We start from the raw sequence: 72,089 nt of genomic DNA on the forward strand, positions 1-72,089 counted from the left end.
GGCACAGTGGGCAAAGAAAGGAAAAGTCACCATTATTGACTTAGAAAATGACTATTATGTCATCAAATTTACTAGGGCAGAGGATTTTAATGTCGTCATTAATGGTGGCCCTTATATCATTTCCAATCATGTTCTGGCATTAAGGCCATGGGTCTCTAATTTTAATCCTCATGACTGCTCAGTTAATAGGATTCAAAAGATTTCCAGGTTTACCTATTGAATACTGTAATGAAAACTTTCTTAATAAAGTGGGTGGTCTTGTTGGAAAAGTTCACCATGTGGATAAAACCACCATTGGAGCTGAGAGAGGCAAGTTTGCCAGGGTCTGTATTGATATTGATCTAGCTAAGCCTCTGTTGTCTAAATTCTGTGTTCAGAATAAGGTTTACTATATTGAATACGAAGGCATTCATAATATTTGCTATGAGTGCGGGATGTTTGGCCACACTTTTGAAGGGTGTCCAAAGAAGGAAAAGCTGGTTGAAGAGCCTTTGGTGGCTGAGGAAGGAAGAGTAGAGGGTATTCAAGGTGAAGAGAGGAACTTTGGCCCCTGGATGTTAGCTAAAAGGACGGTTAAAAGAAGGACTCGGGCAACTGTTGTTCAGTATCATCCTCCTGATATTAGCAAGAAGTTGAATTCTCTCCAAATTGCCCCTAAAAGCAAAGGAAAATCCCCCAACAAGAATGTTAGTTCTGGTAAAGAAGCGGTCCTTGGTTCTGGATCCAAATTTGGGGTCCTATCTACTGAGGAAGCTCATGATTCTGATCAGTCAAACGAGCAGATGGAGCTAAGCATGCCAGGGTTGGAGTCTGCTGAGCCAGATGCCAATAAAGTTGAGACTGTCAACCCTTTGTTTGAATCCAAAGTTGCACCTTTGGTGAGTTCCCAGAATCATGCCACTTTTGGGAAAAAGCAGCACAATGAGGTTAGTATCCCGATATCCTATGTGGATAATGTAAATGGAATGGCTATGGGGGTTAATAAAAGGAGCATGAAAAAACCTAAGGGTTTTCAGAAAAATAATCATAGCTCTTTGCTTAATTTGGATAAAAGAGGGCCTGCTGGTACTACTTCAAGGCTCTCAGGAGCCCCGAATAAATACCTGGTTTAGGGTATTGGGCCTGTGGTCAGTAGTCTTCCTTTCTGATGGATTTTTTTGTTTAGAATGTCAGAGGTGCGGTTAGTAAGGCTACCCGTATCCATGTGAATGATTTAATTAAGCAATTTAACCCTTCTTGTTTTGCTTTGCTGGAAACCAAGATCAGTGGTAGCAAAGAAGATGAGGTGGTTAGAAAGTTTAGGAATTGGAATTGTGTCAGATCGGAGGCTACTGGTCGGGCGGGGGGGATTTGGCTTTTCTGGAAGCCAAATCGCGTGCAAAATGACATTATAGTATGGATAAACAGTTTATTCATAGTAAGGTTATTTACCCTAGTAATAATCCTTTCTTTATCACTTTTGTTTATGCGGATCCTATCATGGCCAATCGTAAAAGGTTATGGGAGATCCTGTATACTATGAGTAGGAGTATTAGGGATGCTTGGATGGTGGCTGGGGATTTTAATAATATAGCCCTTATGAGTGACCAAAAGGGGGGTGGGATCCACTATGTGAACCGGTGTCTTAATCATAAGCAGAATATGGATCTTTGTGGGCTTTCTGATCTGGGAGCTGCTGGTCATAGATTTACTTGGAAACGTAATAGCGTTTTTGTTCGGTTGGATAAAGTTTATGTGAATATTGCGGCTATTTATAGTTTTCCTGAAGTGAAAGTGTTGAATCTCCCTTTATGCCACTCTGATCATTGTCCTATCCTAGTTAAGTTGGTGAATTGTCATCGACCTAAGGGGGAAAGACCTTTTAGGTACCAGGTGGCTTGGGAGTCTCACCCTGATTTTAAAAACTTTGTTCAGGACAATTGGCAGCCCCACTCCAATGTTCTCCTTGCTGCTGAGGGATTTAGAAAGAATGTGGTGGGATGGAATAAAAACATCTTTGGCCACATTATCAGAAGGAAGAATAAGCTTTTAAGAAGAATTGAAGGCATTCATCGGAGTTTGGAGATTAGTTTTGATCACAGTCTGAATAGTCATCTTAAATCGCTCCAGAACGAGTTGGAAGCTGTGCTGAGGCAGGAAGAGCTTCTTTGGTTTCAGAAATCTAGAAAGGCTTGGATTAAAGACGGTGATCGCAATACCAGGTTTTTCCACCTTTCTACTATTATTAGGAGGCAGAGAAATCAGAGTGATCCTATCAAAGATTCAAATGGTGATTGGGTCTATGAGGATGAAGATATTCGTTGCTTAGCCCTTACTTTTTATAAAGACCTATTTAAAGAAGAGAAGGTGGATCTGGACGAAGGCCTTTATAGGACTTCTTTTCCTAGGTTGGAAGAGGAAACTATTAGGGAAGCTTTCCATCCTATTGACCAGAAAGAAATTGATTTGGCTTTCTCTAGTATTGGAGCTACCAAGGCTCCTGGGATTGATGGTATTCCAGTCAGCTTTTATCACAAACATTGGGCAACTGTGAAGGAAGGTATTTATAGTTTTGTTAAAGGGATTTTTGTGTGGCTCTAATGATATCAGGCAAGTTAATAAAACCCTCCTGGTCTTGATCCCAAAAGTGGAAAAACCCTCCTCCTTTTTTCAAATGAGGGCCTTTAGTCTTTGTAATGTTTTGTACAAAGCTATTACTAAAATTGTGGCTAATAGACTCCGGTGTATTCTTCCTAAGATTATTAGCCAAAATCAAGGCAGTTTTGTTCCTGGTAGACAGTTGATGGATAATGTGGTTATTTCCCGGGAGATGGTGCACTCCATGAAGATTAAGAAGGGTAGGAAAGGTATTGTGGCGCTCAAGCTAGACCTGGAGAAAGCTTATGACCGTTTAAACTGGAGTTTTCTTCTGGATAGCCTGAAGAGAGCTGGTATCCTGGATAGTTGGAGGAGATTGATCGAGGATTGCATTTCTTCTCCTGTTTTTCAGGTTGTGATCAATGGAGATTTGTCTGAGGAGTTTACTCCTTCCAAGGGGATCCGTCAAGGGGACCCTATGAGCCCCTTCTTATTCGTTATTGCTATGGAAAGGTTGTCGCACCTTATCCAAGAGGCTGTGGGAAATGGAAGTTTCCATCCTGTTTCCATCAACAGTTTCTGTCCCTCGATTACCCATTTGTTCTTCTCTGACGATGTTATGATATTTGTGGAAGGGAATGAGGAGCAAATTGGTGTGGTTATGGATATCCTTAACTGTTTTTGTGCTGCTTCTGGCCAGAAGATTAACATCCAAAAATCTCGGATGTTATGTGTTGAAACACCTTTCCACATGATTTTGATTTGACAAAATTATTTAAGTAATGATAAAAATATTCCAACACATTAAATTTATAATGCTTTGATTTATTTACACTAATGTGTTTGTTAAATGTTGAGTTTAATTGTGTATAAGACATTGAGTTTAAAAAGCCCAAATGCCCATAAAGTGGAAGTCAAGCCCAAGTCAACACATCAACACCATTCGGCTTAAGAGTTCAAAACGAAGCCGTATCAACTAAAACGATGACTCAGCATGAGAAGGATCGAGAAGCCTTCATGGCAAAAGCTTCAAGAAGAAGCTGCTGAGTTGGACGACAAAGCAGTCTGGACAGCGGCAGGAAATGTTCAACTTCTAGACAAAGTATTTCTACTTTGGGAAAAGTTCAGAAGGCGCAGAAAGCTGTCTCATGGATTTTTCCTTAAATGGCGAAACATTCTGCCGAAGACTGACGAAGACAGAAGATGCAAGAATCTTATTGGCCAACGACGATGAGCACGCCCAGAGTGACAACGACAGGAAGCCGTTTTCCTCCAACGGTTATTTCGAAATTCGAAATGACCAGGTGCCTCAAGTGTCACTATATAAAGGCCATCCATTTGCTTCAATCCACATAGAACTTCAAGTTATCGAAACGCTGACCAAATTCATACTCGAAGATTCTGTGAGAAAAGCAAAGCAAATACTTACACCAATTTCCATATTATTGTGTAAAAGTCTAGAGTGATTTTCAATCATCTAAAGTGTCTTAGCAATTGTTGTTTAGGACAATCTCATTATCATTTCTAGAAGAATAGAAATGAGAGGCTGAGTACTCGGTTATAGTACTCAGCGTAGATATAGGAGTGAGTAGAGGTATAGAGGAAGGTACTATTGTTATACTCAGCTTCTATTTGTAAAAGGTTTCGTGCTCTACCTTAAAGAGCTCAGTAGAGAATTCAAAAAGCTCGGAACGTGTTTCGGGGACAGGACGTAGGCGGAGAGGCCGAACCTGGATAAATCTGCTGAGTAATATCTTTCTAACCCTTTAACTCCTTTGATATATATTGCTTGCTTGAAAACTGACTAAGTAAAGAAGTCACGCTGAGTTGTGTGCATTGAGTATCTGAGTTCAGGAATAGACTCAAGTGCTATCTCCTGACTCAAGGAAAGAAACTGACTTAGTCACCAGTTGACTAAGCTAGTGTCTTAAATTCACTCAGCGCGCTGTGTAACCCTTTTTCATAAGGAAAAGAAGTCAGCCTTAACGGATAAAATTTTAAATAGTTCATATCCCCCCCTTGGAACTATACTTGTCACGTTATAAGGGACCAACATTATGCTCTAAAAACATGAGTAGAGGTGTCTGTAAAAGGCTAAGTGATTTATCTGGTATTCCTCTGACTAATTCTTTCGGCAAGTATCTGGGGGTTCCCCTCCATAGTGATAGAGTTTCCAAAGCCTCCTTTAAAGAGACTCTGGACAAGACTAATGGAAGATGTGCCAGTTGGAAAGCTAAAACCCTTTCTCTAGCGGTCCGTCTTACTTCGATTCAATCTGTCAATTAAGCGGCTCCCAATCATATTATGCAAGCTTGTAGACTGCCTGAGCCTATTCTTAATGATCTGGACAAAATCAACAGGCGTTTCCTTTGGGGGGACTCTGAGGAGGGGAAAAAGATCCACCTTGTTCCTTGGAAGGAGGTTTGCCAACCCAAAATCAGGGGAGGACTGGGGATAAGACAAGCCAAGGACAACAACAAAGTCTTATTAATGAAGCTTCTTTGGAGAATGTGGCAATGTCCTTCTTCTCTTTGGGTTCGTCTTCTTTGTGGGAAGTATCGAAAAGATAAGATTTTTGGAGGCCCCAAGGAGAGAGTTGCCAATTGTTCTTTTCTATGGAAAGGGCTTAATACTGTGTTTTCAGAGTTTTGCTCTGGGGTTGGCTGGGAAGTGGGAAATGGGAAGTCCATCAGCTTCTGGAATGATATCTGGATTGGAGACAAATCCTTATTAGATGTGTGTAGTTTCCCTCCGCCTAGTAATATCCTTAATTGGAGAATCGCCGATGTGGTTGATTCTGAGGGGGATTGGATTTGGTCTAAATTTGACGCTTATTTGAGTCTAGATACGCTCCTAAGAATTAGAGGGGTGAAGATAAGTAACAAGGAGGATGATAAGGATAGTCATTGTTGGGCATTGACAAATAATGGGGCTTATACCTGCAAATATGCCTTTGAAGCTTTTAACCAAAGTGGGACGGGTCCTTATTCTGAAATTTGGAAAATCATTTGGGCCTTAAAAATCCCTTACCGTATTAGGAGCTTTCCGTGGCTTGGTGTTAAAGATAGGTTGCTCACTAATTTGGATAGAAATAGACGGCATCTGGTGGCTTCAGGCGCTTGCAGCAGATGCAGAGGTCATGTTGAAACCGTGTGCCATGCTCTTAGGGACTGTTCTATGAGTAAAGAGGTGTGGAGAAAAGTTCTCCCTAACCACCTTCTGTCTTCCTTCATGACTCACTCTGAGTTAGATTGGTTTACTGATGGAGTTAGTGGGAAGTTATTGGCCAACCTTGAGCATGGTGATATTTTCTTTGCTATTATCTGCCACCAGATTTGGAAGTGGAGGAATGAGGAGATTTTTGGGAAGAAAACTGTTTGCATTCCTAATTTAGTTGGTTTCTTCTCAGAGAAAGTTTTAAATTTTACTAATAGCTTCAAAGGAGACTCCCTTGCTAGGTTAACACAAAAGAAGGATGTCCAACTCCTTAGTTGGAGTAGGCCTAGAGAAGGGGTGGTGAAGCTGAACACGGATGGCTCCTGCCTAAGAGATGGTAAGATTGCTGCAGGAGGTGTTCTTAGGGATGATGGGGGCGCCTGGGTGTCTGGGATTACCTAGAATCTGGGTTTGGGTTCTCCCTTCTCTGCCGAGCTTTGAGGGATTTTCTATGGCCTAAAGTTTGCCAAGAATCTGGGTTTGAAGAAGTTGACTGTAGAGTCAGACAACCTAGATGCCATTAAAATGATCTCCGATACTAATGCTATTTGTTTAAATAGCCGAAATCTTATCAAAGGTATTAGAAGGTTCTGCTCTTCCTTTGATTTCATTAAATTTAGTCATATCTTCAGATAACAGAACCGAGTGGCGGATCGCTTGGCGGCTGTTGGTCATGAGGGTTTGTTGGGCATTACGACTCTTTCTCATCCTCCTGTTTTTCTTTCTTCTCTTCTTTTTGAAGATGGGGTGGGGGTTAGCTTCCCTAGGCTAATCCGTGGCTAGTTTTTTGGTTTTTGTTTTTGTTTTCTTTTCTTTTCCTTGTCCTACAAAAAAAATAAAACAATTAATTTTTGTTGCCATTTGGTTTACTAGAAGAAAAAAATGCCTAGACCCTTCGAAATATTATATTCTAACATATCACCCAATCACTTCAATTTTAATACCGAAAAAAATTAATGTAACACGATTTGTGACAATGTCACCAATCATCAATTAAATTCAATAATTAATTAAACTAAATCAATCCAATAATATATTTAACACAACATTAACTAATCTGATTAATTTAATTAATCTAATATATCTAAATAAATAAATTAATTAAAAAGAAACCTAAATAAAAAAAACTAAATTTAACTAATCTAATCTAATGTACTTCTTTTTAAAGAAAATCTTATGTACTTAATTAAACAACAAACTTAATTAATTTAAGTATCTAGCTAATATCTGATAGCTAATTTGGGGTTATCTTGAAAAAAAAAGTGTAGTAAAGAAAATCTAAATTTAAATAATGAAATAGAATTTTGGAAGTGGGTGAATTAGGAATTTAAAATTGTGGGAGATAAACTATTGAAATTAGGTTAATTAATAAAAAAAAATGCAAAGCAAATTGGGTAGGATAACAATTAGTGGGCATCAAATTTCATTAGCTAACGTCTAACATCAACCACAACAATTATTAATTAACAACCGAATTAAATAGATCTTAAAAGAATTTATTAGATATTTTAAATAAATTAAAGAGACCATTAAGATATTTTGAATATTATTTACTATTCAACATCAAAAAAAATTTCCTGCGATTTCTCTCTATTGGCCGAAACCCTAAAGCCACCTTCCTTGATGAGTACGCCACCGCTGAAAGCGCCGGACGACGGCGGAGGAGAAACTGTCTTCATGGATACCGAAAACATAACCTCCTATAGAGATTCACTGATGGGAAAGAAGACTGCCGAAACCGAATATATCCCCAAAAACCTGATGGCTGATGGCCTGCTGTCAGTATCCTTCTCAAATCCGTTAAAACCAAGCTTCCAAGTTTCCCCCGAACTACTCGAGACATGGGCAACTCCATGAAAATCGGCTTTAATCATCAAAGTCCTCGGTCGTAATGTCGGATACATAGCCCTCCAAAAGCGAGCCCTATAACTGTGGAAACCAAAAGGGGATGTGGAAATCATGGACGTAGGCGATGGATTTCATATTGTACAATTCAAAGAACCTCAAGATAGAGACAAGGTGATAAGGGAAGGTCCATGGACCATACAAGGACATTACTTAGCGGTTCGAACTTAGTCCTCTGATTTCAATGCCGCCACAGCAACAATAGCCTCAACAATGGTATGGACCAGATTCCCAGACCTACCTGTGCAACTGTATGATGCTGACTTTATCATGGATGTGGCTAACTCAATTGGTAAAGCCATACGAGTAGATAAAAACACACTGAAAGCAACCAAGGGCAGATTCGCCAAAGTTTGCATTGAAGTTGACCTCCAGAAACCGCTGATCGCTGAATTTGAAGTGAATAATGTTACATATAGAGTTGAATATGAGGGACTACACGTAGTGTGTACAAACTGTGGACGATACGGGCATTCAAAAGGTGCATGTTCCAACCCTAGCATCCAGACACAAGGGAACCATATGGAAGCAACGAACAACCTAAACTGACAGACAGATATGACTCAAGTGGAACCAATAGGAAATGTGACAGCAAAAAGAAACCAGAAGGAACCAGAAAAACAAGATGAGGGCTACGGACCATGGATGATGGTACCACGACGGCGCTATACACCTAAAGCGAATCAAGTCAGTACGGAAGAAAAAAAAGGCTATAAACATTGTAAAAGATAAAGGGAAGAACAAAGAGGAAGTGATCATAACCGAGAAACCAAAGGAAAAAGAAAAGGAGCAATCAGGGGTTCAGACTGGCGAAGGAAGCAGGCACCGTGCTGATAATGGATCACAAGCCTCGCAGGGACCTTCCCTAAAACGCACCACTATGATCGAGCTGCACAATCCTTTCGAGGCTTTCAACCAAGAAAACGTGAATCCTAATACCACATTTGAAGAAAGAACTCCTCCACAACTCCGTGTTAAACGTAGCTGTGCAGAACGCCCTCCAGGAATTCTAAAACGGATCGATAAGAAGAACCAGCCAATTATAATATTTGGTGCAACGAACAACCAGCAGACACAACAGCACACAGGTCCAATCGGTCACGCAAGTTCAAAGTTCATAACCGAACAGGTTAATGAATAGGAAATCCCAAACGGGAAAGCGTCAATTTCTGGAGGGGAAAACATTCCGCCACAATGAGGTTCCTTGACCTGGTTCCCATACAATCATATTGATTATGCGTATCATATCCTGGAACTGTTTTGGAGTGGGAGGCACTGAGTTTCTAAGATCCTTTAGACACATGTGTATCAAAAATAACCCGGATATCTTGGTTCTACTTGAGACAAGACTTCCGGGGGGAAGAGCTTCAGACCTTTGTAAGAAACTGAACTTCACCAAGGTGGAGATTGTTGAAGCTGATGGTTTCAGTGGTGGAATTTGGGTGTTCTGGCACGACACAAGGATCTCACTGAATGTAAAAAATGTGAACAAACAATTCCTACATGCTCAGGTGACAATTCTGGAAGGCAAGCTGGCTGGCGTGACCTTTCTTGCAACCTTTTCCTACGTCCGCCCCCAAATGGAGTTTAAGCGCCAATTTATGGAAGATGTTTTCACCCTCAAAAATCAAAGCACCCTCCTCTGGCTGGTTATTGGAGATTTCAACTACATAAAATCATCGGAGGAAAAACAGGGAGGCTCCTGCAGGGTCCTTAACAGATGTTCCTTCTTCACTGATTGGATTAACAAAATGGATTTTTTGGATATGGGTTTCCAGGGTCCCAAATTTACTTGGTACCGAGGAACGCAACCTAGAACTAGAATAGCCTGCAGGCTAGATAGGGGATTATGCTCAACTGACTGGCGTGTTCTCTTTCCAGAAGCTATTATGCGACATCTCCCTAGGCACCGATCAGATCACTTACCTATCATGCTTTGTGTAAAGGGATCAGATCCACCTGCAGTTGCTAAACCCTTTCGGTTCCAAGCAGCGTGGCTCTTACATGCGGATTTTCAAAATTTCTTTGAATCGAATTGGTCAGAACAGGGCCTGATCGAATCGAAAAGCAATAAACTGTCGGAAAAACTAAAGGAATGGAATGACTCGATTTTTAGTCACTTGGGATGGCGAAAATCACGAGCTTACAGACGTCTGAGCGGTATTCAGCGGGCCTTAGATGGCCGAGTGACAAGGGGGCTGCTACGCCTGGAGGCAAAAATTAAATCAGAACTGGATGAAATCCTTCAACAAGAGGAAATTCTTTGGTTCCAAAAATCTCGGGTAAACTGGCTCTGTTATGGAGATAAAAACACCTCTTTTTTCCACCTGTCAACCCTCATCCGGAGGCGTAGAAACAGAATTGACGGCTTGCGTGATGTGAATGGGATATGGAACTGGCAGGAGGCGGAGGTTAAGCATCTAATATCGGATTATTTCAGCAACCTATATACTGAGGAATGTCAGAATCGTGGTAATCTTCATACCATCTCTTCCTTCCCCCCATTTTCTGAAGAAAACAGGGCAAGACTGCAGCGCCTTTTCAACAAAGAGGAAATTAAACTCGCTATTTTCAGCATGGCCCCCTTTAAAGCTCCTGGACCTGACGGGTATCCAACGGGCTTCTACCAAAAACTATGGAGCAAAGTTGGCGACCAAGTAAGTGATCTTGTACTTAAAGCTCTAAACCTTGGGGTCTTTGAGGCTAATTTGAATGAAACGTTGATTACGGTTATCCCGAAGGTGACTAACCCGGAATATGCTGCCCAATTCTGCCCTATCAGTCTGTGCAACGTTCTGTACAAAGTAATCACGAAGTGCATTGTTAATCGGATCAAACCACTCCTGAATAATCTGATTAGTCCCTCCCAAAATAGTTTTGTTCCTGGACGGAGTATTTCTGACAATATCGTTATCGTTCAAGAAGCAATTCATTCTTTCAACAAGAAAAAAGGAAGGAAAAGGTGCATGATCCTCAAACTAGACCTAGAAAAATCTTATGATAGGATCAGTTGGAGATTCCTCGAAGAAACACTAGAAATTACGGGTTTTGAGAAGAATTTGATTGATCTAATTATGAAGTGTGTAGCTTCTACATCGATGCATATTCTCTGGAATGGTGAGAAATTGTCGGGGTTTACTCCGACCAGGGGCCTCCGCCAAGGGGATCCACTTTCACCATATTTGTTCGTGCTATGCTTGGAGAGATTGAGCCACATGATTGAGGATGCGGTTCTGTGTAAAAATTGGAAACCGATCAAACTCTCACGAAGGGGCCCGACACTAACATATATGTTTTTTGCCGGACGATATTGTCCTATTTTCCGAAGCTTCAGAAACACAAGTTGCGGTAATTAGAAATATCTTCAATTTCTTTGGCGAATGTTCGGGTCAGAGAGTGAGCCTGGTGAAATCACGAGTGTTTTACTCAGCTAACATCCCAACCAATGCTCGGCGCAGTATATGCAATATCCTTGGTTTTGAAGAAACTAAGGACTTGGGAACTTACCTGGGCATGCCCCTTCTGCATCAGAGAATCAATAAAAATACCTACCAGAGACTAGTGGAAAGAGTAAATAATAAACTGGCAGGGTGGAAGGGTCGGTGCCTATCCTTCGCAGGAAGGGTCACGCTGATCAAATCTGTTGCATCAGCAATGCCTTCCTATGCAATGCAAACAATATCACTTCCCACGGGAACTTGTCAGAAATTGGATAAGTGCAATCAGGACTTTCTTTGGGGTTCATCACAAGAACATAAGACCATCCATTTGGTGAATTGGGATAAAGTTTTTCAGCCAAAGCATTTAGGTGGTTTAGGAATAAAAAGAACTAGGGATTTCAACAATGCAATGATCGCGAAACTGACCTGGAAAATCATAATGGAGCCGGAACAACGTTGGGCACAAGTGCTACGTGCAAAATACTGCCCAAATGGCATGAACACGAATTTGATCCCTGCGCGTCCATCTGCTTCAGCGGCATGGCGAGGTATTGTTGCCGGAAATGAAGTAATCCAGAAGGGAATAAGCAGCACGGTTTTCAATGGAGTAAACACGCGGTTCTGGACCGATCTGTGGTGCGGCGATAAACGCTTAATCGAAGTGGTGCTGGCCCCAATCCCATAAAGCATGCTGCAAAAGTCAGTGTCTGAGTATTGGACAAATGAAGGATGGAATTGGCAGGAAATTGAAGCTTACTTACCACAGACAACCCGATTACAAGTTGCAGCACATACACTGGAACCTGGGGTTAATCAAAGTGACGGATGGAGCTGGTGATTCACCACCACGGGCAAGTATACTGTCAAAACGGGTTATGAGTACAGTCGGAGAGGACGGAATTCGGGAGCGAGAGATGAAACATGGTTCAGAATATGGAAAATGGACACAACAGAACGAATAAAAACTTTTATATGGATGATAAAACATAATAGCATCATGACGAATTTAACCCGGTACAAAAGGCAAATAGCAGAATCAGGAGACTGTATGGAATGTGGCAAAACGGAAACAGTGATGCACGTCCTAAGGGACTGTTCCGAGGCTCGCATTGTTTGGCTTGAGCTTTTACCAAACAGCGTGGTGCCTAGGTTCTTCGAGCTGAGTCAGGATGATTGGGTGAATAAAAATATGAATGAGTAGACAAAGTTCAAGGAAGTTAAATGGCAAACAATTTTTGCTTTTGCAGTTTGGTGGATATGGAGATGGAGGAACCAATGCGTGTTCGGAGAGGAGATGTTTCGAGGAAGGAAGGCAGAGTTTGTAATGAATAAAGCTGAGGAATTTAGAAAGGCAATGGATCAGCGGCCAGTGTATGGTGCAGCCCCGAGAACAGAACAATGGATCAAATGGCACCCTTCGGAGGCCGCTTGGGTAAAAATAAATTCTGACGGGGCCAGCAAAGGAGACCCGAGTGAGGCAGCGTGGGCGGCATAATAAGAGACCAGAACGAGAGATGGTGTGGTGGATTCAGTGTGAATATCGGGATATGTTCCGCATTTTTGGCCGAACTATGGGGTGTCTTTTACGGACTATCAATGGCACGGGAAAAGGCTTCAGACAAATACAGCTTGAGATTGATTCCATAAATGTGATAAAGGCTCTGGAGGAGGACACAAGTGATCAACACCCTAATGCATGCCTCATTCGAAAATGTCGACAACTTAGAGAAAGGAATTGGAAAATCAGAATCCTTCATGTCTATAGGGAAGGAAACCAAGCTGCTGACTGGATGACAAGATTCGCAGGACAACATGTTTTGGGCTATCATGAGTATGATGCGTCGCCTGTAGACCTCCAGACTATTCTTGAAGATGACCGGCTAGGCAGGTCAACCAAAAGAGTAGGATTAACTTAAGTTTTTATTTTCGTCTTCCGGGCTAAGCCTTCCTTGTAACCAAAAAAAAATTAAGATATTTTGAATGCTCACGGTTAATTAAATCTTTTGGACTAATTTTTTTTACATGACTTTTTACACAAGTTAAAGTTTGAATATAATATTAAACTTTTTTTGTTTTTTTTAGAATTTCTGTTGACACTTGGCTCCCTTGTGGCTTAGCACCAGTTTGAATAATTTAGACCTAGTTTTTATGCGGCCATTAGACAGAACCGCCCTCCACGGAGGAATAGAAAATAAAAGGCTTAATACATCACTTTGCCTCCTCAATTTATCAAAATAGTTGATTCACCTCCTAAAATTTCGAAGTATTTTGATAGCCCCTAAACTTATATAAATTATTCGGTTAGTCCTCTGAACTTATGTAAAACGTAATCAATTAATCACTCGCTTGCAAAAAAAAGTAAGTTAAATATAGAAGATATATTCCACATGTTTTAGAATGTTATTACATACTTCAAAAATAGAGTAAAAATGAAGTTATTATTTGCTCAATTATAAACCTTGTATCGTCTAATATTACAACCGTAATACCTCGATCTTTATTGTTTTACTTTTTTAAAGACGCGTGCAATACATTTTCTGCATTTAACTTAATTTTTTTTGCAACCGAGTGATTAATTGATTACGTTTTACGCAAGTTCAGGGGGCTAACTGAACATTTTATGTAAGTTTATGGGGGTATCGAGATACTTTGAAAGTTCAGAGGGCCAATCAATCATTTTGGATAAGTTCAGGGGCAAATGATGTATTAAGCCAAAATAAAAAATAGGCCTAATACACAAATAACCCCCTGAACTTGTCCAAATCTTGCAACTGCCTCCCTCAACTTTCAATTGTAACAACTTACCCCTTAAACTTGTCCAATTGTAAAACATAACCCCAAATTGGGAATTTTTTTACCCCATATTTGAAGCAACCGTAAAAAAGTTTTCCCGGATTCGTATCACGCCAAAGATCTGATTATCATAATCCACGAGCGTTGCAGATTTTGTATTTCACGTGTTTCTTCAATTGCAGTCCATGTCAGCAATTTAGGGTTGTGTTTTACAATTGGACAAGTTTAAGGGGTAAGTTGTTACAATTGGACAAGTTTAAGGGGTAAGTTGTTACAATTGAAAGTTAGAGGAGGCAGTTGCAATATTTGGACAAGTTCATGGGTTATTTGTGTATTAGGCCTAAAAAATATAAACATAAACATAAAATGCTATAATTTTAAGGACGATATTATCCTGGCCAAAAATGTTATTTCCCTCCTCTGTCCCAATTAACAATATCGATAATCAACCGCCCTTCCCCCATTTGTTCTTCTCACTGCAAAGCTTCATCTTTTGCGCCGTTTCTTCTTGTCCTTCACAAGGTATGTTTTTTCTTTTTCTTATTCTTGCTGCTGATCTCTATTTTTATTTACTCGCATTTCTTTACGGAATCCCTGATACTCTTCTCTGTCTTCGTTTCTCCAGGCTACGATTTTCTCAGCTCCCTGTTTGAAACTTACGGAGCTTCTTACTTGTGCATTTTATTATCTTATACTCCTTATTATATTGCAAGCAAAATAGGAAGGGAACTTTTGGTTCATCGCTGAAGTAGGTCTTATTTGGATGAATCAGCAAGTTTCGCACCGGTTCTGCGTCTGCTATCAAAATGAATTCAGGGACTATTGATGTCCCTATAGGTCAGAATGGAAAGTTTATTCAGGTTGAGGAGCCGACCTCGATACTTATTGTAGTTGGTGTTTTGTCAAGTACTCTATCTATACGCCTCCTGTACAAGCAGACACTGGATTTAGAGCAACAAAGGTGTTGTATAATTCATTGTGTCAGCACGTTTTCATAAATGTGCATATAAGTACTATGCGTCAGACTGCTTGCAGACTAGCCCGGTGAGTTGTTGTTTAAATACTTCTCACATACACATTTATATTTATGTGGTTTTGGTGCTGGTTAGTTCAATATCTTCTAAAGCAATTTCTGTTTGAGTCATAGTGGTATGTTTAGTTGTGTTCTGTGTGTATGATAAGTGGAAGTTCGGACTAGAAATTGAGCTTGAAAAAGATGTTCTTACGGGGCGTTTGTTATTTTATTGGGATATGGACAAGGATAAGCATAAATGGTTGGGATAACGATAAAAGTATGATACTTAAATGGTTGGGATAACGATAAAAGTATGATACTTATTATTCAATGATAGGGATAGGGATAGGGATAAAATAATACATTTTACTATTTTAACCTTATTTAAACTACATAACATTAATTTGAGGGATAAGACGGACTTTCCCATCCTATTAAAATTGTAGGAGCTTATCCCACCTCCTTATACCATCCCTTCTTGGGTATAGGATTTGAGGGATAAGAGGCTTATCCCTCATCTCACTTTTCTATCTCCCAAACAAACACGGAATAACTTATCTCGTGTTTTTTATCCCTATCCCACCTCCTATATCCCTCCCAACAATACCCCGTTAGTCCCCAATTTCTATTAGCTTTATGTTAAATTAGTGAGTATTTGTCTCAAGTAACATTTGCTATCAAGGAGTCTAATTTTGCATATATAATACAGTTTTAAGTGTGAAATCATTGAAAGAGCTTGTTTTTATCCTTGAACCACACAATAACAATTTACTCAATTTTTTTTTCTTATATCTCAACTCTGAATTTAAGATTTCTCAAGGCACAATTATGAAATACGTTTTGCTGTGGTGGAGATTGTATATCATATTATTATTGATATTCTTAATATGCATGTGTCTTTGGCTTTACTGACATTTTATTTTTCTTGTGCAGTGAAGAACATCTATCTTGCTTTACACAAACCATCCAATTGTCGTATAATAACTTAAGTTGCAGCTTTACCATTTTTGCATTTTCTTTGAATGCTAGTAGCATAAGGAACTACTCGAGAGAGAGCTTCAGTGTTAATACTGAGTGCCACAATCATCCCTCAAAAGAAGATCTAAGCCATTTTCAATCTGCTAAAACTTCTTCAATTCTCAAGGCAAGCAGCCTTCAGCATTGGTTCAAAAATTGGCAAGAAGAAAGAAAGCATAAACTGACAGCAAGCACATTTGCTGGGGCTATTGGATTTTTTCCCAAGCGAAGGGTCCAGCTTTGGTTAGAGAAACTTGGTGCAATAGAACCATTTTCTGGTAACCTTGCTACTTGTTGGAGCAACATCAAAGAAGAAGAAGCATTGGAAAGATATAAACTGATTACAGGAAATACTGTTTTGTTTCCTAAATTTCAGGTCCACGGGAAGAAGAATCCGGAAGATGATTGGTTAGCAGCTTCACCAGATGGGGTGGTTGACAGAATAGTTTATGGATTACCTGACCGAGGTGTATTGGAAATAAAGTGTCCATATTTCGGTGGGGATATGAGCAGGGCAGCACCTTGGAAGCGGATTCCTCTATTCCATATTCCTCAAGCCCAGGGTTTAATGGAAATACTGGATAGAGATTGGATGGACTTTTATATGTGGACTCCTCATGGAAGCAGTCTATTCAGGATATACCGAGATGTGGAATACTGGGATGTATTGAAAATAGCACTCTCTGATTTCTGGTGGAAGCATGTCCAACCAGCAAAAGAGATATGCAGTACATATGTGATAACAAACCCCCTTACAGAACTACGAAAATTCAAGCCAGCTCCTAGACATGAGTTGTCCCGCTATATAGTTGTTGACAGTAAGCGTGTTATTGATAGTTCTAAGTTATTGATCCGAGAAATTCATGGGGAACTGCAAAATTGATGCACAGCTAAATGTCTACATCTTGTGCATTATACAAATGCAGAAGTAGCCATGATAGAGCTTGGACTTGATGCATTGAAGCATTTTATAGTTTGAGGCAATTTCTGCATGGAACTAAAAAGAAGGTATAGTCATCAGTAACGTAATTCATTTGTGGGAGAAGAGGAATATAACCCATTTCTGTTTCTGGATGTCTGTCTTCTGTTTATTCCTCAAGCATTTAACTATATTCTGCAGATATCAGAAGACGGAGCACCATGATTGCACTTGGAAACAAATTGGTTGAGATTCAGTTTATCCTTCTCAATTAGTTTACTTGGGGCCTATATCAATTGTTACAGTAATATGGATCTATGGTCATCAATCTGTGAGAACTGCTTCTGAAGACTCCTATTGATTCCCATTGAGATGATGTAGTTCATAGTGTCCTGATTTTAGTGACCTCCCAAATGCAAGCTCTATTACTATTCAGCTTTTGTCCAGAAAAATTGAGGACTTTTATTTTCCTCCTGAGCAGTATCTAAGGTTAGCTTCAAACTCATTTAGATATATCTTTAAATACAGGTTGAATACATCAGGACCCTTTTGAACTTGGACAAAAACACCCAATTTTCCCCTGAACTTTAAGGATTATTAGCCCTCTGTACTTGCTTAATGTGATATAATTAACCCTCTATCTCTGCGTGGCAGCTTAAGAGAAGATTTAGGCAAGTTGAATTGCGTATCACTTTAACCAAGTTTAGGCGGCGAATGTGCCATTTTAAGCTAGTTCAGAGGATAATAGGTCATTTAAGTAAGTTCAGGGGGGCCTGATGTGTTTAGCCTTGAATATTTTTCTAGGCAGTACTCTTTCTTTATCATGTTATGAAATTGTGACTAGGTATATCTCATGTATAGGATTCAATAGTTAAAGGCTTAATACATCAATTGCCCCCTGAACTTGTCCAAAAAGCTTGATTGATCCCTGAACTTTCAAAGTGTTCCGATAGCCCCCTGAACTTGCATAAAATGTTCAGTTAGCCCCTTGAACTTGCGTAAAATGTAATCAATTGATCACTCGGTTGCAAAAAAATAAGTTAAATGCGGAAGATGTATTCCACGTGTCTTAGAATGTTATTACATAATTCAAGAAGAGAGTAAAAATGAAGTTAATATTTGCTCAACTATAAACCTTGTATTCTCTAATATTACAACCGTAATACCCCGATCTTGATTGTTTTACTTTTTTTAAGACGAGTGCAATATATTTTCCGTAGTTAACTTACTTTTTTTTGCAACTTAGTGATCAATTGATTACATTTTACGTAAGTTCAGGGGGCTAACTGAACATTTTATGCAAGTTCAGGGGCTATCGGAACACTTTGAAAGTTCAGGGGGCCAATCAAGCTTTTTGTATAAGTTCAGGGGGCAAATGATGTATTAAGCCATAGATAAATACTCCCTCCATTCTCAAATAAGTGTCGTTTTAGATAATTGTTTTTGTTCTTTTTTAAGTGTCGTTTTCGTTTTTCAATAAAATTTAGTATAGGTTTTTGGTCTAAGCATTTAAATTTTTTCTTGATTTATGTGTTTTTTAAGCTTTCAAAGTTTCTTCTCCAATCATTACAAGAGAGAGAATTTTTATTTAGTTAATCCATGTAAATTTATTAATTTAAGTGCACATTAATTGTGTTTCTTAATTTGTGTGAAAATTCTAAAACGACACTTATTTGAGAATGGAGGGAGTAATATAATTACAAAACATGCAAAAGGGAAAAAATAAAGTAAAAGAAAACTCAGATGTTTATCTTCATAATATTAAGAGGCAATCTAATCTCTGCAGAAGCTCATTCGACCCGTTTCTAAGAATGGCCTACTGCATTATGATCTGAACGTCTTGGAAAGACAACGTGTTTGTACATTTGGAGAGGAGTCTATGAAATTCAATCTTCCAACTCTTAAGGTTTGTAGATATGGATCAGGCTATATTTTACTTCAAAAGTGTTGTTTCTTCTGATATAGAATCTAATCATAAATGGGTGCAGCTTCTCTTGAGTTTTAGTCATCAAAAGAGTTTGTTGCACTGTTTTAACAGATCTAGTAAGGCGAAAGGTATTCCCCAATGCAAAGGAGTCTAATCAAAGCAATCCTCGAGTAAGAAAAGAGAAGGCGCTACTCTACTTAGCCCTATTAAAGAATGAAGTTCCGTGCGACACCCTGCTCCCAAAGAAGGAAATGCTAACCACAGTTTCAATGTTAACGGGGATACGCCTGACGGCTAAACACAGATAGTGACGCTTCCATCGCTTAGATTTCGGGCGATAGGGCGCACCACAGATACGAACTAGAAAGCACCATTGCATAGGGAAGGCTCTAATAGATCCGAAGGAACCATGTCTCCTCTAGTCGATTACGTCTTGGATTGGGCAGAGGGTAATGCAGTCTAAGAGTAAGATGGGGTATCGGGATTCTAAACCTCAAAGCCTACTTGTGTCACTGCACTTATTTTAAAGCTTGTATAGTTTTCTTAATCAATAGTTTTGGCAGAATAGAAGGCAGAGGTCTCGATGAAGTTGAAGGAGTTGAAGAAGAGATTGGATTCTGAGCTCCCAAATATTATTAGATAGATTAGGTGTATTCTTGCTCATCTTTTCGGTTCCGGTTCGTCGGGAAGCTCCTTTTTCTTCTTTCTTATTTTCTTGAGTTCAGTTTGATTCACTGTCTTAAGGCCATCTCACCTTGCAACAGAATTGCAGTCTAAACAGTCTCACTTGTTGGTCCAGGATCTTCTCCATCTGGAAAAAGGCCTCTGCAGTTTAAGATATGGTAGACATGAGATTTCTTTTTCTTGTGGACACAATAAGTAGAAATGTTTTGGTTCTTGAAGTTATTCTTCTTCTGGGATTTTGAGGATTTTTGTATTCTATTTCTTTAATAATCTTTTGTCTCTTAGTGGGAAGCATCTCCACTTTTATTTATTTATTCTAATCCTTTAATAATCTTGTCTCTTAGTGTAAATTCATTTTAAATTTTGTCGGAATCTTCAATATTTTCAAGAAAGATTAATTTTATATTAACAAAATAATATAAACGTACTTGATATGTTGAAGTGTTTTCATATATTTTGGCAGATTATTTATAATTGTGCTGATAGATAGTAACATTTAATCTGTTATTTAACTAGTACTTTTTTTTATCTAAAAAAAGTGCTAGTTAAATAACAGATTAAGTATGTTAAACTGATTTGTTTTTTTGTTAGGTCGAGTAAAATTAATTTTAATAAAATTTAATTATTTTATATGTTAGAGTTAAATTTACACTTATTTTAAAAAAAAAAATACGTTAAAAAAAAAAAATATAGGCAATTTGAAACTTCTCCCTATTTAATAAAATAAATTACATATTAGCATATTTTTAATCTTTTCAATTTTATAAGATAAAAAGGAATATTTAATATGCAAAATATTAGTTTTAATTACATGCATCTTAATGTGTACGTAGAATTTACTTATTAAAGTGCACGTGAAGTGCAAAATATATTTTATTTTTTTTGGCAAAACTAAATTTTATTTATCCACACGGAAGTCACCGGACGGATATAGTCTAGAGAGCCAGAGGAAACGTTCACTCTGGAAATGCGGATTCTCTCAGCCATTTCCGGCTCTGCAACTGCAACTCCAACTCCACTCTGTTCTTTCTTCTCATCTACTGTTCGAATCTCTCTCTCTCTCTTCAAAAATATTTTTCGATTTGTGGTTCTAAAGAAAAATTAAAATAATTGATGGATTGTGAAGGAAAAGGAAAAGCGAGGAGAAAGAAAGGAGAAAGTCTCCCTAAAGCTAAAAGATTCGAAGTTGTTGAAGAGCTTGGCTACACCATTAATGGCTTCTATTCTTGCTTTTTCTCCTCTCTGCTTCCCTCCAGGTTCTGTTTCTCCCCTCCATTTTTACTTTACTACCCGATTATGCCCCTGCTGCTTTTTCTATATTGTCCTTTTTCAATAATCAATTCTCTTTTACGCCCTAGGATAAAATTGGACTATTTTAATGTTTTTCTTTAATGAGTACAGATATATTTGTATTTTTTCAATATCATGTTGTAGTAGAGATAATTAAAGGTATGTTTATTAATTGAGAGATAAGGTAATTTTTTTTAGCTTACTAATTCATCGAATTTTAAGTTAATTAAATTTAATTAACGAAAAATGAGATTTGAATATGAAATTTTGATGCAGAATCAGTAGGAGAAATGAGTGCAGAAATACAAAGAGGAGCCACATTGTTCAGTCGGTCTTGCATTGGTTGTCACGATGCTGGTGGTAACATTATTCAACCTGTGAGTTTTATTATTATTATTATTTTCGAATTTAATCATTAATATCATATCCGATATATTGGACCTTCCATTAATTATAATTATATATATTAAAGTGTACAATCGGGTCAACGTGAAATCAACACGCTACATCAGCAATTTGACCTCTTTAAAAATAAAAAATTGACCTACGTCAGCAATTTTGACTTTCAAGGAAGTCATATTGCTGACGTAGCGTGTTGACCGGTCATAATTACCGGTTGTACACTTTAGTGGGAGGTCATCAAAAGATTATACAGTTCTATGTGCAAAATTGAAAGTTGTACATCAAAATATGAAAATGGACAAAAGTTATATACCACGAATACGAATGTAATTTACTCCAACAAATATATACAAAATTACTTTTGAATTGTTATAAGTAAATTTTTTTTTTTTTTTTTTGTAAGTTCAATAAAAATGGAAAAGTTTTAGGAGTGCTAAAATATTTTCATTTCTATATAATTTCTTTTAGGTTTAATGTTTCTCCAGCCCCCTTGACTTGTCCAAATTGGTCATTTACCCCTCCAACTCATCGAATGTCCTATTTACCCCCTTACCTCCATAAAAATGGTATGTCTCATCCCCTTAATTTGTCCAAATTTGTCATTTTACTCATTCTCAACTCATCGCATATCCTATTTACCTCCTTAACTCCATAAAAGTGCTATTTCTCACCACTTATGATCCTATTTACCTTGTTAACTCCATAAAAATTGTATTTCTTATCCCTTTATAGTAGTAAAAAAAGTTGAAAAGAGAAAGAACGAATAAAAAATACAAATAACAAGCACATTAATATAAACAAGTTAAATACATTATATATAAGGATAATGTACCAAAATAGGCCTATGATTTTTAGGGAAATATCAATTTAGGTTCCACTTACAAAATAACATAAATATAGGTTTAACGTTTAAAAAAGGTTATCAATTTAGGCTTTGATAACGGATTGTAAGGGGTGAAAAATACCACTTTTATGGAGTTAAGGGGGTAAATAGAACATTCTATGAGTTGGGGGGAGAAATGGACAAGTTGAGGGGTTGAGAAATACCACTTTTATGGAGTTAAGGTGGTAAATAAGAAATTCGATTAGTTGAGAGGGTAAAATGACCAATTTGGACAAGTTAAGGGGCTGTGGAAGTATCAGGCTTTTCTTTTATTTCTAACAACAAAGAAAATAATTTCCTTCATTCATATCAGGGCGCAACCTTATTTACGGAGGACCTGCAAAGGTAACAAATGTTCCAAAAATATTTTTATCTCATAATAATAAATATTCAATTATATTTAACAAATATAATTAAACGTCTCTTTATAAAAAATTATTTCCCCCTTAATACAAACTTGTTGATGTTGATGTTAAATTTTTGATACATAATTTCAGTCCAGTCCAACCTGTTATCAATTTAACTAGGTTCGGGCTGGGCCGGGTTTAAATTTGAAAATCAAATCGTGAAACAATATATATATAAACAGGCCGGATAAATAATTTATTAGTTCCAATCTTTTTATGTAACACACTGTTTAGTTCCCATATTTGTAAAGGTCTCTATCTTTTATTAATATTAATTTTTTGATTCTTTTGTCTATTTTTATAAGATTTTTAATCAAACATATCTTAGGTTTCAGGACAGTCATAATACGATACAAAATGACCATGTTATTCTGTTATTTTCTGTTTGTCTATTTATGTTAAATATAATGGTGAAAAATCTAAAAAAAATAAATAGATAGAAGGACGTTAACAATGACAAAGGATAGAGACCTTATAATATGTTTTTAAAAATAGAGGACAAAACAACGTGTTAGGTAAAAATGAGGAATTAGTAAATTATTTAGCGTTATAATTATATGTTTAAAAATGGACTTACATTGTGAAAAAGAAATATAAATGTATTATTTTAATAAAATAGAGTGACTTGAAAATGCAGAAACGGAGTAGACACCGAAGAAGAAATATACAAAATTACTTATTTTGGGAAGGGAAGAATGCCTGTAAGTTTTCCAAACTCTAACCATGTGCTATGTATTTAGAGAAGCAAATACAAGTTTATTTTGTATTTGGCGTTCGATTTTTTTTTTTTTTTTTTTTAATAATCATCGGTAACCCCTCTAATGGATGTGTCCGAGGCGGATGTGGCTGCCGGGCAGCCTGATGTAGAGCCAAGTATGGAAGACCCGACTCGGGATGGTGGCGCAGCCACTTAAGAAGTCCATGCAATTGGATATAAATAAGGTCAAAGGGGATGAAATTCGACTAATCGGCTCCGATGCGTATAAGTCAAATTTGAAGGAAAATTTAGGGATGATCACAACAGTAAATCAAATCTATATTATAAACTTAATGAAAATGAATTAAGTAATGTACCTTGATCGAGCTATGAGAGACGGTTATAAACTTTGGAACGGAGCGTGCAACGTGTTACCTATTGATAGGTGAACGTGCGTCCATAAATCAGGGTTCAGTATTCTTCAAACCCACTTGGTTCGTGATTCACATGATTGATCGTGATTGCTGTAAAGGGCCGATCTTTGACGAGATCAATAGAGATCACTCGAGCCGAGATCATAAGACTGTATTCCATGATGGTTCCACGTGTTATTTTTTCTGTTCGGAATGGTGGTTCGAACTTCATAAATGCCACATGTTTATATTCGCATGATATCAATTATAATAATTATTAATTGTGCAGGGATTCGGTGAAAATTGCAGTCCAAGAGGACAATGCACTTTCGGACCACGTTTGCAAGAGGAAGAGATAAAGCTATTGGCCAATTTTGTTAAGTCACAAGCTGATCAAGCTTGGCCAACCATTCAAGATTGATAATTAATACATATTTTAATATCAGAAAACACCATTACTTAATTAATTAATTAATTAGTTAAACACTAATCTTTATTCTGCTTCTTTTCCCAGTCATATTGTAAGAAATATGAATTTAACTTGTATACATTTTATTTATTTATGACAAAAAGCATAATTAAGTCCTATCAAGCTTTTGAACAATTATTCATTGAGCCATTAATCATTGGTTCTGTTATAGATAAGGTCCTTATTTAGCTTTTTCGTCGAATTTGGGCTGCATACTTCTTTAGAGTCATAGACAAATAAAAATAAGAGTTTCTTGACTAGAAGAGGTCAAAATTAAAAAGTAAAAAGAAACTATACAAATTAATTTCCAGTAGGTTCTTCCAAACTCAATATTCTCCTTTCCAATTTCGTGATTTCCAGCATCAGAATCGCAGAATCCCATGCAGAGAAGAGGTTTGACCAAAGACTTGTGCCTGCTACCACCGCGATAAAAATGCCATTGCATTACTGAACAGAATTGTGGGCGGAGTGTGTTTGCTATTCCAAACCAGATTATTTCGATTAGTCTAGTGTCTAGGAGAGCATAACCGTTTGTTCCCCAACTTTAATATTATGTTTGATTAGAATTGAGAAACAACTACTTATAATTATTTTGTAAGTCTACTCTCATATATAACTTGTTGTATTAGACTTGACTTTAATTTGAGGAATTATATTGTCTAAATTCCAATACATCCGAGTTTCCTAAAAAGAAAAAGGATCGAATATATCTTAGACATGCCAACTAACGCAAGTTTATAGCATTCAAATACAATTGCTAATCCTCTAAAACATAGACATTGATCTTACAGTTATAAAAGAAAATTAGTCTATAATGAGTTATGAAATTTTTATATTGTTTAAATAAAAAATAAAAAATTGAAAATATCCGCTTTAAATAATATTATATATATTTTAAATTAAAAAATATATTTTTACTAATAATTCAAATTAATAATTAATTTTTTTTGAGCAAAAATCAATAATTAATTTTTTTTGAGCAAAAATCAATAATTAAATTAATTTTAAAAATAAAATTAATAAATTTTTTTTTATATAAAATTTAAAAAGGCAATGATTTTTTTTAAAAGCCAATATTTATATTTTATATTCTTTTTTTCTCCTTCAACTACATCCTCAACAACAATGGGGCGGAGACGGGGAGGGTTCTGCCCTCCAGCCACATGAACCACCTCTACTATGGATGATTTCGGTCTCCCAGCTGCCGGAACCACCCATATCATAGATGGTTTCAGTCTCAATGTTTTTGATAAATTAATGTTAGAGTGATTAATTAGCTTATTGAATTGATATTTAATTACAAAATTCAACTTTATTAATATTGATAGGGGATAAATTTTTCTAAGATTATCCAGAACAACCCAATCTTATTTTTATAGTCAAAATCTAGTTTAATTTTAAATTTTTTTTATAGCGGTACGGAAAAATTAGTTCTGGACCCCTCAATATATATGAATTTTTTCTTTCATTAAATTTGATTCAATTTTTTTTGTACACCCCTAGCTACAATAATCACATTTACCAAATTCATTCAAAAACATTTTAGGAATTAAGCCTAAGTTACTCATATTTTTTTATAACAGGTTTATTCACATGACAATGACGAGCATGCCAGATATTAAAATCACACAACATGTAAGCATAAGAATTCGATTTATTGATTTCAACATGCCATCAATAACATATCCTTTTTCTACAAACATTCAATTTTTAGTTAAATAAACAAATTTGCACCTATAACTTGAGTAAATCCCACCTTATTGAAAAGATAGCCCGAAACCAAATTCTTCATCATCTCTAGAGTGTGCATTACATCCTTCAAAGTCACTATTTTTTCCAGAGGCGAAGTTCAATTTCACACTACAAATTCCACCAATAATAGTGGTGTGGAAATCACTCAACATCACTTTCTTATTCTCGGTGATGGCAGTATTTGTTTTAAACATAGCTCGATCATAATAGAAATGTAAAGATGTACCATTGTCTACCCACCATCCATCTGATCCACCAACAAAATTGATCTCATTTATCATAGCCACTAGACATAGTTCTTCATTCAGGTCAACACTAAGAGCAATGTGTGGCATGTTCGTGCGCTTACATGCCACATGACCTGGTTTTCTGTAGTTGAAGCAAAGAAAGACAATGTCATTCTTAGGTAGTTGCTGCTGAGGTATATTTTAATTCCTTTGAGGGTTCCAATTCTAATTGTTCCGAGCGGTGCAGTTCCAATTCTATTTGTTCCGAGTGCCTCCATGTTATCTCCAACTTTGGCAAGACCAATCCTACCAATGATAGAAAATATGCAATCAGTCACTCGCTGATTATACAACGAATGAGGAATCTTGATTGCTCTTAATCTTCCAATATCTATAATGACAAATTATTTCAGGGTAGAAGACGAAGAGACACAATTACTGGTTTCCTAGCCAGTCTAATGAAAACATCCGTAAAAGAATTTCGTGTCTCACTCCCTCCATTAGAATTTTTTATCTGTGAATTACTTGCATAATTGGAATTCTCGACCGTAGTGCTATTAAAGCTTAGGGTTTTCTCACATGATTGTCGGGTTAGGATATTCCTCTCAATCTTAGGAAACAAATCTACAACATCAAAGAAGAAAGGTCCCGTTCATCCATGAAGGCCTGAACGAACATCAAAGAACGAACATCCGTAGAGAGATGAAAAGTTTTAATTGGGACTAAGTTTCGATCATTTACATATATTCTCTTTAAGGTAATTCTGATCGAAACTTAGTCCCAATTAAAACTTTTCATCTCTCTACAGATGTGTTTATTTAAAATCAAACCTTAGAATTCTTTCTACAAACTTAATTTACATTGCTATATATAAATGATAATATCAAATGGAGTCTTATTAAATGGTTGTCTCTATAAAATATGTATCTTGAAAGCCATATAATACTAAACACCTAATTTTTTTAAACTTCTAATTAATGTATTATATATTTGAATTGATTTTTTTTTTTTGTGATTTTTAAGAGAAAAAAAGTGGTATTAGTAATGCTCAGAAAACCTGCTTAGATGCAAAGTCTGGACACAGATGGAAACAAAATCTACTAAAGAAAACAAGTGAATAAATCATAATAAATGTGGGTCCAAAAAGTACAACATTGAAATAATTACAGTTATATAACTAAATGACTTTTTCTGTTTTTCAATTAAAATAAAAGGATAATATTCGGATATACCTCTATTATTTTTTTTTTGCAAAAGCGTAAATTTATCGTGACGTATGAAATAGTGTAATTTTTTTTTTTTTGAAATAAGGTAAACTTTATTAACTAAGATCAGAAGCGAGAATGTAAAAAGTAATCGTTGGTGGACAGGCCCACTCACCACGAACATATCTAGATGTAACAGCCTTAGCTAAGCTATGAACTGCTAAATTCGCTGAACGTTTTACATATGAGACTGAACATGAGTTCAAGGCTCTTAACAAATCACAACAACCATTCACTACATCCGATAAATAAGATAATTGATGTTTTTGCTGATGTATGGAACTAATAACCACGAGACAATCTGATTGGACCTCCACATGGCTGAGGTTAAAATCCTTAATCCAGGTAAGAGCCTCTCTTACCGCCATTGCCTCTGCCAACGGGGGATCCGTGACATCTGCAAGGTGCTCCATTTTAGCAGCAAAACATCTACCCTAATGATCCCTCAGCAGACACCCATAGGAGCTGAATTTATTCTGGTCATTCACATCTGCGTCAATATTGCACACATAGCTTCCTTCCGACGGTTTCTTTCATTTTGCGATTACGACCGACTGTGGCTGGGGGTGTTTTAGATTGACGATTTGAGCTTCTCTCCAGTCGCACAATTCCGATAAGGCCATACGGTGGATTTCCTCTGGTGTCTGTTCCCTGTTATTCCAAACCTTATCGTTCCGCGCTTTCCAAATACTCCAGCAAAGCATCGCTACTTCATTTCCCGTCCCTGACGCCCCTTCGATGAAATTTGAAAGCCAGAAGATGAGATCTGTGACCGTCGATACCCTATTGTCATGAAAGAAGATTTGCCACACTCGGTAGGCTCGCGGACAGCTGATAAACACATGAAGATCGTCTTTCCCATAAGCGTTGCATATTGGACAACAGTTTGGGAGGGAGCTTCGCTAGGATGCCAGGTTACTCATAGTCGGTAAGCAGCTTGTGCAGATCCTCCATAAACAGTTTTTAACTTTTGGGGCCACCTATAAATTCCAGATTAAGTTCCAGTTAATCATAGAGAGATTTTTCGTGTTAGAAGAGCGGGATCCAAGTGCTTTGAGATAACCACTCTTTACTGAGTAATTACCGGACTTTTCGTCAGGCCAGAACCAGTCATCCTCACACTGCCTCCTTCGCGCCGGAATTGAACAGATCAATTGGACATCCCTTCTATTAAAGATTCTACTGATGAGATCAAGGTTCCAAGCGCTATTTTCATTTAGCAGATCCTTCACCAGACCAGTAGGCAGTGTGGTATCGAGAGGGCTAGTAGGGAGAGGGAGGGAATCATCAAGAAGCCACGGGGAGCTCCAGATTGTGCTAGTTTCACCATTCCCAATTTTCCTTCGGAGACCCATCACAAGCAAATCACGTCCCGCTAGAATGCTCCTCCACACAAAGGAAGGGTTATGACCCAAAGGAGCCTGCAAAAAATCAGAGTTAGGAAAATATCGAGCCTTAAGTATTTGAGTCACCAGTGAATCCGGATTCTGCAATATCCTCCAACTTTGTTTTGCAAGTAAGGCAAGGTTGAATAGGTGGATATTTCTGAACCCGAGTCCTCCGCTTGATTTAGGCCAACAAAGGTTCTCCCAAGATTTCCAATGAAGCCCAAAAGATGATGATCCTGATGAGTTCCACCAAAACATGTTCATTATTTTATTGAAGTCGTCACAAAATTCCTTTGGCATAAGGAAGATGCTCATCAGATAGGTTGGGATCGATTGAAGCACAAATTTGATGAGGACTTCCTTTCCGGCACGTGACATGTATTTCTCTTTCCAATTATTAATGCGTTTCCATGCTCTATCTTTTAAGAAGCCAAATGTTTGCATTTTGCTTCTTCCTACTACAATTGGTGCTCCTAGATAAAAGCCCATGTCATTGACTTCAGAGACTCCAAGTTCATTACACACCGCTGATCTAGCATCAATCTTCGTATTGCCACTAAAAAATACGGAGGATGTCTGACAGTTGACACACTGACCAGATGCCTGTTCGTAATATTGTAGACAGGCTTGAACCTCCTTTGCCTCATTCGCATTAGCCCGGAAGAATAAATAGCTATCATCGGCGAAGAAGAGGTGTGACACCTTAGGAGCATTATGTGATACCTGAGAGCTGTGAATTCGACCTGCTTGCTCCTTTGCAGCTAGCAGTGCCGAAAGCCCCTCAGCACATATCAGAAACAGGAACGGGGAGATGGGATCTCCTTGTCTCAGACCTCTCTTTGGGATAATCGGGCCAATTTCTCTACCATCATGAACTACCATATAAGACACAGTAGACACCAACAACATTATCCATTGAATCCATCTGTCTCTGAATCCTAATTTTCTTAACATATTCTCTAGAAAACCCCATTCGATTCTATCGTAGGCTTTACTCATATTTAGTTTTAGGGTAGCCGTACCATGTTTACCATATTTTAGTCCGCGGAGTTTATGAATTGTCTCATAGGCCACAATAATGTTATCGAAAATCAATCTTCCTTTAATAAATGCACTTTATGTACTTGAGATAATGGATGGAAGGATTGCTTTGAGACGATTCGCCAACATTTTTGAGAGGATTTTGAGTAGGACATTGCATAGTGCTATAGGCCGTAAATCTGAAACTTGTTTAGGATTACTAATCTTCGGAATAAGAACGATCAGGGTATCATTCAACTTTTGTGGGAGTTTTCAAGTCCCGAGAATAGAGAAACATACCTCGCACACATCATCCCCTACTATATTCCAAAAATGTTGATAAAATGCCGGATTCAGCCCGTCAGGACCCGGACTTTTATCCGGATGCATGGAAAACAAGCCTCTTTTACTTCCTCCTTAGAAAACCTTTGAGATAGCTGATCATTCTGCTCTCTTGTTACTCTTACTTGTATAAATGGGAGCAGAGCTGCATCATTGTTTTCTTGGCTTGTAAAAATATCGCTGAAATAATCTACTAACAGATCGTCCAGCCCGTTGCCCTTCGTTCGTCAATTTCCATCCGAATCTCTAAGTTGTGAGAAACTGTTCTTTTTCCTCCTATCCGTAGCATATGAAGGATCCAGAGTTTGGTAATGCGCGATAGAGTCCATTGAATTGGATGAAACAAATTCTAGAGTTAGAGAGTAGATTGAAGGTGAATCGTGTGGGTTTTCTCTCAATACTGAGATTTATTCAGCTTGGAATCAGACGAGGAGAAAATTGAGGATAAGATGCGATGATGTTATTTATCTGTAAAGTGGCATACTTGTATTATCACTACGATCCGGATCTAACTTCTGTTGCTGGGTTTGGCGGCATCCGGCCATCATAGACATAATTTTCACATTTGTATGAATTTAATTTTTCTCTTCGCTTCAATTATGTGCGGGTTGCCGTATAACTTTGGCATTGCTGGTTGAAGTTGGGTTAAGTATAAAAATAATTGTCTCTCCTGTTGGAGTAGTTTTAGGTCTTCTCTTCTGAGAAGTTTTTTCGTAGTTCTATTAATGAGTGTCCTGAGCTGGAACTGTCGTGGGCTAGGCAACCCACGCACAGTTAGCGTATTAAAGGATCTTGTAAGGATTCATAGGCCTATGGTTACGTTTTTAATGGAAACTATGATCAAAGAAGACAAGATGAGAGCGGTTGGCAGAAAAATTGGGTATGGAGGGTCTTTTATGGTTAACGGACAAGGTCACAGGGGTGGATTAGCATTATTCTGGAAAGACAATCTGTCAGTTTCCATTCAATCTTCTTCCATCAATCACATTAGTGTTTTAATAACACTCCCAAACGGTCCTAAATTCAAGTTAACTGGTTTTTATGGCTTCCCCGAAAGGCAACGGCGGAGAGATTCTTGGGAGTTGCTGCGATCCCTCAAGGACCAAGATGATCTCGCCTGGTGTTGCATCGGGGACTTCAACGATATCCTTTGTTCACGAGAAAAGCGGGGGGGGGGGGGGACCCCAACCCAACTGGTTGATGGAAGGTTTTAAAGAAGCCGTGGAGGACTCTGGCCTAACTACAGTTAGTATGATTGGTCATCCATTCACTTGGGAGGTCGGGCGAGGTTCAGACAGGTGGATTGAAGAAAGACTAGATCGGGCTTTTGTTAATATCAGGTGGAACGAGACCTTCGCGGAAACTAATTCGAGGAATCTTGTTACTGTCTCGTCGGATCACTCGGCAATCCTCTTGGAATGTAAGGTTTGGATACAAGGATATAGTGTAATCTTATTCATAACATTACTAAATAAGGTTAATTTTACTCCTATCTAATTAACATAAAATTTAACAAACCGATTTGCCAAATATTTGATATGCACCACCATATAATATAATGTGGGATAATATACTAAAATAGGTCTAAATTTTTTGGGGAAGTACCAATTTAGACTCAACGTTCAAAATAGCACCAATATAGGTTTAACGTTTAGAACATAATATCAATTTAGGCTTAACGTTTAAAACATAATATCAATTTAGGCTTAACGTTTACAATATAGCATCAATTTATGAATTACGTACAAAATAGCACCAATATAGGTTTAACGTTTACAAAATAATACGAATTTAAGCTTAACGTTTACAAAATATATCCAATTTAAGCTAAACGTCATAATTAATCATATTATATTCTTTTTCTATTAACTTGATATGTTATCTTTTTATTTAGTTCTATATTTTTATTTATTATAATACAATTAATTAGTATTCTTACCAATTAAAACCTTATTTGTTTTTTATCCCGCCTCTGCTTCTTCGATTAAAAGTCAGTTTTGGTTCTAATATATTTGTCAATTCACACAAAATTAGTCCTTAATTTTTCCGTAGCAAGATCATGGCAATTTCAATTTCAAAATCACTTCATCCCTATTGTTCGTTATTGAACAATATTCCTATCGTCTTTTTTTTTGTTTTTTTAATCTCAGTTCCAGGTCTGTCCAAATTAACTTTGATGAAAAACAAATATAAGATCTTAATAGGCAAGAATACTAATTAATTGTATTATAATAAATAAGAATATAGAACTAAATAAAAAGATAACGAATCACGTTAATAGGAAAAGAATATAATGATTAATTGTGACGTTTAGTTTAAATTGGATATATTTTGTAAACGTTAAGCTTAAATTCGTATTATTTTGTAAACGATAAGCCTATATTGGTGCTATTTTGTATGTAATTCATAAATTGATGCTATGTTGTAAACGTTAAGCCTAAATTGATATTATGTTCTAAACGTTAAGCATATGTTGGTGCTATTTTGAACATTGAGCCTAAATTTGTACTTCCCTAAAAACCTTAGACCTATTTTGGTACCTTATCCCATATAATGTTGATGAAGTGGAGGAGTTATAATTCAAGTTTTTAGATAAATACGATGGATAATTTCATGATGATTTTGCGACTTTCGGATTTTTACGTTTTTAAACCCTAATTTGATTAAAAACGGGCCAACGATAAAAAAAAAAAACATGGCTTTGCCATGAGTTCCATCGCTTTTTTTTGCAAATCCATTCGTTTAGCGCCTAAAGAACGCAATTTACCGTTTTTAAGAACTTGTCTATTTTCTTTCCTTTTACCTTTAGGATTAGATTAGATTTATCTATTTAAAATATATTTTTGGATGTATGAAACTGTTTTATCATTAATAAAAATTTAAGTTTCATTTTTCAAATTTTTTTTTATCAAATTTTAGAAGTTTTGATCTATAATTGTATGCAATTCAATAACTGAATGAAGTCTATTTTTTTTTTAAGGCGTGTCGACATGTAGCCACCCTTAATCAAAGAAGATTAAAGTGTTAAGGCTAAATTAAAAAAGCAAAGGCATGTGAGGCTATCCCTTTAATCAATTATTAATTAATTAAGATTTAAATAATGTTTTAGAAGTGGTCCTTCCCTCCATTAGGCTTTGTCTACATGTCATTGTTTGTTTCTCAACCAAAAAGACACAACAACTACCCATTGCTAAAGACAAAATTTGATTCCTCTACTCATTTTCCACCAACCTCCATATACATACATGCATACATACATATATATTATGTGTATATATAAATTTCTAGTCATTATTCTCGTTATTTCTAATATTACTTGTGTAGTCATTATACCCAGCCACAATTTCTCACATTTAGCTTCGGAAAAAAAACTAAAATACCTTTTTATTGAATTTCAAAATCCTCAAATCATCTCAAACAATCTGAACTCTCTATAATCTAATCCGGACTAATTTATTAACGAAAAACATGGATCAGGGAAGGAGCGGCCATGGAAAAAGACTCATGGTACGTAATTTGTATCGAAATTTGATTTATTTACGGTTTTATTTACTGAAATCAGATTTTTTTTTAAAATCCGATTTCTGTATCGGAGTGTATGAACATCACGTCCTGACACAGGTATGGGCGTATGAACAATACGCCCCTATACAGGTAAGGGCGTAATGTTCATACGCCCCATTTGTGGTGGAGGCGTGATACTCATATGCCACCACCACAAATAGGGCGTATGAACAACACGCCTCCACTTGTTTTTTTACCTATGTTTTTTCTAATATTTAATTTTGTGCAGTGGGTTAGCCGTTTGGCAGATGTCGCTCAGCGGACGATCGCACTCATGCCCGCTGAGCAGCCTTCACCAGTTAGGATTGATCTGGAGCAGATTATGGAGGAATGGAACCAGTCGAATTGACTTTTTAGTAATTTTTTAATATTTAGAATTCTTTAGAACTTATTGTTTTTAACACATTTTAATATATATATTTGATACTTCATCTATATTATTTAATTATAATGTTAATAATTATAATTTAAATTATAATGTTAATAATTAAAATATTTAGAATTTTTTAGAATAATTAGAATATTTATAATTGTTTAGAATAATAATAATAATTAAAATATAAAATTGGAAAAAAAATTCATACGTGGGCATGTAAACATCACGCCTCACCACGTAGTAAAGCATGATAGCCGCACGTCCGCTTTCCGTAGAGAAAAAATACTTTTTACAAAGACTAAAACAATAAGGGCAGTTTCATCATTTTTCTAGGCTAAGTGTGTGAAAATGAGACTGAGAATAATAACACCCTACAAATATGTATCAGTATGACTCATGTCTTCAATAATATATCCAACTCATGTACACATTGACATATTCAGAGGGTCTCGTTATTCATTGATAGACAGTGCTTACGGTCTTTTGTGATTTATAGATGTTAAATTGATATTTTTTTAAGTGTTTTTATCTAAAATGTTAAAGTCGACTACACAGTTTATATAGAATTTTTAGTATCTTTCCACAGCTAGTGGATGCTCAAATCTCTCAAGCCACTCTCTGGATCCGTCCCTCGATATATACACAGAAGAAAAATTACAAAAATATCTTGTGTTTTCTTCTGGTTATTTTTCTTTTGAACTTTTTTTTTAATTTTTTTTTGCAAATTATATATATGAAGGACTATGATACGAATCCTAGCTAGGACATCTACAATACATATAATGACAAAAGAAGCATGTGCAAATATTCATTATTCTACCTAAATAGTTTCCATTTATGTATTTGCTTATTAGACTGGGATTCTCTCAATTTGTTCAAATAATGCATCTATCATTTATTATCTTAATTTTACACTTAATCCAAATAATTAAATCCATGTAAAAATAATTATTACCAGTATATGAATACTCCTTAGATTTAAATATGCATACACACTTTACTTTATACTTAAATTTAATTAATAAATAAAATTAAATTTAATATAGAATAATAGATTTGGAGGTAGATATAACTATATATATATACACACTGTTGACACTCCTAATTTCACCTTTGTTGAGATTAATGGATTAAACGGGACTTGGCCCTACAGTGATTGCTCATGTGGTGTAGCCTTCATCTAAATCGGTGACAAGAACCATAGTTTGTTTCTTATGCTACAAATCAATGGATCTGTGCTACAATATGTAAACTTATATCCATTGTAAATTAATTGATAGATCCGAGTTCATTACCTGTCCCTTAGAGGTTAAAGATAATCCAATATGAGTATTAGAGTCATTAGCTGCATGTTAGGAACTGTTTTGCATGATTAATGATTCTTTTGATTAGCTTAAATGAATATTTGCATGTGTGGTTGAGTCATGTTTTAATCTATGTGTTTTTTTTAGTTTCATGATGATTTTGGTTTGTTGAAATTCGTCCCGAGATTGCTGGAATTTTCTGTCGCTGTTTTCATGATTTAACGCGTGTGACAAAGGGGTGTTTGTGCCATTCCCTAATTTCCGGCAGTCGAAATCCAAAGCTGACCACACCATCAAACTCCCAGACACAGAAAACCCCATCAGCTGAAGTTGGCTCATCCAAAATCGCTAAGAGGGCGGCACGTGGCCTGCACACGCCGCTTGTCACTGCGCGTGCAGCCCGTGTGGCCTCTCCCGACCTCATCTCGGCGTTGTTGTTTTCAGCTAGCTCGAAATTTTTTCAGGGATTTTTCTGTATTTTATAATTTATTTTTGGATATACAAAATAATTATATTAATTTATTAAGTACTCTGATATTGTTTTAATGTGTAAAAATTATTTAAAAATACTCAGAAAATTATATAAATTAAAAAATAATGTTAGAAAAGTAAAACCTTTTTTAGATTATAAAAATTAATTTTCCAAAGACATGTTTTTGATTAAAAGTTAAATTAATAGGTGATTAATTATATTTTTTTAATGCCTTTGAGGCTTTTAGCCTCAACGAGGAGGGTCATCACTCTGATATTTGGAAGATTTTATGGGCCCTTAAAGTTCCTTACAGAATTAAAAGCTTCTTGTGGCTTGGGATTAAAAATAGATTACTTACTAATTCAGATAGAAAGAGGCGCCATCTGGTGGAATCTGGTGATTGCAGTAGATGCAGAGGGCATGAGAAAACCATTTGTCATGCTCTTAGAGATTGTCCTAAAAGTGAAGCTGTTTGGAGGAAAATTCTCCCTAACCATATGGTTGCGGCTTTCTTTTCTCACTCCAATCTTAACTGGTTTACTGATGGGGTTAGTGGGAAGTTGCTAACTAATCTGGATCATGGCGAGATCTTCTTTGCTCTTGTCTGTCACCACATTTGGAATTGGAGAAACAAGGAGATTTTTGGTGCTGAAACAGTTACTGTCCCTAATTTGGTTGATTTTTTCACCAAAAAGTTATATCATATTATTGATAGTTTTAAAGAGGATTCTCTTGCTAGATATACTCAGAGAAAGGCTTTTCACCTCCTTTGCTGGAAAAGACCTAGGGAAGGTGTGGTGAAGCTTAATACTGATGGCTCTTGCCTTACTAATGGTAAAATTGCTGCAGGAGGAGTCTTGAGAGATGATGGGGGTGCTTGGCTGTCTGGGTTTACTCAAAATCTTGGGTTAGGTTCGTCCTTTTCGGCTGAGCTGTGGGGCATTTATTCTGGCCTTAATCTTGCTAAGAGACTGGGTGTGGATAAGCTGATTGTTGAATCTGACAATCAGGAGGCTATCAATATGATCTCCAAGAATAAAGCTATTTGCTTAAATAGCCAAAATTTGATTAAAGGTATCAAGAGGCTCTGCCATTCCTTTATTTCCATTAGTTTCTGCCATGTCTTTAGAGAGCAGAACCGGGTGGCTGATTGTCTGGCGGCTGCTGGTCATGAAGAGATGTGGGGAGTCACAACATTTCCTTCTCCTCCTGCGTTTCTTTCTTCGCTCCTTTTGGAGGATGTTGTGGGGGTTAGCTTCCCGAGGCTGATCCCGAGTTAAGTTTTTGTTGTGTTTGTTTTTATTTTCCTTTTCCTACAAAAAAAAAATTATATTTTTTTAATTTTTAGATATATATATATATATGCGCGTGCTTCCCTTTATTAAAAATAATTATTAGAAAATTTTCTAATCGATTATTAATATATATGATTGATAATCAAAGATTATTTTTAAATATATATCGTCTATTGCATATATATATATATATATATATATATATATATATATATATATATATATATATATATATATATATATATATGATTGTAATATGTTTGCATATTGCGTGACCAATTTCATACACACACATAATCTGAAAAACTGTTTTTTCGTGAATGCTTCCTCAAAAAAATAGACCAACGTCTGTTTTTGCCTTGACAGTCATGGTATGTATTACAAGGGTCCCACTCCTAACTCATTTTTCCGAGTATCAAAGAAGAGTGAGATAGATGGAGAGGAACATTAGGAGGTGCCGTCTGGATAAGCATATTGTCTAGAATGACATTGAGGCTATTACGAACCATATGGAGACGTTGCATAGTTAGATACAAGATTGTATTTGGGAAGGTGGCCTGGCTAGAGGGTACAATGAGTGGACCATATATGAGCATCTTAGAGATTCTTTTCATAGTAGGAAACTTTTTCTTTTTGGAATTGTCTTAGGGCTAATTCCTATTACTTTGGCCGTATTATTCATAACTGCATTATCAGGCATGAGTGGTTTTTTTTTTCGGAATTGGTCGTTTCGCTCCAAGAAATATAGCCATCCCTACCCCTTCACGTCAATCCCATGATCTTAAGAAAATCATATATGAAGCTTGGATAATTCACGAGAACACCTATAAAAAGGATGCCAAGTAGTTCATGAATATGATAGGAAATAGGGTGTCAAGGTCCCTCGTAACCATTCGAGCATAACCCTGAGATCGAGAAAACGAGTTCTTACCCGTGTTTATTTTAGCACCTTAACATGAGACATTGATAAGTTCAAGGAACATGTCATGATATTCGTTCTAGTGAGGAAGTCCTATTTTAACTAATATGTCCAGGAGTTGTAGGTTAGGACCTATAGTTATGTTTTCTGATTTTGTTTATGTTGTGAATTGAGTATATGGTTTCTTTATGTGGTTTTTGGATTTTCTGTTTGTTAGAATTTCCATTTTTGGGAAATATTATTAGTTTGTTGATTGATTATTATATGGGAAGTTATTTTCTTATCATGGTTTAATGTATTGTGTTACATGTTAGATTGCTTTATAACTATTCGTGGATAAAAATGAAAGCACTTCATAAATCATTAATCTTTTCATCATTAGCTTGATACACGTTAAGCTAATTACAAACTGATAATGGACATTCTTTATACATGTTATCTAGTTAATCAAAGTCAAACATTAGAATTAAAGGGTGATTAGAGCCTGCCTAGTTCTCTTTTTCAAATCGAACTATAGCGTGAAACTAAGATTAATTAGATATAGGTTGTATAAAGAACTTAGACACGTATTAAAAAAATTTCTTAATAAGTCGTGCAACTCTTACTTCATTTTAGATTTGACTCACAATGACTTCAACTGCCAATCCATAGTGGTTGAACTTAGAGGTGGCAAAAGTATACATGACACGAAATCAACACACAATTTTAATGTTTGGTTTAGCTTAGTAGGTAATGTGTCATTTTTGGGTTGACACGAAACTGACACATAAATTTTTGGGTTGGGTTAGTGTTGATAAGCTAACCCGAAAATGACATGAATATTTAAAATTATTGTTATATTCTCTCGTGTTTTTATATGTCAATTTATTAATAAAGATAATAAAACTATAATTATTACTTGTAAATATGATGCGAACCTCCTAAATTGTTATAAACACATTACATGATCATGATATTATCAAACTTTTAGATGGTTATTGTTAACATATTAATCTAAAAAGGACATAAAGTATTTAAAAATAGTACCATATCCTCTTACATTTTAAAAGTTATCATTAATATACATGCATAACAAAATTACATGTAATCCGAAAACACGACACGAAATCGACACTAATCCGAACAGGTTAACACGATTGTGACACGGAAGATTTTGGGTTGGGTTTTGGTTTACTCTTTTTAACACGAATCCGAAATGACACGACACAAACATGACTCAAACATGATAATTGCGAGGTCTAACTGAACTAAACAAAGACTCATAATCGAACCTAAGGAATAATGAACCACTGCTCATCATAGAAGGGATAAAAATCTTTATGTTGGAAAAATAAAAAAATCCCAAGCCAGACTCATCATGCTTAGTGCAATGGATGATGATCTTTCTAAGGAGTATCGAACTAAGGAAACAACAAAGGATCTGTGAGATCTTTGAAGGATACGTTTGGAGGAATTTCTTTGACTAAACTCTGGTCTTTGACTATAAAGTTTGATACTTATAAGAAGAAACATGATCATAATATGAAGAAGCATCTGTGAGAAATGTCCAATATGATCAGTGCCCTTGATGGAGGAGGTCATAAGTTGATTGATGAGCAGAAAGTTCAAGCTCTTATTCGCTCATTACCAAATTGCTGGGAGCATATGAAGATGCACTTGACTCATTCCACATCGGTTAAGACCTTTGGGGATGTAAGTCACCACCTTGAATTAGAAAAGGATCATTTATCTCATGTTAGAGTGAATTCTAAAGCTAATTACGTCGACAGGTTTTCAGCTGAAGCTGAATATCAAAGTTTAACCTCTACTTGCTATGAATTGAAATGGAATTCTTACTTATTAACCGACTTTGATACCAAAATTACCTATCACAATTTCATGTGATAGCCGAGTAGCTATTGCTATAGCTAAGAATAATGTTTTCCATGAAACTGCTGAACACATTGATATTGATTGTCATTTTGCCCAAAAATTTGTAAATCGAGGTTTTATCTCTTTCACTCGTGTAAATATTCATTCTCTACCAGTATATATTTTTACCAAGCCCCTTAGCCATTCTCAAATGCCTATTTCTTTGTCCAAGATGAATCTCTTTGCTCTTTCATTTGTTTCATCTTGAGAGGGATGTTGACATTCCTAATTCCACCTTATTTCACATTGTTTCACTTAGTTTCACTTCCTTTTGCATATTCACCTTCCACCATTTCATATTCACCCTTCACATGTCATCAACGGATTCCGACTTCTAGAAGGTGACACCTCAATAAGATTACATGATAAAAATGGTGACTAATATATATGAATAAAAATGGTCAATAAGTTAAATAAACATTTTAGGTTAGTAAATAGAAAATGTATGAATAAAGTGAGAAAAATGTTTTATCCATTTGAAAAGAGTAAAACATTTTTATAAACTTTGAGAACTCTACTCCATTCTTTTTTACCCATTTAAAACGATATTCACCACCACTTTTTTCTATTTTCTGGTATTGTAACCAAACACCGAAAAATATTTTGTTTTACGACAGAAAAGTTTCTATTACACAAAAATTTTCAAAACACAAAATTTTCTAGTAAACAAACGGAGTTTGATTTTTTAGGTTAAGCATCCATTTTTTTTTTTTTAAAGTTAACATCTACTGTCATTGAAGCACCTTCAATCCATAACCTTGATCTGTCACTAAAAAGTATTAAATTTGTGAAAACAAAGTTTATAGGAACCATATCTTCAATAATGTCATTTTTATTTTTTTATTTTTGTAGAAATAGTCCAAGGATTAAAAAGAAAAAATGTTTGGACCATAAGTAGTTGATTCTGATCCACTTAATTAGTTTTAATCCAACCACTTTTAGGGTTTGACCTTAAAGCGACAATAATCTTTTGACATACAACAATAATAATAATAATAATATATGAACCCAGATTAATCAATGAGCTGGATTTCCTTGTTGGAAGCTAGGTTTTATATGGTCCCCCTTTTTTGTTTTATTTCTTAATTTAATTACCATCACTTATGTATAGAGGGTGTTTGGTTGCTCAATTTCATGTTCATTTTTTGCCTTTTCACTTCAAAAGGGAGAGTTTAAGGTGTTTGGTTAGTGACCTCTTGTTTGCCTTTTACATCTGAAAAGCAGTATTAGGTGTTTGGTTAGTGATTTCCTGTTTGCCTTTTACACCAGAAAAACATCCTTTTACAAAAGCAGAGAATCTTTGCTTTTTGGAAAAACAGCTTTTTCCAACAGCAAACAGCAAACCGTAACAGCAACAGCAAACTGTAACAGCAAACAACAACAACAAACAGTAGGTAAAACAAACGGGCCAATAGTTTTCATGGGAAAAAGACTCTTAGACCGCTTAGTCGCTCAAAATTAAGGATCTGTTTCAATTTTTTCGGATTAGGTTTCCTTGATGTATAGTCTGTTTGGCTACTTACTATTGTTCCTATTTGTTGATTGCCTTTGGAAAATGTTGTTTTTCCAAAAAGCAGAGATTTTCTGCTTTTGTAAAAAGCTACTTTTCAGCTGTATAAGGCAAACAAGAAGTGTCTAACCAAACACCTAAAATTCTGCATTTTAAAGTGAAAAGGCAAACAAGAGGTGAAAAATAGATAAACAAACACTCATGTATTCTTTTTCATTTCATTTCTTAATTTAATTATCATCACTTATAAATTGACATTATTTTTTATTTATTTGAGTTATTTTAATGATATTGTTTTTTTTTTCGAGGAAAATGATATTGTTAGTATATTTTTAAAAATATATATTATAAATATAATATAGTACATATTTGTCTATATTAAATAATTTTATATTATTTTTTTTGGATAATATTATACATATTTTAATTGCTTTTACATGAGAATTTATTTATTAACAAATAAAAAAAATATAAAAATACATCCCGAGGGTCTTATCCCCAACTAGCACCTAGTTGTTTCTTACAATCTTGCTTATATGAGTTTTCTGTCTCCCTATACGAGTGATTGTGGTTGTTTCTTCTTCATGGAAAAACAAAAGAGTTTTGTCTACCATCACATAGATTTAACTCATTGAAAAATTATGAAGTCATTTTTGAAGAAAAAGACTTTGAATTCGATTCTAGTGAAACTTGTTGTGCCAAAAACAGTTTCAAGCACATCTATCGTTATTATGTCACTATCTATGATATTAAAGATGCAGATTCAATCTACTCATATACTTTTGGATTATTATTTTATATGGACGAAATAATTACATTTTTTCTATTTTCTTTTGGGTACCTCTCTCTTAATTGGAGAGAGAGAGGGGGGTAAAAGGGTCAATTGTCAATAGCTGTAATGAAGGACCAAAAACCTACCATTAAATACTCCATCCATCTATAAACCCCAATACAAAGAAGCTGAGAAATATTCTTTCTTCTTCTCTGATATATATGTTGGTTTTGAGAGGTTGAAGCTGCCAGCATGATCTGGTAATTTACCTATTTTTTTTTCTTTTATAATTATTAATTAGTATGCTTATGTAATATAGAGTATTTTTTTTTTGATAAACATGTAATATAGAGTATTAATTAGGAAAGAAATAGGTGTAAATTAAATATATTAATTCCTAGATCAACAAATCAATAGATTGCATAATTAGCGGTTCTGCATATTTTATTTTATTTTATTTTTTTTGACAATAAAAACGGTTCTGCATATATATTGTTTAGTTATCGGGAGAGAATAGATTTAACTTTTTCATATAAAACGGTACAATATTAAACCTAAAGTTTATTGGATTATTGGATGATGCAATTTCAAACCACAAACGCAGTAATATACCCCAAAATAATTAAAGAGATAGAAAATAGTTAGAAAATCATATATTATATCAGGTCATCTTGCAGCTTCAATCACTCAATCACCAACACTACTACAAATTTGAAAAAAAGAATGCTTACAATTCACTAATGAGACAGAAATTGGAGGTAATTCTTTAATATTTCCCTTTTTCTTTTCTTAATTGATTTAATTCAATTCCTATTTGAACTGTGATTTTCACCCGATCAGTGATTGAGTCACTATTAAATTTAGATTTAGTATATATAAAGTATTAACATATTTTTGTTGATTATCATTAACATTAGTATCTTTCATTGCCCATTTACTTATAGATATCATATATGTGACAAATAATTTCATTAAGTCTAAGATATCAAAGAACCATTTGTGATTTTATTTTATTTTATTTTTATACGATGGTATGTGCTGAAATTTTATTAATAAATGATGGTTTAATATATTAAGTGTTTTTGTATTTTTACGGATTATTCGATTGACCTCTTGAATTTTGAAGATGTCTTATTAGCCGTATGATATTATTAATTTCCCAAATTCTACTATACAACTTAAAATATGCATGATATTAAGCAAGCCTAGAATACTAATAAATCATTGTAACTATTTTAGGGAGTTAAAGGTAATTGTAAACAACCTCATGGTGTTAATAACGGGGCAGCTTCAAATAAAGTTCAGTGTCAATCAAGTAATTTGGACAAGTCCAGCCCCACCCCTATGTAAGCCATAAAAACCAGTGTCATCAGGCTTGGACCGGACTGGCCGGTCCGACCAGTCGAACCGGAAACCGGTGAGGAAGCCGGTCCGGTTATTTCAACATTAAAATAACCGGAGAGATCCGGGTTTGAACCGGGACCCGGCAGTTGGCCCGGGAACGGGTGTAAAATTTTTTAGGCGGGCTGGAATTTTGGTTCATGGAATTAATTTTAAGACATGCAAAAATAAAAATTAATAGTAAAAGGGGGTTAAGTTATGGAATCTTATTTTGGTGCGGCATTCGCGTCGCCCACATCGTGCGGGTGCATCCCTAGTAATTGGTTAAAAGCTTGTAAAGCCCATTTACTTATAAACTAGTTAAGTTTCTCATTTCTTTCCTATGTGGGATGTAAGTGTTTAATTTCATTTTATCTTCTTCCAAACAATTTCAAGTGGTTCATTTTGAGCATCAATTTCTCATTCATTATTTGTCCGTTTTGAGTTTATAATATATTTTTAAAAAGATCTTATGGCATAGAATACGTTGATATATTTCAATTTATTCTGAATTTAATTTATTCGTTATATATTTAAGACTCAAATTAACAAAAAAATAACAAACCAAAAGTTGTTTATAATTCATTTTGGATATATATAATGTATAAAAATATTTTTAAATTAATTATATATATTTAATATATATAAATATTATTTATTTATTTATTACGTCACCTGGTTCGACCAATCCGAGCCATCCGGTCCGACCAAGTGACCCGTGACCTAGTCATCAATCCGATTTGATGTCCGATCTGGTTCTGATAACATTGATAAAAACAACCGAAAAGTATCAAAGAATAGAGATAATAATAAAAAATTATTCTTGAAAGTTATCTATTATTTAGGAATCAATTGAACTAAAAGCTTACACTTATCAGCCCTAAGAATAACTTTTATTGCTATTATAGTCCTCAAGTGAATGTCCACTAAGGTTGAAGCGCATATAACACAGATTTATCCTACTATGGTCCTATTTGGCAAATAGCTGTTAGCTATTACTTGATAGCTGATTACATTTTTGTTAGATGATTTAACTAGCTGATTTGATTAACGGATTGTATAAACTTGTTTGGTAAAAATTAGCTGATTGATCATAGCTGTTTATATAAATGACAAATAAGGATATGTTAAAGCATTTTATTTGGGGTTAAAGAGTAGTAATTAGGGTAAAAATGTCTTTCAAAAAAGATGAACGATAAGCTAATTGAAAAAGTTCCTAAAATGAGCTTTTTGGATCCAATAAATTCTTTCAAACCCCATTTCACCAAAAACCACTGTTAGAGGTTTGACTAGTCAAAACCTCTAAAGTAGCTCAAACCTCTAATTTAACTTCAAAAAACTGTTTACCAAACATGGTCTATATATTGAAATTCTATCAATAAATGAGGTCGTCCTCACCCGTTTGACCAAAGAGGCTCCAATACCATGTCAAGAAATTAATTGAACAGAAAGCTTAAACTTATAATTAAAGTCTAGGAATAACTTTTTTTTTTTTTTTGGTAGAAAAGGAAAAGAAAAACGAACAACAACAAACTACCCAGGAATTAGCCTAGGGAAGCTAACCCCAATCCTATCTTCTAAGAGAAGAGGAGAGATGAAACTAGGGGAAACAGGAAGGGTAGTAACGCCTAACGTCCCTTCATGGCCCGCCGCCGCCAAGCGATCAGCAACACGATTCTGCTCTCTAAAAATGTGTCTGAACTCTACGAACTCAAAGGAGGAGCAAAGCCTTTTAATAGCTTTGATGAGGTTGCGACTGTTAAGACCCATAGAATGATTCTCAGAAATCATTTTGATTGCTTCCAAATTATCAGACTCCACAGAGAGCCTCTTAACACCCAGCCTTTTAGCAAGATTGATTCCAGTAAGAATAGCCTAGAGCTCCGCAGAAAAGGAAGAACCCAACCCTAAATTCTGGGAGAACCCAGAAAGCCAGGCGCCCCCTGCATCTCTAAGCACACCTCCAGCCGCAATCTTACCGTTACTGAGGCAGGAACCATCAGTATTCAGCTTCACAACCCCCTCTCTTGGCCTGCTCCATCCCACGAGATGGACATCACAACACTGAGAGGCTCTGGCAAGGGACTCTCCTTTGAAACTATCGATAATAGAGAAAAGTTTTTTCGAGAAGAAATCAGCTAAGTTTGTCATAAAAACAGTTTTATCTCCAAAAATCTCCTCGTTTCTCCATTTCCAAACTTGGTGACAGATAATAGCAAAGAAAATGTCACCATGCTCCATGTATGGAAGCAACTTTCCTCTACCACCATCAGAGAACCAGTCGATATCAGAATGTGCCATGAAGGAAGAGAAAATATGGTGTGGGAGAATTTTCCTCCAAACCTCTTTACTATTAGAGCAATCTCTAAGAGCATGGCACAAAGTCTCAACATGGCCTCTGCATCTACTGCAAGCTCCAGAATCAGCCAAGTGCCTTCTGTGCCTATCCGAATTAGTAAGAAGCCTGTCCTTAACGCCCAGCCACAGGAAACTCCTAATACGGAAAGGAACTTTAAGGGTCCAAATCGACTTCCACACATCCGAGGGAGGATCAGATCTAAAGAGAGAGAAAGTTTCAAAGGCCGATTTGCAAGAATAAACTCCATTGTTAGTCAGCGCCCAGCGGTGCCTATCCAAGTCTTCCTCTTGATTACTCACCTTCACTCCCCGCATTCTAAGGAGAGTCTCAAGGCTAAAGAAAGTATCAAACTTTGACCAGATCCAGTCTCAAGGCTAGGAATAACTTATTATTATTATTATTATTATTATTATTATTATTATTATTATTATTATTATTATTATTATTTCTAACACCTATTATCACCTTAAATTTTAATTAAATGGATCTTTAACCTAATAGTATAGTTTCAGATTAAGTGGTAAAAAAATTATTAATTAATGAAATTTTAACATATAATAATAAAACATATCAGTTAAATTTTTGGATTAAATGATTTGTTTGACAAAAAGAATTTAAATTCAATAATTCAAACTCTAAATTTTGTGGTTCACATATAAAAAAACATTATATATATATATATATATATATATATAATCTGCATATATATGTTTGTCTGTCTGCATGCATATGCATGCCAGTTGTGCTTGTCCGTCAGTATCTTGACTTGGCAATAAGAAAAAACAAGTTCACAAGACACAAGAAGGACATTATATTTTTTGAAAATACTAAAAATAAATAGTTTTTGGCTTTGCATAGACATGAATATTAATTATATATTTTTGACAAAATATGGTTAAGATATATTTGTCAATGTCTATGAGCTAGCTAGCTAGCTTCTGTCCAACTGTTTTTTTGTCCTTTAAAAATTGTGAAAGGGACCTATATATTATTTTGCCTTAATTAATCTTATTCTTTTTTTTTTTTGCCTTAAATTATTGTAATAAGTTTTTGTGGCATAGCTTCACTTCATAATATAGGAAAATTACAAATTTGGCCTATTTAAAAACCCATTTACATTATTCAAAAAAAAAAAAAAAACCATTTACATATTAGGACTAGTTGCCTCACTTCTTACCAATCTAGATTGTTTCACTTGATTTGGACCAAAATACCCTCACTTTCTTCATAACTATAACATCACCATCGATCGAAGAAAGGAAGCAAAGCGCCACCATCGTTGATCCGAGGAAGAGAAAACGGAAGATCCGAGAAAGAAGAAGAAGAGAAAACGACGACAACTATGGGAGAAGAAGAAGAAGATCTGATTTCTTTTTCAAAACTGAATGTTTGATCCTGATTAATTTGCTACGCTGCCAATTTCTCATTGTTTTACATGAGATTTTTGTTTGTCTTGAGTCCAACTTATCCGTATTTGTCGTGTTATCGCGTTTTCATATAACGCAACGTTACGTTATCGCGTTTTCATATAACGCGACATAATATATAAACTATTCTTTGTCACGTTTTCATAACGCGACAGATAATATAAAGCTAAACCATGTCACGTGAAAGGTGGATGTATTTTTTTATCCAAATAGGGTTGAAGTGTCTAAATTAATAAGAAGTTGAAGAACTAGGTTTAATATGTAAATGGGTTTTCAAATTGGCCCACATTTATAATTTTTCCTCATAATATATATAGATTAGGTTTCAATAAATAAATAAATAAATAAATAAATAAATATATATATATATATATATATATATATATTATTGTAATTTTAATATATGGTAGGATAAATATGCATTGTATATATGCTTAGTCCAATGAGGCATTTGTCTACAGGATACACATCCTGAGATAATAATAAAAAGGGTTAATTATAAATAACCAATCTATGGTTTGACCGATTTGTAGACCGGTACATGTGACATTCTTTCTGCAAACGCAACTCTGTTGTTTGCAAAATTTTGCATTTGAGTTTATTTTGTTCAAATTTGGTTGATAACGATCTCGAAATGAAAATTTTCAAGAGTTAAATGATATTTTAAACAACTCTAATTCTTCAACTTTTTAGGTTTGAGGTTATTTAAATGTTGTTTTTTATGAGAGGAAAATATAATGTTTGGAGAGAGAAAACTCCAAAAATGATGATTTTGAAAAATAAAAAATATGGTTCCATAGTAAATATGATATTAAACAACTTTAATTCTTAAAAAATTTCATTTTGAGGTCGTTATCGGCCTAATTTAGCAAAGTAAAAAACATATAAAATTTTGTAATTATAGAATTGTGTTTACAACAAAAATACCACATGTACTGATCAGCAAATCGGCCAAATCATAGGGTAATTATTTGTAATTAATCTTAATAAAAGATATTCTTAAATTTTATCTGTCAATTTAATTTTTTGTGTCGATTAAATCCTTTTTTTTAATGAAATCGAGAACTTTATTAGCAAATTGGAGAAGCTGTCATGAATCAGACAACTTCTAATGAATAGAGGGTTTGTCAAATATGGTACTATTCTTTGTTGTCGCAAAACTTCCAGATGAGTTGCGAAGAACACAACCTTTGCATGCCTACCACATTAGATTTCACATCTTGCTTAACATATTCAACTCCCAAAATCTTTTTCAAAAACTAGTTGGATGACGTGTACTCTAATTTAGGCTCATACTGTATCCACTCTTTATCCTATATTTCTCATGATGCACTAGAGCCTAGAATGAAGACTCTGTCTCTTCATTGGCAAATAGAGGAATAACTAAAATGACAAGAGATGGTACTATTCCTTGTTGTCGCAAAACTTCCAGATGAGTTGCGAAGAACACAACCTTTGCATGCCTGCCACATTAGATTTCACATCTTGCTCGACATATTCAACTCCCAAAAACTGGATGGTGTGTACTCTAATTTAGGCTCATACTGTATCCACTCTTTATCCTATATTTCTCATGATGATTTAGAGCCTAGAATGAAGACCCTGTCTCTTTATTGGCAAATAGAGGAATAGCTAAAATGATATTCCAATCCTCACAAACCTCCATCCTTCATCGTTTTGGATCAGAGATAACTACTCTTTCCATTTTCAAAACCCCAACCCAAAGGGGGTCTTTTTGCATTCATTTGGGCAGAGGACTTCCCGCCTCTCTCATATGCCCACCATGCCACTTGATTCCTTCTTTAAATAACTCCCCATTAATAATAGTAACCGTCATATTTATTCTTCCATTATTATGCTTTTAATTGAGTGGTTACTGCCATCAGAACTATAAATTCCACTTTTAATTGAGTAGTTACTACCATCATAATTGCCAGTTACGCTTTTAATTGAGCAGTTACTGTCATCATAATTATCAATTACTCTTTTAATTGAGCAGTTACTACCATCATAATTATCAATTACATGGACTATCTCACCCATACCCGAGCCATTCATTACCATTGGGGAACTAACGCCACAACATCTAACACATGCATCATTGACATGCCTATGAGCACCCATATTCTGAGGTTTTCGTCCAGTTTGGGCAATCATTCCAGTAAAGGACCAATGGGGATTAAGATGATTAACACTGAGATCTTCATCGGGTACAGTAACCTCACCATTCTACGCATCTTCCAATGAGAGATCAATATATATTGATTCAAGATTACTTGATGATGCCATAGATAGAAAAAGAACTTTTGGCGTAAGAATTGACAAAAGAAAAGAAGAAACTTGTCAAAGGACAAGACAACCCAATTACTTGATGAAGCATAGATGGAAAAAGAATTTTTGACCCAAGAATTGAAAAAAAGAAGAAACTTGTCGAAAGACAAGACAAAAAAAAAAACAAAATTGTCAGAGGACAGGATAAAAAAAACAAACTTGTCAGAGGACAGGATAAAAAAAAACTTGTCAGATGACAAGACAAAACAAACTTGTCAGAGGACAAGATATGACAACCAATTTTTTAAACAATATTGTTTCTATAATTTACCAAAAGTTTAATACATTTTACTAATAGAATTATAATCTACGAAGGGTATTTTCTCTGCCAAAGAGTCCTATTCGGTTCTCAGTCCTAGTTCCTCCTCGGTGGACTGGTATAAATTTGTTTAGAATGCTCACACTCACTCTTCTCGTTCCTTCACTTTTTGGAGAGTTTTGCATGGACGGGTTCCAACTCATGACCTCCTGCAGCGTCTTGGATTCTCCATTGCCTCTCGTTGTGCTCTATGTGGTAAGGATGCTGAGTCCATTAACCACTTATTCATTAGCTGTTATTTTACAGATTCTCTTTGGAGGGCCCTTGAGATTCATTTTGACTGCTCTTTGCCTCGTCAGTCTCAATTCATCCACTTTTTCAGCACTCTTCGTAGCATTCATTTTAGCTCACAGGTGTTGATGATCTGGTGTGTTGCCGTTGTCACTTGCATTTGGTTAATCTGGCATTGCAGGAATGAAGCAATCTTTAAGGAAGTTTCTCCTTCTATTCAGCATCGAAGATCACCCTCTTTCGAATGATTCGAGAGTCCTTGGCCACTTCTAAATGTTTTTGCTATTCTCGGAGAGATGCTGCTATCTTATCCCACCTTCTGGCTTCTCCTAGGCCGCCTCCTGCTCCCAACATTATTTCGGTCCATTAGCTTAAACTTCCTCCGGGCTGGGTTAAAGTCAATGTGGACGGCTCTGCTTTTGGCACTCCTGGTGAGGCTGGAGCGGGAGGCATTTTTCGCAACTACCGTGGCTTTTCCTAAGGTTGTTTTGCTTTTTCTACCCCTCCTTCTTTTGCTTATATGGCTGAATTGAGAGCCACCATTTTCGCAATTGAACTTGCTTGGGAGAAAAATTGGCATCAGCTTTGGGTTGAGTCAGACTCCACGTATGTAGTTAATCTGCTTCGACATCGTTCCATGGATGTTCCTTGGAGTATTCGACAAGAGTGGCTGCATTGTCTCAATATTTTCTCTAGGATGAACATTCTTTTTACACACATCTTTAGGGAAGGAAATAGAGTTGCTGATGCACTGGCAAAGTTTGGAGTCTCTTCTTCAGTGATCAATTGGTGGCCTTCAGCTCCTACTTTTTGCCACAGGTTTATCAATGATGACATTTGTAATATTTCTCATTTGCGTTTTTCTTGACTTTTCCTAAACTTTTCTCCTTCCCCTTTCTTCTCGTTTGTTCTCCTTCCTATTCTCTTGTTCAAACACTCACATTTTCTTTTATTAATATTTTGCGGGTTTGACAGTTCTTGGGTTTTGGGTGCTCACCCCTCCCAAGTTCTGTCTCGTCCCAATTTCTATAAAAAAAAATCCAACATTTTATTCAAAAGAAATTTGGCAATTAGTTTTCATAATCTTTGCCTATTTTTGACAATTTTTTCTCGTTTTTTCTTAATTTTCCATTTTGCCATTTTTTCATGCTGCTCATATTTTATCTTTAAATGCTAGATTTATAATCTAGGGTAAATTACAAAAATTAAAAACAATTTTGTGGTTATACATTTTCCAAAATACATGTGTTTTTTTTTTTTTTTTTTTTTGCAAAACAAGGACGTGGTTTGCATCGTTAGAAAATCGAGGATTTTAATCTAACACTGGTAAAAAGGTTGATGTTGCAAGAGACTTATTTTACGGAAAAAAAAATCTTTCTCCTCTCTCTCTCCAATTCACGCATCCCCCTTCTCTCCATTTTCACCCCTCATCCTTCTCCCTCATCTTCTACCCATTTTCTCTACTTCTTGATCTGAATTTGATTTTCCTGCTCTTTCTACTCATGTTTGGTCTTCTGTATTTGATTGTGATGATAAGAAAGAATGTAGCATTCTTGAACAAGACTGACATGTTAAGATACAAGCTCTAATCATGCTTTCTTTAACTTTTTTTTTGTTTTATTACTCTCATGCAATTCGATCATTATCGATGCAATAATATGATTCAGAAGAAAAAAATTCATTTATAAAATTTACAATAAGGAGTACCCATGTGGTAGTCGTTATGTGGGCATATTATGATCCACTTTCAAACAAGCTAGTGGAAGCAATAAAAAAAGGATTCAAACACTTAATTTGTTGGGAAATCTATTCTTTATGAACTTCGTGAAAATCCCAAAAAACTTAAAGATTTATTGTAGAATCAAACCAAAATAAGTTACTGTAAGAAATGAATAAAGGGTTCCAAGCACTAAATACTCTTTATAGTCATATGGACTCTCACTCCAAAACTATCTTTAAAGATCAAAGTGAGACTGTTGATACTAAGACATCATTTGCTCCTAGTAAGCGAAGAAGATCCACAAGCTCCATTATAATCATATCATGAAAACTTTGATCTTAATTTAATTTTCCTGCTCTTTCTACTCATGTTTGGTATTTTCTTGTAATGATAAAAGGAAAGATGGTAGCATTCTTGAACAATATTGAAAAGTTAAGATAAAAGCTCAATCATGCTTTGTTTTACTTATTTTATTGTTTTATTACTCTCATGCAATTCAATCAATCATCGATGAAAATATGGTTCTGAAGAAAAAATTGTCCATTTAATTTTTTTTACAGCAAAAGGTACCTAGTAGTAGTAGTTAGGTGTACGTATTATGATCGACTTTAAATGTAGCTAGTGGAAGCAAAAACAAGAAGGATTCAGACACTTAAGTTGTTGGGAAATCCATTTTTTATGAGCTTCGAGAAAATCACAAAAAAACTAGGAGGTTTATGGTAGAATCAATTCAAAGTACGTTAGTGTAAAAGATCTATAAGGAATGGATAAAGGGTTTCAATTAGTGAATGCTTTCTGTGATCATATGAATTCTCACTCCAAAACCAGCTTTGAAGATCAAACTGAGACTATTGTGAAACTCAAAGATCGTGATTTTGATATCTAATATGATATTGAGACATCATTCACACCTAGTAAGCAAAGAAGATCCACAAACTCTATTATAATCATATTACGAAAACTCATTATGTTACTTTGTTCTTTATCGAAATAAATTTGAGCTTACTAATTGAATTACAATCCAAAATTTGGTTGATAAAAATTTTGACCATTCATTTTTTTATAATCTTTGCCCATTTTTTGCAAATTTTGCTAGTTTTTGACCATTTTTACCTTTTTTTTCATTTGTCCCCTTAATTTTGGGAAGTTTATACAAAAATTCAGATTTGAAAATTTATTTACAACTATGTAAAATACTAATTTAAAAATGTCAAAGTAAGCAAATAGTTATTTTTCATATATTTTAAGAATTAGGTTTTATGATTTAGGGGTCTAAGATATATACTTTAGGGTTTATAATTTATGAATTGAGGTCTAAAATTTATAAATTAGGATACAAAATTATATATATATATATATATATATATATATATATATATATATATATATAAATAGTGACATATTAAGAATTAAATTTTGTAATATGATTTAATTGTAATTTTATAAGTATATATGATTTTCATGTAAAAAGCCCTTAATTTTTCCATGTTGCTAATTTTTTTTTTATTTTTTCATTGCTACATATATAATCTAGGATAAATTAAACTACATTTTTGGACTGTTTGGGAAGACTCTTCAGTCATAGTGTCGATACGCCCCTGAGTACGAGTCTCGCGAGAGAAGCAAAGCAGCAAATTGACTATCTCTAAATTAAGAAATTAACTTTTGGAACTTGGTTTGGGTCTAATAATCGTAAATTGTCTTTCTAAGTAGTAGAGAAAAGAAAGCAATCATAATGTGTAGTAAATTGTCCGTCAATAATAAATTGATTTGAAGTTTAATAGTTTTCAATTTTATAATAGGATGAATATACTAAAATAAATTAAAGAATAAATATCAAATTTAATCCAAACATTTTAAGAGGATTGCAAATTTAGCTTTAATGTACGAATGATGGAAATCTAACCCTAACGTTTTAGTTTTACGTTATCGAAAATTAGAAAAAACTGGTTTGACTGTTATTTAACAGTCACTTCAGACATTCAAAACATCAATTATGTCTAAGATTTTTAATGTGTTGCTAAAACAATTATAAAAGTTGTGTTACAATGCTAATAACTAAATCTATTACATGGTGCCGACTATCCTCACTTGCTTTGAAAACAAAGTATCAGCACTTTGTTTTTTAAACCAATAATACAAAAACACCTCATATGTTATTCTTTCAGAATTCCTTGCGTTTTTACTTGGTACCTTCTCTACCCGTCACCCCCAATTTTTCTATCTGCTATGTATCTTTGCTTTCTGATTCTATTAGCTTCCAAATACCTCTTCTTACATCTCCTTCTCTTCAATTGAGCTTCTCTTTCTTCTTCTCCCCTGCACCTCCACCTCCGACTTACCTTTCATCTTTTACATTAAGACTCCATCGCCGATATCTGTCATTCTTAAGTTGGGGCACCATTTGAAGGCTTGAAGGAAGAAGAGAAAGAATTGCTTTCAAGATTTCACCAAGGTGTAAAGGGAAGTTTCAGCCATAAAATGCCCCTCTAATCATCTTATACTCCAAAAAAGGGTGAGGAATAAGCATTTGATTTTAATGGTGGGAATTCATTTACACTGAAATTGAATGTGTAGTTACTCTCTTTTTTTAGAACATGACTTCAGTTTCAGTTCACGAGGTAATTCAACTAGTTCCTTTTGGTTTTAAGAAAAGGAATGAGCGTAATTTCACTGGACTTTAAAGCATTCATTCAATTACTTCAGGTGTGGGTGCAGTAAGCTAATCCTTGATGCTCTGTAGGTGGGCTAACTCTTTCTTTTGGTAATAATAAGATGCTTTTCTGTTTAGTAGGTCTAACAGAGGGAATGTTCAATAGCTCCCAATTTTGAACTTTAATGATTATATAATGGTTAAAGGAGTTTTGATTTCTAACTTTGAATAGATTTTACCTTCGTGTGAACTGATATGATTAGATTATATATTATCTAGCAATTTCAATTGAAAGTATTCAATTAGATTCTCCAATAATCAATTTATTTGATTATTAAGAAAGCTCTCAACCAAAACCCAGTAGAACTCAGTAAATGCTTGGATTATTACTACATAAATTCTGTTTTTGATTTCCAATTTCTGAATTTTAACCTCCCTAGTTGGTTTTCATTATTCTTTAAGTCCTATATATTGTTGTGATTACTTTGAGCATACTTGATTTGTCATTTAGTCTAAAAATGATTATATGTTGCTATTAATATATAACAATGGTCTTAAATGTCAGATTCTCAATTCTGATCTTAGTTTGTGGAATAACTATACATGTTACTTGGTTGAATTGTTGACATGCAATAATTCTATAAATCTTTATCTGTCACTGTGATGATTTGTTCTTGAGTTTTACCATGATTTAGCTGAGCTCCTTAGTTTCCTAACACTGGAACATTTGCTTTATCACACTCAAGATCTTATTCCAGGTTCTGATCTTCAATATGTACATATAATAAGGATCTCTATTCTAACATTTAGAATACATAGTCGAGTTCAAGAATGATTTTTCTGATCTTGCATATATACTTCATAGTTCATATTAATCGTTCAAGAGCAAAGTAGTTAAGACAATTGAAAATCATTCACTTAATTGGCTTTAAAGAGGGAAATTTGGCTATTTATTATTTGGGTGTTCCTATTATCTCATCAAGGCTATCTAAGAGACATTGTTTTGTGTTGGTGCAAAAACTTACAAATAAAATTGATTCTTGGGCTGCAAAATGTTTGTCTTTTGTTTGTAGAGTTGAATTCATTATCTATTTCTTGTGTAGTGTTTGGATGAAAATTTCCATTCTTCTTAAAGTTGTGCTTAAAGCCATTGATGATACATTTAACAAATTTTTTAACTGACAATAGTAAGGCTAAAGTGTTAGAAACTTTACTTGAGTGACAATAGTTTAATCCAATAAATTGGTAAAACTAAGTCACAATAGTTTGCTTAGTGTAAAATGTTTATTCTATTAATTAACTTTGACACACATATACAGAGCCAATTTGCATTTAGGAGAGAGTTGAACCCATTCTTTACATAGCCAATTTTAATACAGAAAGTAAATATTTGAGAATTTTTTTTCAAACATTAGATGTAACTTGGCAAGAAGTTTTTGTTGATGAGGTTGATTCTTCTTTCAAAAATCACTATATTTGTATTTTTAATGTTAGGAATCCTCTTAACGTTGTTTTTAGGAAACTGAATCAGGTTGCAAATGACAAACTTAAGTGTTAGGGAAAACCCCGCAGCGGAACGAAATATTTAATTTGGGTAAATAAATGACAACAAAATAAAAGAAGAACAATAAAGTAAATGACACAAGGATTTACGTGGTTCGGCGGTGTGCCTAGTCCACGGGCGAAGGAGACCGAAAATTATTCCACTAGAGATTCAAAAGTGGTACAAAAGAATGGAGAAAATAACACTCAAAACCCTTAACCCCAATACACCCAAAACCTCACAATTCTCTCTTAGAGAATATCACTCAAAACTAGCAATCTAATATCAATTGCTAGGATGCACAAACCTATGCCAATGCATGGTATTTATAAGAAAATTTTTGAGATGTGAATGGAAGAAATCAAAGTCAAAAATTACATGTGAACAAAGGGAAAAAGACTAATGTGAACTTTGACAAAATTGTATGGCTTGTGTTCAAAATTCAACACAATTTAATTTGAATGTTGAAATTCAAATCACATTCATACAAATCTCCACCTTGATTTGAAATTTCACCAAAGGTCTTCCTTCGCCGTAATGCCCTTTCGGGCTAGCTCACTTATTGCTAATACCAATCAAGTTCAAGCAATGCTTGAACTTAGTCGTTGGAAGAGGCTTCGTCATCATGTCGGCTGGATTATCTGCAGTACCAATTTTACTAACTGTAATATTTCCTTCAGAAATAACATCTCGAATAAAATGGTACTTCACATCAATGTGTTTCGTTCTTTCATGAAACATCTGATCCTTCGTCAAATATATAGCACTCTGGCTATCACAGTGAACGACAATCTTCTGCAAATTTGAACTGAGCTCACCAACTAAGCCTCGTAGCCAAATAGCTTCTTTTACAGCTTCAACTACAGCCATATATTCTGCTTCTGTAGTGGACAATGCAACTGTAGGCTGTAAAGTAGCTTTCCAACTGATGGCACTGCTACCAAGAGTAAACACATAACCTGTAATGGATCTTCTTCTGTCAAGATCACCTGCATAGTCTGAATCAACATAACCTGCCACCATATTCTCACTCCTTCCAAATTTTAAACAAGCATTAGTAGTACCCCTTAAATATCTCAGAATCCATTTCACAGCATTCCAATGATCTTTACCAGGATTAGACATATATCTACTGACTACACTGACTGCATGTGAAATGTCAGGACGAGTACAAACCATCGCATACATGATACTACCAACCGCACTAGAGTAAGGTACATGTGACATATATTCAATATCCTTTTTGGACTGTGGACACATATCAGCAGAAAGTCTGAAATGAGCAGCAAGTGGAGTACTTACAGGTTTAGCATTTTTCATGCCAAATCGCTCCAACACTTTTTCAACAAAACTTCTCTGAGTTAAACAAAGTGTTCCTGCAGCTCTATCTCTATAGATCTCCATACCAAGAATCTTCTTGGCAGCTCCCAAATCTTTCATCTCGAATTCACTACTCAGCTCTGCTTTCAATCTGTTGATATCAGACATATCCTTGGCAGCAATAAGCATATCATCAACATAGAGTAAAAAATAAACAAATGAGCCATTTAGAAGTTTTGTGAAATAAACACAACTATCATATTGGCTCCTAAAATAACCATGCCCAATCATAAATGAATCAACCCGCTTATACCACTGTCGAGGAGACTACTTTAACCCATATAGTGATTTTCGCAACAAGCAAACATGGTCTTCTTTGCCTTCGATTTCAAAACCTTCAGGTTGTTGCATATAGATTTTCTCCTCAAGTTCTCCATGTAAGAAGGCAGTTTTGACATCGAGTTGTTCCAACTCCAAATCATTTATAGCAACCAATGCAAGCAAAACACGAATAGAGCTATGTTTAACAACATGAGAGAAAACATCATTAAAATCAACTCCTTGTACCTGACTATAGCCCTTGGCTACCAATCGTGCCTTGTATCGAGCATCTTCAACGCCCGGAATGCCATCTTTTCGTTTGAAGACCCATTTACAACCGACAATCTTCTTGTTCTTTGGCGGTTTCACCAATTCCCACGTTTTATTTTTGTGAAGAGATTCCACCTCCTCTTGCATGGCTATCAACCATTTTCCAGAATCATCACCGGACATAGCTTCTGAATATGTTGAAGGATCGCCAACTCCTTCAGTCTCTTGTGCAGCAACACAGGCAAAAGTGACATAATCTGCTAACCTTAGAGGCTGTTTTCTTTCTCTTTCTGTCCTGCTTCTAGCAACTGGATGCTCCTCTTCAATTGCTGTAGATTCTTCTACTTCGGTAGACTCTGACAATTGTTCATTCAATGGAGAGAATGAATTCTCCACCTCAACTTGAACCTCCACCTGCTTATCAGAATTTTGTATCTTGGTGTTAGAAGTGACTGAAGACTCCTTTGGATTAAGCATGACAGATTCATTAAATACAACATTTCTACTGATTACAGATTTTGGTGACTTAGGATCAAGAAGCCAAACTTTATATCCCTTTACACCAGGAGGATAGCCGAGAAAAATGCCCTTTTTAGATCTGGGCTCCAACTTTCCATCATTCACATGAACATAAACAGGACATCCAAAAATCCTCAAATCAGAATAATCAGCGGGTTTTCCAGACCATACCTCTTCAGGAGTTTTACAATTAATTGAAGCAGACGGAGAACGATTCACTAAATGACAAGCTGTTAAAGCTGCTTCAGCCCAAAAGTCTTGAGATAAGCCAGAATTTGATAACATACAACGAACCTTTTCTAATAGAGTTCTGTTTATCCACTCAGCTACACCATTTTGTTGTGGTGTTCCTGGAACTGTGAGATGTCTAGAGATGCCCATATCTTTACAAAATGTGTTGAATTCATCATTGCAAAATTCTAGACCATTATCAGTGCGGAGACGCTTAATCTTCTTACTGGTCTGGTTTTCCACCAAGGCTTTCCATTGCTTGAAAGTGGCAAAGGCCTCATTTTTCTACTTCAAGAAATAAGCCCAAACCTTCCTGGAGTAATCATCAATGAAGGTAAGCATATATCGAGCACCACCTTTTGAAGGAACACGTGCAGGCCCCCATAGATCGGAATGGATATAATCCAAAGTGCATTTTGTTTGGTGAACACCAGTGTTGAAACTGACTCGTTTGTGTTTGCCAAAAATGCAATGCTCACAAAACTCCAACTTGGACGTATGTTGACCACAAAGGAGACCTCGTTGACTTAACATGGACAAGCCTTTCTCACTCATGTGGTCGAGCCTCATGTGCCACAATTTGGTAATGTCTGACTCCGGCATGGAAGAGGAAACTGCAGAAACACCCGTGGCTGTTGAACCTTGTAACACGTACAATCTTCCAACTTTTATGGCTTTCATTACGACTAGAGCACCTTTCAAAACCTTCAAGACTCTATCTCCACCAGAAAATCTGCAATTATTGTCATCTAAAGCAGATAAAGAGATAAGGTTTTTCTTCATGTCAGGAACATACCGTACATCTGTCAAGGTTCTGACAACGCCATCATGCATTTTGATTTTGACGGTACCAATACCAACAACTTTACAAGGAGAATCATTTCCCATTAACACAACTCCTCTGTTTACTGATTCATAAGAGGAGAACCAATCTCTGTGAAGGCAAATGTGAAATGAGCAAGCAGAGTCAAGGATCCACCCTTGTCCAGATCTAGCACCATCGTCGGACACGGCATAGACTTCGCAATCTACTTCATCTTCAGCAACACTGGCGTCGGCATGATTGTCTTCTTTATGAACCTGTTCTTTATTTTTCTTCTGTAGCTTGAAACATTCAGCTTTGATGTGTCCTTTCTTTTTACAGTAATTGCATGTCACATTACTGTATCTAGATTTTGATTTTGATCTCGATCATTGTTGTTGTTGCTGCTGCTGGGATCTTTTGTAGAAGATCTCCCTCTAACAACCAGACTTTCTGCAGGGCCATTTCTATCACCAGAAAGCTCTTTGTCTATAAGATCTTTTGAAAATAGACACCCTTTAACCTCATCTACAGTTAGAGTGCTTTTACTGTAGATCATGGTCTCCCAGAAATTTTTGAAAGACGGCGGTAAAGATCGTAACAACATAAGAGCTTTATCTTCTTCTTCATATTTAATATCTAAATTTTCCACATCCAGCAAAATGGAACTAAAATTATCAAGGTGTGACTTTAGGGATGTACCTTCCGCCATATTGAGCATGTGAAGACGATGTTTCACAACAAGCTTGCTGGTGAGGTTTTTGGACATGTAGAGAGACTCAAGTTTCTCCCATAAGCCTTTAGGAGTCTTCTTATGGATGACTTCACGCAGAACCTCGTTTGACAAGCATAACTGAATGGCAGCTAGAGCTTTCTCCTCCATTTCTTGCTTCTTCTCCTTTGTTACCGTGGGAGGTAACTCGTCTGCTAACACCTTGCTCAATCTGTTCTGTGTCAAAATAGCTTTCATCTTGACTTGCCATAAGGCAAAGCTGATAGTACGATCATACTTCTCGATATCAAATTTTGTTGTCGCCATAGTAGATCCCAAAATAAATATTAATTGACTCTGATACCAATTTGTTAGGGAAAACCCCGCAGTGGAACGAAATATTTAATTTGGGTAAATAAATTGACAACAAAATAAAAGAAGAACAATAAAGTAAATGACACAAGGATTTACGTGGTTCGGCGGTGTGCCTAGTCCACGGACGAAGGAGACCGAAAATTATTCCACTAGAGAGACAAAAGTGGTACAAAAGAATGGAGAAAATAACACTCAAAACCCTTAACCCCAATACACCCAAAACCTCACAATTCTCTCTTAGAGAATATCACTCAAAACTAGCAATCTAATATCAATTGCTAGGATGCACAAACCTATGTCAATGCATGGTATTTATAAGAAAATTTTGAGATGTGAATGGAAGAAATCAAAGTCAAAAATGACATGTGAACAAAGGGAAAAAGACTAATGTGAACTTTGACAAAATTGTATGGCTTGTGTTCAAAATTCAACACAATTTAATTTGAATGTTGAAATTCAAATCACATTCATACATTAAGAATAGTCCGTTATTTCCAAAACTACTTGAAGATGTTCACAGAACAGGGAATCAAATGAATGTTGGCATGAATGGAGGTGATGCTAGAGCATTTAAACTTGATACACTCATAAAACTTGTAGATATAAAGGGAACAAATGGAAAGACAACGCTGCTCCACTTTTTGGTTCAGGAAATCATTAGATAAGAAGGTTTGAATACATTCTATTATTGGGAATCCTCAAGTTAGTACATACCAAAGTTTAAGAAAGATGATTTCAGAAAAGAATGTAGGTTGTCTGGACTGAGTAGAGATTTCAGTAACGTGAAAAAATCTAGCTATTATGATTTTGATGTTTGAATATTATGGTAATAGCTTTTGGGGTAGATATTCTAGAATCTTAAAAAATAATTCAAGTTTTAACTATTTTTTCACATTGTTAGCAGATGAGCAATTAAATGCCATTGTGAATGAAAAAACTAGCAACACCTAAAATTCATCATTTAGGACTTTGATTCCAAATGCTAGTCAACCCCGTCCAACCAAATGGGAACTTTTACAACTTAAATAGTTCAAATTTAACCCTAATAATTTTAGTAAAGTGCAGTTTTAACACAAACGTACAAAATCATTCAAATTTAACCCTAACAATTTTAGTGTAGTACAGTTTTAACATAAACGTACGAAATTGTTTAAATTTAACCCTAACAATATTAGTGAAGTGCAGTTTCAATACTACCGTACAAAATGGTTCAAATTTAACCCTAACAATTTTAATGAAGTGCAGTGTTAACACAAACGTACAAAATGTTTAAAATTTAACCCTAACAATTTTAGTGAAGTGCGATTTTAACACAAACGTACGAAATTGTTCAAATTTAACCATAATAATTTTAATGAAGTGCAGTTTTAACATACAAAATGGTTCCAATTTAACCTTAACAATTTTAGTGAAGTGCGGTTTTAACACTAATGTACGAAATAGTTCAAATTTAACCCTAACGTTTCCAAGCAAGATCAATTATAGCCTTACGTTACCTAAATTTTGGAAAATTTTGGTTCAAATGTTATTTAACTGTACCATCGAACATTTCAAATGTCAACTACGTATAAGATATTTAATGTGTTATTAAGACAGCTAAAAGAAAGTGTTAAAATTTTCACAATTAATAATTTACCAAAAATTTATTAGTTTATATAAATTGTACAAAGTTTACGAAAATTTGTAAAGGTTTTATAGATTTTCCGTAAAATAGTGTCAATTTACGTAAAGTGGTTTGGTGGATATAATTAAAATTATTTTTTATTAATAATTACCAAAAATTTATTACTTTACATAAATTGTACAAAGTTTACGGAAATTTGTAAAGGTTTTATAGATTTTCCGTAAAGTAGTGTCAATTTACATTAAGTGGTTTGGTGGATAGAATTAAAATTATTCTTTATTAATAATTAACCAAAAATAATTAATTTACGTAAAATTATACATATATAACGGAAATTTGTAAAGGTTTTATAGATTTTCTGTAAATTAGTGTCAATTTTTGTAAAGTGGTTTGGTGGATAGAATTAAAATTATTTTTTTTATTAATAATTTAACAAAAAATAATTAATTTACATAAAATTATACAAAGGTTACGGAAATTTGTAAAGGTTTTATAGATTTTCCGTAAAGTATTGTCAATTTATGTAAAGTGGTTTGGTGGATAGAATTAAAATTATAAAATAATTAATTTACATAATATTACGGAAATTTGTAAATGTTTTATAGATTTTCCGTAAAATAGTGTCAATTTTCGTAAAGTGGTTTGGTGGATAGAATTAAAATTATTTTTTTATTAATAATTTAAAAAATAATAATTAATTACATAAAAATATACAAATGTTACGGAAATTTGTAAAGGTTTTATAGATTTTTCGTAAAGTATTGTCAATTTACGTAAAGTAGTTTGGTGGATAGAATTAAAATTATGTTTTATTAATAATTTACAAAAAATAATTAATTTACGTAAAATTGTACAAATATTACGGAAATTTGTAAATGTTTTATAGATTTTTCGTAAAGTAGTGTCAATTTTCGTAAAGTGGTTCGGTGGATAGAATTAAAATTATTTTTTCATTAATAATTTAACAAAAATAATTAATTTACATAAAATTATACAAATGTTACGAAAATTTGTAAAAGTTTTATAGATTTTTCGTAAAGTAGTGTCAATTTTTGTAAAGTGGTTTGGTGGATAGAATTGTATTCTACCTTGTGTATCTTTAATTTTTCTTTATTCAGTGGTAACCTGTAATAACAGGTCAACTTTTAATATAATTTGTTTTATCCTAAATTAATTTGACACATATCGTAATCCTATTCGTTATTAAAACAAAGTAAGATTACTTTGTTTTTAAAGGAAGTAACCATAAAAGGCACCTGCATTTTTTGTTGTCAAACTGTATAAAATATGTACTTTGTTATTAATATAGTTATAACTGATAAAAAAATATACGAAACTTTTTCAGTTTATCGTGATGTGATAATTAAATAATAGTCAAACCAACCTTTTTAAATTTTTAGTAACACATGGCTAAAATGGATATTGCTAAACGTTATGATTAAATTTAAATCATTTCATACGTTCTTGTCAAAAAAAAAAATCATTTCATACGTTAAAATTAAATCTATATTTCCCTTAAAATATTAATATTAAATTTAACCCTTCTCCCATAATTAATAACCATAAATCTAAAATTTTCAAGGCACTACCATTAGGATTCTAATTTCGGAAAAGAGAAGCATCATGTTAGGCATTTTTTTATTTAAAAAATAAACAGATAAAAGAACCTAATTTAAATGTTCAGATTCACCTAGGGAGAGTGTTGGGTATTTTCTATTTAAAAAGAAATAAAAACTTAACTGAAGTCCAGGTTTATGAGAGAAATTTTTTGAGACAATTTTACCCTTTCATAAAATAAATTTCAAAACTAAAATTTTGGGTTTTTGAGAGAAATTTTTTTTGCCTAGGCAGGTGGAGCATCCGCCTAGTCAAAAACAAAAAAAAAAAGCAAAATCATCAATTTTTTTATGACGAAAAATACGAAAGCATTCAATTTTTTGTGACAGAAAATGCAAAATCGTCAAATTGCTATGCATGATTTTTTTGATAAAAAACGTAAATTTTAATGTTCCGACTCGTAATCATCCATTTATAGGGTTCTCGGGTTGTCACGCATCAATTATTTTCATGATTTCAATTATTGTTGTTCGAGTTTGTGATTTTAGAGAGAATTTTCAGTTTCTGATCAAAATTATGAGAATGATAAAAAAAAAGTCCAAATGGAAGCGGCAACCAGTAAAAAAGTAGCGGTATTAGCAAGCAATCCACTATTTTTAATGCTTTGACTACTCTCAACTGAATTATTTATTTTTTTTTTTTTTTTGACAAGGAAACTGAATTAATTTGATTTCATATGGTTTCTTACATATTCCTCAAATGGTAATTTTTTCATACAACCCATCAACCTTTTATATTTTTATATGAATGCAAACCATCAATTTATTTGCTATATATGCACATTTAACAAATATTGTTTCAATTGAATAATTATATAGATAACAAATATTATTTTTATTAATTAATAACTTTTATTCCATTAATAGTTTTATTCAACTAATAATTTTTTTTTGATAGAAATTGGGACGAGACAGAACAAGGACGGGTGAGCACCCATGGCCCATGAACCGTCAAACCCGCAATTTATTCAATTAATAATTATTCAATCAATTATTTTGTTAATAAATTATATTTGTTCTACGTTGTAAATTCTCAAAACACGAAAATATAAACTCTCAAATCTCGAGCTCAAATACTTATCATTCTCAAAATTCTCTTATTCGACCTATTTCACGTAATTTTCAATATAATCCTCATGTTATATTCTCCGATTAAAATTACGATAAAAAAATTTATATTATGCTTTTAATTTTTTTAATCCAATTAGTAATAATTCATTATCAATTTTATTATTATTACAAAATAGGTTAATTGATTAAAAGTAAAGAAAATAATATAATATATGACGTGTGTTACCCATTAAACATGGTGATTATGACTAATCATTAGAAATGATTTTTTGAAAAGTTATTTTGATGAAAAAGTTGTTAGAAATAGGTGAGGTGGAATGATCGGAAGGGTGTGTTACTCCAAATGATCTCAATTGGCTTAGGCTTATCACCATTCTGACCTGGCTGATCATTTTCACCAACAACAAGAAAATCAGTAAATAAACATATCCATTTCTCATCATTATATTCTAAAGCATAAGCCATTATGGTTCCTGTAGTCAAGCCAGAGCCTTCCTATCATACTGTTAATTGGAGATTGCAAGTTTATAATATGGACATTACTATTCTCTAGGGACGAAGACAAGAAGGATCACGGTAGGTCGGTCGATCCTCCTGAAAACCTCACAGTAGGGGTGCTTCGCCCCTGGTTCTCATAGAAACCGCCATGGCTGCCCCCCCCCCCCCCCCCCCACAGCCATGGCGATGAAGAAGATGGAAAATGGAACTGTAATTTTAATTTTTTTTAGCTTAATATCCAAATCCCCTTCAATTTATCCAAAAAGCTTGATTGGCTTTCTAAACTTACATGGTGTCTCGTTAGCCCTTTCAACTTGCTTAAAATAACCTATTGGCCACCTAGATTTGTTCAAAGTGACATACTGGCTCCCTGAACTTGCTTATATTGATCCATTTGTCTCATAAACTTGTTTAAAGTAATATATGTTGCAATTTGTGTAAATCAGTATAAAAGTTCAAAACTTACAAAATAAAGGCATGATTCGTGATTTTAAGCCTTTAAAACAAATTAAATTTCTGTTTTGTATATTTTTATGACGTTTTTATAGATTTATGAGCTTAATCATAACAATTTAAGCAAATTTAAAGGGCTAATGAGACACCATATAAGTTCAGGGGGCAATCAAACCGTTTACACAAGTTCAAGGGTGAATTGATGTATTAAGCCTTTTTTTAGGGTTATATTAAAAACGACGTCGTTTAGGTTATTAGAGGGTGTTTTAATTTTTTGGGGGAATTACTTATTTTTCCCTCCATTTAATTAAAAGATCTTTGCAGCAAATATAATTTGCAAACCAGAAAACGATTTCTTACCCAAAAAAAACCAGAAAACGATTTGCTGCTCTGTGCGAGAGGGAGAGGGAGAACGCGGAAATCGATTTGCTGCCGCTGCCGACCGTCACAGCCGGTGAGGGGAATTCCGCTGTCATCGCTGCCGGCGGTTGGGGAAGAGACAGAAGAAGAGAGAGACAGAGAGGTAAGTTTTTAATTTAAGGTTTTGATTTTAGAGTTTTTATTTTAAGGATGTTGATTAAATTGAATTGATGATATTTAGGGGTTTTGATTTTAAGGTTTATTGAATTGATTTTAGGGTAAATCTTTAATTTACGGTTTTTAATTATTTAACGATTTTAGGGATTTTAGTTTTAGGGATTTTGATTAAATTGGTGAATTGAATTGAATTGGTGATATTTAGGGATTTTTAGAGATTTTAATTTTAGGGATTTTAATTAAATTGGATTGTAATTTGATTGCCATTGTGATAAATAATAGATTGATATTCCACATAATTTGCACATGAATAATTGACTGTAATTTTTTATTATGAATTTTGAATGAAGTTTGAACTTTAAAACGACAGACTTCCTAAGGATTTTGATGAAATTCCACCAGAAAATTGGATCGAATCATGGACATATACATGATGTTTAAAGGATGAATATTGAATTTCAATAAATACATAAATATGAATGGTGATCCATGATTCTGTAAACATAAAATAAGATCATTACTTTAGTTTCAATATGTGCCAATTAAATCTGTGTACCATTTCTCAAAGACAGTGAAGGGTAAATTACATCCATGGCCACTGAACTTTACCATGTATGGCCACTAAATTTCAGAACGTAATATAGAAGACGTTCAACTTTTTTTTTTTTTGAAATCAAAGAAACTTTTATCATTCAATATCAGCACTTAAGTCATTACAAATGAACTGGGGGGATTATGTTTCCATATCCCATGATCAGACACAGAACTAGACGCTCTTGCAAGCATATGAGCAATCTTATTCGCTGACCTTCTAATGAAAGAAACAGATAAAATATTTAGCTCGCAAATCAAAGCTTTACAATCATCAACAATAATGCCAAAAGGGGAAACTAGTTCTGTAGTTCCAGAAATTGCAAGAATCTAGAGCTGAGAATCCATTTCCAGATGAACATTAGTAAAACCTTCCGTCTTTAACCAACTAAGAGCTTCACGACAACTCATTCCTTCAGCCAATAGTGGGTCCTGACAGTTATTGATCATACCATTGCCAGCAGCTATGAAGCACCCCTCATGATTCCTTAACACAAAACCAAAACCAGCATGACATGTATCCTGGAATAGTGCAGCGTCAACATTGAGCTTCAAACTATCTTGTGCCGGGCACAACCACTTCGAACTAACTGCTTCTCCACCAGACGCTGCAATCAGTGTTTGGGCCTGCTGCCAACTGTTCAGAAACACTGTTGCATTACTATAAGAAATAGCAGGAGGCTGTCGATTCTCTTCCCACACCAGCCTATTTCTATCATTCCAAATTGCCCAGCATAACGTAGCAGCAATCTCAACAGATATATTATCATGGTAGTTTATAATGAAAGCCCAAAAATCACAGAAACTACTAACCCGAGAGCTCAGATCTCCTACCTTAGACAGTATCTAAACCTGTCTTGCTTCCGGACAGGTGACTAACGCATGTAGGATAGTTTCATCATGGATATTGCATCGTGGGCAAAGCGTAGGGATATTGATTCGTTTCTTTACTAGCTCGGATCTTGTTGGCAAACACTGAGTGCTTGCTCTCCACAACAGATGTCGAACTTTAGGAGGGACTTTAATCCTCCAAATGTTGTTCAGTACCCTATCCATCACAACCTCTTGACTATTAACACTATTATTTTGCAGGAAGCTATAGCCACTTTTAACTGAATAGGCCCCATTTCGTTCTAACCTCCACCACCATCGATCCCTTGTCTCTCTCTGACTAAGAGTGGTCTTAGAAATAAGTAATCTATCCCTTACGGAGAATAGATTTTGCAAAATCGAATGATCCCACTCGCCATTCCTATCAGATCGCAACATAGCCACTGTAATCGATTCATCACCAGGTGGTGCAATACTATCAACATATGGATTGACTTCATCAGGTAGCCAAGGATCAGTCCATACATTCACCTCCTCCCCTGAACCGGTAAGAATACAAATTTGTGATTTCAACAGTGGAAGACCAGCAAGGATACTACGCCAAATATAACTTGGATTAGCTCTTACCTTAGCTTCGAGAATTGAAGAATGTGGGAAGTAACGAGCCTTAAAAACTTTAGCTACCAGGGAGGATGGTCTTACCAACAAACGCCAGGCCTGCTTTGCTAAGAGTGCAATGTTGAATCTGTGGAAATTTTTAAAGCCCAGGCCACCTTGATTTTTAGGCTCACAAAGCTTCTCCCAAGACTTCCAATGAATCTTTTTCCCATTACATTCGTCTGACCCCCACCAGAACGAATTAAGCAATTTTTCCAGATCTACACATAGTGTATTTGGAACAAGAAACATACTCATAACATAGGAAGGAAGTGACTGTAACTGACTTGATAAGAACTTCCTTCCCGGCCTTTGATAAAAACCTGACTTTCCAGCTGTTGATTCGTTTTCTGATCATAATCTCCAAGTATTCGAACACTTCCCTTTTGTTTCTACCTATTAGCGATGGTAGACCAAGGTATTTGCCCGGATTAGAAACAACACTCATGCCCAGACAGGCACCAATAAGTGAGCAAGTCTCTGTCGATACATTCTTGCTGAAATGGAGGGAAGATTTAGAAAAATTTATTTTCTGCCCCGAAGCTTGCTCATAATGTTGAAGACATTGTTTGATTGCATTGCATTCCTCCAAGTTTGCCCTGAAAAACAAGTAACTATCGTCAGCAAAAAACAAGTGAGTAATTGCTGGAGCCTGTGCTGCAACCGCACATCCATGAATGCTACCCCTTGCTTCCAGAGCAGATAATGAAGCAGATAGCCCTTCAGCACAGATTAAGAACAGATATGTGAAATTGGATCTCCTTGTCTTAGACCTCTCTGTGGAATAATAGGACCAACTTCATGAGATCCATTGATGATATTGTACTTTGCTTTAGAAACACATTGCATCATCAACTGGATCCATTGTGGGGCAAAACCCAATTTTAACATAATTTCCTCAAGAAATTTCCATTCCACTCTATCATAAGCCTTAGCCATATCTAATTTTAACGAAGCATAACCTGTTTTTCCTTGTGTTTTCCTATTAAGGTAGTGATTTACCTCAAAAGCGAGCATCACATTGTCAGATATCATCCTTTCTGGGATAAAGGCACTCTGTTGTTCTGAAATGATTCTAGGAAGTACCAGTTTAAGCCTATTTGCCAGAACTTTCGAAAGAATTTTGTAAATCACGTTACATAAAGCAATGGGACGCAGATCATACACATATTCAGGATTGGATTTTTTTGGAATTAGTACCAGCGTTGTTTCATTAATTTCAGCAGGGAATATACCAGTATTAAGCCAATGAAGACACGAAGCAGTTACCTTTGGACCAACAACACCCCAGAATTTTTGGTAGAAGCCTGGGTTGAAACCATCCGGCCCAGGACTCTTGTCCGGGTGCATAGAAAAAATCGCAGCTTTAACCTCCTCCGGGACAAACGGCCTTAATAACTCATCATTATCTGCGACATTTAACTTACAGGAAATATTAGCTAAAATAGGATCAGTCACACACGGGCTGGCTGCAAAGATATCATTATAATAGTTTGGGTAAATAATTTATTAGTCCCTTAGTTTTTACCTAACACATTGTTTAGTCCCCCTATTTTGAAAAACACATTATAAGGTCCCTAGCTTTTGCTAATATTAACCCTTTGGTCCTTTTATCTAGTTTTTTTAGACTTGTAATCGTTATATTTTAGCATAAACAGCTAGATATAAAATAACAGAGTAGCATAGTCAACTTGTATTGTAGTGTGGTTGTCCTAAAAGCTAAGATATGTTCGGTTAAAATTCTAAAAAAATAGATAAAAGGACCACAAGGTTAATATTGGCAAAAAATATGGACCTTAAAATGTGTTTTTCAAAATAGGGGGACTAAACAGTGTGTTAGGTAAAAACTAAGGGACTAATAAATTATTTACCCTAATAGTTTAGTAGAATCTGATCCAGTCCTCCCTCCCAATCACGCCAATCCCCATCTGACCCCTTTAATCTAGTAAGAACATTCTTCTTTCTACGCGCAGTTGCAGCTTTATGAAAGAATTTCGAATTTTGGTCCCCACCTTTAAGCCACAGTTGTTTAGCTCGCTGACCCCAGTAACTGTCCTTTTGAATCAACAGTGTTTCTAGTTCACTCTTTGCTGATTTGTAAGCCTGAACCGAATCGACATCATTTCTTCGCTTAGTTCTGCGGATCTGCACTTTACACTCTTCAATTTTCTGTTTGAATTGGTTCCTAAGTTCATCACCCCACCGTAACAGAGAGGAGCCACACTGCTTTAACCGATCCGGAAGTGGTAAATCTATATCTCCCTGCCAGCCACCAGTAACCCTATCTCTGCAATCAGCCTCATACAACCAGGCGTTTTCAAACCTGAAACAATGTCTTTTGTACATACTATTCTGCTTTGGAGCAAGAAAGAGAGCTGAGTGATCAGAGCATATAACTTCTTCATTGAACAACTTTGCCTCAGGGAAACGATCGTGCCATGCTGTATTAGCCATGGCTCTATCGATTCTCTCTTCAATTAGATTACCTGACTCTCTACCTCTTTCCCATGTAAATGGATAACCCAACAATTTAATGTCAGAGAGACCACATACCTCAATAGCTGCGTTGAAACCTCGCATTAGGGCAGGATTTTGTCTGACCCCACCAGATTTCTCAGCCTGTGACCGAATGTCATTAAAGTCCCCAATAACAACCCATAGGAGATATGAGAGTGTTGATAAATTATGCAATAACTCCCAGGAATCTTTTCTACGAGACCGTTCCGGATAACCATAATATCCAGTAAGACGCCACGGTGCCTGACCATGTAGAGTAATGACAACATCAATAAAATTCCTTGAGAAACGGAGCAATTGAACCGAATTTTTTTGATTCCAGAAGAGAGCAAGACCCCCACCAAAATTAACAGGATCCACAAAAAAGACACCATCAAAACCTAACTTCTTCTTTATATCCTCCACTTTCGCACGACTACATTTAACTTCACTTAGAAACACAAACTCGGGCTTTGTTTTGGACACTAGGTCCTTCAGCATTCGAACTGTTCGAGGATTGCCTGCCCCTCGACAGTTCCAACTTAAAGTACTCATAGCCCCGAGCGGGCCTGACCACCAGGACCCGCCTCTTGATTACTGTTAACCTGTATAAATACTCTATTACCGCTTGATGGCCTCAACTGCACATAAGAGTCCTCCTGCATATCAATGTTCAAATCTTTTGGATTATCTTGTCTCCTTTTGGACTCAGAAACAGAAATTTCCTCTAATTTCCTCTGGACTTGTAATTTAACAAAGGGCAGCAACAATTATTTAGTTTATGGCATGGAAAATCGGCAGTCAGAAAACGGAAGAGGACGACCGCTGATTAAGGAAGAGGCTATATAAGGGAGGAAATTGACTTATATATACATTAAATTTTGTTCCTCATTTATTATATTAAATTTTTTAATTTGATATAAAAAATAGGGCAAAGTTCAAATAAAACCCATGTGGTTTCACTAATTTTCAGATAAAGGACTGTGGTTTACTTTTTGTCAAAACAAGGATTGAGGTTTCAAACTTGGATT

The 72,089-nt window shown here is 35.2% G+C and overlaps 3 protein-coding genes and 1 long non-coding RNA gene across 12 annotated transcripts in view; 3 read left to right on the forward strand and 1 right to left on the reverse strand.

The window, feature by feature from the left end:
- The first annotated feature begins 14,355 nt into the window (after nucleotides 1–14,355).
- On the forward strand, nucleotides 14,356–19,881 carry LOC136206663 (uncharacterized). 4 transcript variants are annotated; one of them, XR_010676375.1, is made up of 7 exons: nucleotides 14,356–14,453; nucleotides 14,557–14,975; nucleotides 15,880–16,971; nucleotides 17,084–17,371; nucleotides 18,669–18,788; nucleotides 18,871–19,284; nucleotides 19,378–19,881. XR_010676375.1 is itself a non-coding variant. In XM_065997809.1 (3 exons), the coding sequence occupies exons 2-3, from the start codon at nucleotides 14,947–14,949 to the stop codon at nucleotides 16,844–16,846; spliced, it is 996 nt and encodes a 331-aa protein (XP_065853881.1). In that variant the 5' UTR covers nucleotides 14,356–14,453; nucleotides 14,557–14,946; the 3' UTR covers nucleotides 16,847–17,076. The 4 variants fall into 4 exon arrangements, 1 of the variants encoding a protein (XP_065853881.1); XR_010676373.1 differs by having other exon boundaries at nucleotides 18,871–19,880; XR_010676374.1 differs by having other exon boundaries at nucleotides 18,921–19,880.
- Nucleotides 19,882–20,363: 482 nt separating this feature from the next.
- Nucleotides 20,364–24,171, forward strand: LOC136206324 (cytochrome c6, chloroplastic). Of its 3 annotated transcripts, none has more exons than XM_065997344.1 (7): nucleotides 20,364–20,535; nucleotides 20,620–20,749; nucleotides 20,895–20,942; nucleotides 21,060–21,143; nucleotides 22,382–22,413; nucleotides 23,113–23,176; nucleotides 23,875–24,171. In XM_065997344.1, the coding sequence occupies exons 1-7, from the start codon at nucleotides 20,461–20,463 to the stop codon at nucleotides 23,883–23,885; spliced, it is 444 nt and encodes a 147-aa protein (XP_065853416.1). In that variant the 5' UTR covers nucleotides 20,364–20,460; the 3' UTR covers nucleotides 23,886–24,171. The 3 variants fall into 3 exon arrangements, with proteins under 3 accessions (XP_065853416.1, XP_065853413.1, XP_065853414.1); XM_065997341.1 differs by having other exon boundaries at nucleotides 20,368–20,535; nucleotides 21,060–21,160; XM_065997342.1 differs by lacking the exon at nucleotides 20,895–20,942 and having other exon boundaries at nucleotides 20,369–20,535; nucleotides 21,060–21,160.
- Nucleotides 24,172–66,253: 42,082 nt separating this feature from the next.
- Nucleotides 66,254–72,089, forward strand: part of LOC136205868 (uncharacterized) — an 8,142-nt gene continuing 2,306 nt past the window's right edge. For both annotated transcript variants that reach the window (XR_010676114.1, XR_010676113.1), the window contains exon 1: nucleotides 66,254–66,469. This is a non-coding gene — a long non-coding RNA (uncharacterized lncRNA). The remainder of the gene's footprint in view (nucleotides 66,470–72,089) is intronic.
- Nucleotides 66,640–72,089, reverse strand: part of LOC136205867 (uncharacterized) — a 5,823-nt gene continuing 373 nt past the window's right edge. Inside the window, exons 1-3 of one of the 3 annotated variants that reach the window (XR_010676112.1) lie at nucleotides 70,575–72,089; nucleotides 68,533–69,971; nucleotides 66,640–68,444 (exon numbers count right to left, since the gene is read on the reverse strand). The exon at nucleotides 70,575–72,089 is cut by the window's right edge and continues 373 nt beyond it. Coding sequence is in view for 2 of the 3 variants with exons in the window: in XM_065996699.1 (XP_065852771.1) it covers nucleotides 69,295–69,971; nucleotides 70,575–71,613 (1,716 nt within the window). In the remaining variant the exon portion in view is untranslated. Of the gene's footprint in view, nucleotides 69,972–70,574 lie in introns of all 3 variants that reach the window. The other 2 variants (XM_065996700.1, XM_065996699.1) reach the window with 2 other exon arrangements.

Source organism: Euphorbia lathyris, chromosome 9 (assembly GCF_963576675.1).
Source record: "Euphorbia lathyris chromosome 9, ddEupLath1.1, whole genome shotgun sequence".
NCBI lineage: Eukaryota > Viridiplantae > Streptophyta > Magnoliopsida > Malpighiales > Euphorbiaceae > Euphorbia > Euphorbia lathyris.

Coding starts and splice junctions, on each gene's coding strand:
- LOC136206663 (XM_065997809.1), top strand. CDS start 14,947: ATGCGTCAGACTGCTTGCAGACTAGCCCG. Junction 14,976..15,879: donor ACTGCTTGCAGACTAGCCCG/GTGAGTTGTTGT, acceptor TTTCTTGTGCAG/TGAAGAACATCTATCTTGCT.
- LOC136206324 (XM_065997341.1), top strand. CDS start 20,461: ATGCGGATTCTCTCAGCCATTTCCGGCTCTGCAACTGCAACTCCAACT. Junction 20,750..20,894: donor TCCTCTCTGCTTCCCTCCAG/GTTCTGTTTCTC, acceptor TAATGAGTACAG/ATATATTTGTATTTTTTCAA. Junction 20,943..21,059: donor TGTAGTAGAGATAATTAAAG/GTATGTTTATTA, acceptor ATTTTGATGCAG/AATCAGTAGGAGAAATGAGT.